Source organism: Cyprinodon tularosa, unplaced genomic scaffold (assembly GCF_016077235.1).
Source record: "Cyprinodon tularosa strain WSP-4 unplaced genomic scaffold, ASM1607723v1 ctg374, whole genome shotgun sequence".
Taxonomy (NCBI): domain Eukaryota; kingdom Metazoa; phylum Chordata; class Actinopteri; order Cyprinodontiformes; family Cyprinodontidae; genus Cyprinodon; species Cyprinodon tularosa.
The window spans coordinates 628,256-700,344 of record NW_024039090.1 but is presented as its reverse complement, the minus strand read 5'-3'; the positions used below and the strand labels follow the sequence as shown (position 1 = coordinate 700,344).

Genomic DNA, 72,089 nt, shown 5'->3' with positions numbered 1-72,089 from the left:
TACAAAAAGAAGAGGTTTTCTTGCCTTGAAATTTGGATCAGGGAAATTAAGGGTTAAATGTTCAAAAGAGTTGTAGGTATTAACTGTTTTGGGAGTAATCAGTAAGTCAGACTGGAAGATTGTTGCTACTCCTCCTCCTCGCCCAGAACTTCTGGGTATGTGAAAATTTAAATAGCTTGAAGGAGTTGCCTCATTTATGCTCACATAATCCTCTTGCTGCAGCCAGGTTTCTGTAAGGCAAAACAAGTCAATGTGATTATCACAAATCAAGTCATTAACTAGTAGACTTTTAGAGGAAAGCGATCTTATGTTAAACAGACCACTTTTAACTTTTTCCCCAATTGGAGTTATTTTGATTTTAATTAGATTATCATGATTTACTCCTTTGGGAATCTTTGCTAATTTATTAGATTTTGGTCGTGGGCAAGACACTGTCTGGATGGAGTAAAGAGTGGGTAACAGTAGAGAAGCTGCAGAGATGTGTGTTAAACTACAACTCTGCTTCCTGGTCTGCACCCTGGGTGGTCAGGGTTTTGGAGGACTAATAAATGTGGCCAGATTCCTAGAAAGAAGGGCTGCACCATCCAAAGTGGGATGGATGCCGTCTCTCCGAATCAGACCAGGCTTTCCCCAAAAGGATTGCCAATTATTAATTATTTAATTATTTACTGTACTTATTGCTGTTTTGGCTGGATGGAGTTACATATAAAAACAGAAGGGTTCCAATTTAAGATATATTTCCATTTTATGTCTTTTTTTGTATTATTTGCTGTTTTACCTTTGAATGTCTTTGACCCATTTCTGCATTAATGCAAGGATTGAAATTCCACAAATGATTGCTTATTGACGTGACAATGTTTCAGTGTGGGTCTAGCATGTGTCATTGTTATTATGTGGCCACATGTTCTCCACGCATCATAAAATCAGCATCCAGCTTTTGGACTTGAGGCAAATAATTTAATTCAATTTATTTTATTTCTATAGCGGCAATTAACAACACATGTCATCTCAAGGCATTTTGGCAAGGCAAATTGATTCAAAGTTTTCTATCTAAGGAAAACCAGTTGATTGCATCGAGTCATTGACTCTTCGGCAATCCCTCACACTAAGCATGCTTGTAGCGACAGTGGAGAGGAAAAACTCCCTTTTCACAGGAAGAAACCTCCAGCAGAACCAGGCTCAGTGTGAGCGGCCATCTGCTGAGGCCGACTGGGGTTCAAGGAGACAGAAGCAGAGATACAAAAAGCAGCTGTAAACAGGAAACACACAGCCAAGCAGATTAGCTTTGAGCCAGCTTCCATGTCAGAGGATGAAGAATCATAGAGATTATCCATTTTTGATCATTGGTCATTTCTAAATCTTTATTTTACTTTGTAATGGAGCATTAAATCACACAGTGATTGCTTTTATGAATGTAAACCTCTAATTCTGGGGCTTCAAAAAGGTTTCACTAAAGTAATCCTTTGGCTGTGGGGTTTTGTCAGCATTTACCCTCTCAGTTAACCAGAAATTACTAGACAGAGGAAACAGCAGACGTTTGATTGGTACAGTTTGGAGTTCAAAGGACTGCTGGTGATTTGTTTTCTCTCTCTCACCTCCAGTGCTGCCTTCCTCTCAGTCTGTCTGTCTAGATGATGATGATGATGTACGACGGGGCGGATGTCTGAGAATCAGCCTTAGCCTGCTCCTCCTCCCTGTCCTGGTCCGTGACATGGGCTGCTCTTTGATGTGAGGACGGCAGAGACAGATGGGAGGACAGGAGACGAGTGGCATTCAAGTAGGGAATCAAGCAGCATTGCAGGATCTTTCTTACAAGTGGTTGCTAAAGTTGAGATATGTTAAAGGATTTTTCAGGTCAATATGCAGCACTTGGAAGGTATTGATTCTCCATACAGGCTGCTCTTCTCAAAAACTTACAGTCGTGCATGAAAGTTTGCATACCCTCACATTAAAGAAATGAGAAATTCACACTAGTAATTCAGAAAGCTAAAAACTGAACATTTAATGATACATTTTCAATTCAGTTCATTTCTATAGTGCCAATTCACAACACATGTCATCTCAAGGAACTTCACAGTTAAACCAGATCATCCAGTCAGATCGATTTAAAGTTTTCTATCAAAGGAAAACCAGTTGATTGCATCGACTCTTTGACTTGAAGGCAATCCCTCACACCAAACATGCACTGAGAAAAATGCTGGATCCGCTTTTGGAATTTACTGAATCATATTCAGTTACTTCAACACAAATATTTTATGTCCTACCCTGCAAACATGAAACAATTGTGTTAAAGTAACTAAATAAAACTAAAGTAATCTAAAGTAAACTAAAGTAATTGCTAAAAACGGTTGCATTATTTTTTTCAGTGTGCATACAGCAACAGTGGAGAGAAAAAACTCCCTTTAAACAGGAAAAAAAACCTCCAGCAGAACCAGGCTCAGTGTGAGCGGCCATCTGCTGAGGCCGACTGGGGTTCAAGGAGACAGAAAGAAGAAGAGATACAAAAAGAAGTAGCGATACAAAAGGCAACTATCAACCAGATTCCATCAGAGAAACGGGACTACACTGAAAAATAAGCCGAGCTCAAACATCTATATTCAAAGTGTTGATGGGAACAGCACAGCTGACATAAATAAAAATGTACTAATTAATAATTCGGTAAAAAATAAAAACAGTGGGTAGCACTGCTGCCTTGCAGCAAGAGGGATCTGGGTTGGATTCCTGGCCCGGGATCTTTTTCAATTCAATTCAATTCAGTTTATTTATATAGCGCCAAATTCACAACACATGTCATCTCAAGGCACTTTACAGTTCAACCAGATCATACAGTCAAATTGATACAAAGATTTCTATCTAAGGAAAACCAGTTAATTGCAGCGACTCATTGACTCAAAGGCAATCCCTCACACTAAGCATGCTTGTAGCGACAGTGGAGAGGAAAAACTCCCTTTTAACAGGAAGAAACCTCTAGCAGAACCAGGCTCAGTGTGAGCGGCCATCTGCCGAGGCCGACTGGGGTTCAAGGAGACAGAAGCAGAGATACAAAAAGCAGCTGTAAAAGGCGGCCCTGCCCAGGAAACACACAGCCAAGCAGACGAGCTCCAAGCCAGCTCCCATGCCAGAGGATGAAGAGAGCACATCCAGCCAGTCACGGTCAGAGAAACAGGACTACACTGGAAAACAGGCCGATCTCCAGCATCTATAAACAAGGGTGTTGATGGAAGCAGCACAGCTGATGTTTCTTTCCAGGATGGCGTCACAGCCAAACAGGAACAGACGAGGCATGGAGTTTGCATGTTCTCCCTGAGCATGCATGGATTCTCTCCGGGTACTCCGGCTTCCTCCCACAGTACAAAAACACGACTGTTAGGTTAATTGGCTTCTGTAAATCCCCCTTATGTGTGAGTGTGTGAGTGAATGGTTGTTTGTCCAGTGTGTCTCTGTGTTGCCCTGCGATGGACTGGCGACCTGTCCAGGGTGGACCCCGCCTCTCGCCCATTGACAGCTGGAGATAGGTACCAGCAACACTCGCGACCCCGCTTGAGATTAAGTGTGTGAGAAAATGGATGGATGGAATTGTTTGTAAATCAAAGGTCATGTGATGTCATGCTTGGTTCCTCAGACAGGCCAACAAGAGCCTCTTTAGGATCTTCATGATGTTGCAGGCCAATGAACTCATACATCTATTTTGAAAAGACAACCTCTGGAAATGAGGTTTAGCACATGTTCCGGACTTCTTTGGTAAACGATCGAGGGGCCTATTCTGAGTTAAACCTGTCCCATTAAAGTGATGTATGGCTTTGGCCACCATGGTGCAAATCTGAGCAGCTGCAGAAGTGCATCAACAGGTTCTTTAAAATTTTCAGAATGACACACTGCTTTGAAAGTTTGATTTGAATGTGACTGAGATATTATAAAATGTAATTTGCAAAAGGTCCTAGGAATGAATGATGGATGTATGCGTGTTATAAAACAGTGTTTAGTACTGTATAGCCTGTGTCATTTTTTACTCATTTAAAGGTCAGTACATCTCTGCAGTACAAGCGCAGTAATCCAAGTCAATTACTGTGTAGTCTTCCATTTGATCTCTACTGTGCAGATTTGTTTTTATTTCTAAGAGAAAGATATTACAGGAAATTACAACTTTTGATTTTATGCTTTTTTGTACTATATTCACTCTGTTTACATTGTCTGTTGTATTTCTATCTTTAAAGGCAGCGTGTTTTCATGAAGGCACAGAAAAGCATGAAGTAAAAAAAACAGGCAAGGCATTCAAATACATTAGTAGAGCTGCATGAAGTTAAATTTTCATTCAGTTATGTCTTCCAACAGAAAATATTTATTTTTTTGCTTGAAAATGTTCATTTGGTTTATCGTTAAAATAAAAATAAAAATCCTAAGCATAGCAAAAAAGCTACTCCAAACATTGTAGCTATATAAATATCTAAAAGATCAAATAAAGCTATTATTTGAAATATTAGGTCAATATATATTCATTATTTAGGAATTTGAAATATTTTTTAACTTAACTTAAGTTAAAATTACAGTTTTCTATATAATCAGAATTAGATCTCAAGAAAAACTGATAAATTCAGCTGTAAAAATTTTAGTATTTTTTTCTATTTGTTTTGAAAAAAACATTTAGCAGATGAAAACTGGGAATCTGTGTGAAAACCACTGAAGCTATCACCTTACTGTTTTAAATAATTAGTCAAACAGAATAAAAATTAAAAAAAAGAAATAGATCCAAAGGACCTATTGGTAACCATGTCTGATCCAGCGTATATCATCATTAGAATTTCTTTTAGTATCATGTCTTTGGTACAGGGGCCATAACAGGGGCCAGGACATGATCTACAGGGGCACTGGCCCCCGTTGGCCCCCTTCTAGAACCGCCAATACAGATTGATGTACATTTAAACATCAGGGTTTTAATGATATGAATCACTGCGTAACCCTGGTGCCTGTGTTCACATGTTGCATTCTAAAGCCATTAAACATTAGGCAATGCCCAATCCAGCAATCAATATCAATGGTCAGACTCAGCTGAAGGCCTTAACAATCACCTGGATCAAAGACTACCTGACCACCAGACCACACTTTGAGAGACTAACGTGTCAACTGTCTAATCAGATAGTCTGCAACACAGGAGCCCCAAATGTGACGGTACTCTAACCATTCATTTTATTTACTCTGTATACCTGCCTTACAGAGTCCTTTCATCTGCAGAAATACTCAGAAGTTGTCGTGGAACGTATCAGAAACAGACAAAGAGCAGAGTACAGTGAGCTGGTGGAACTGCATGTCCTGGTGTTCTATAATCCCTGCTGTGCATTAAAACCGTGTAATGAACAGCTCCTCGTTATTTAATCCTAACATAAACAGTGAAGATAACTTTAGAGCATATTGCAACTGCTGTCAGTGAACTTTTACAACTATTTTAAACCAATTTATATGATTCTAACTCTACAAGACTCTATAAGACAAAAGCAATAGAACATTTCTCCATTAATACTTTTTAATGTTCATTGAGGGAAAAAAAGGAATGCTTTAAGGCCTGGTTATCCTCTTGCAGCAGTGTGTCGCAGTGAGCTTGTCGCAGGTATGATGCACATATTTTTGATTTATGCCCAATATTGAAGCGTAGTCTGCGCGATGTTATTCCACACCACAAAGCAAGAGGGACAATCAGGAACTAGCTGTGGGTCTACATACGGCCGAGGCGGTGAGGAAGTGGGGGCAAGTTTGTGCAAAAACGGAGGGACATGATGGTGAAAAAGAGCGGGGATACTGGTGGAAAAAGGGTCCCAGTGTTCTCGCAGACCTCGCTCTTCTAGCTGGTCCAACTTCACAAGTCGCTTTCCACAATGGCCGACATACAAACAAAACAAGCCGATAAGGTACAAAACAGGAAATTCCGATAGTGTGTCCCAAAAAGAGAAGTTAAAAACAATCCACTGGACTTTGTTTCCAAGTTTGAAGACGTTTTGCTTCCCATCCAGGAAGCTTTTTCAATTTAAACATTTTTGGCATTGTGTGGAGTTCGAGGGTTTCTACAGTAGCCAAGGTTTTGTTGGGCTACTGCATAAAACCTCAAACTCAAAGCTATTTCTGACATTTAGCATTCAAAAAGCTTCATGGATAGAAAGCGCAACGTCTTCAAACTTGGAAACAAAGTCCTGTGGAATGTTTTTAATTCCCTTTTTTTGGAATGACTGTGACCCGGATGACTGAGAATTTCACCAGCATATGCATACTGCAGGGTAGATGTAGATTTGACCAATCAGAGGCCTCCTGTCGGCAGTTGCTTACAAGTTTGCGTTAACTGTGACACACACTCAGACGACCTGGTTTCTCAGCGTAAACCAGCCTTAACACGTACCGTCACATACTGAAATAGAGCATGATCCCTCCCCTTCAGAAACTACATATAGACTTTTATATTAATGTATTTGGTAACATTTATCAAAAGAAAAATGGCAATGGTTACCTAATATTAGTGAGTAATGTAACATAATGAAGCAAAGTAAATGTCAATCAGAGAAAATAATTAATATCCACTTAAATTACTTCATAACAGCAAATTCTACAGGGATATAACATTTACTTAAAATTTTGAGTAAAATGCAAGTTCACTTTACTTAATTTTTTTAATAAATCTAACAACTTGGATGTAATTAAGTAAATGTTACTTAATATCTTCACAACTGTTATGTTTAATGGAAAGTAAAATTCACTTGATACTGGCAAGTGAATGTAACTTGATATTGCAGCATTAAATAATTTGAGTGCAATACTTACAATATATTTATTTAAGTAAATCTTATGAGTTGTTTTTTTCAGTGTAGGCTGCAGGCCAGTATTCCAACATTCACACCTCCAACCACTGCCTCGATAAAGAAACAGAGGATAGAAAGATGCTAGACCGGCAAGCACGTCTCTAGACTCACAATCCTGTTCTTCCAGGCAAAACGGGGATGACCTTTCCTTTCAGCTCATTGTGAGGCATAAAGACCATGTTTAGAATGAAAAGATTATATGAAAGTAGCTTAACTGACCTCATCCTGACTGATTCTACTAAAGGGCGGCTTTTACTCCTGCAGCAGTGTGTCGCAGTGAGTTTGTCGCTGATATTTTTGATTTATGCCTAATTTTGAAGCATCTGCGCTATGTTATTCCACACCACAACGCAAGAGAGACAATCAGGAACTAGCTTGGTCGCCATCTCCAACCCCTCATCCAACGCCGGATGACACACAGTTCACCCGTGAGTGTTTCTGAAAGACTGGCCGTGGTGCAGCGTGTTTGGGCTTTGGGTGCAAACCGACAGACGCTCACACAAAGCTACAAACTAGCATCCTGCATGGTGTCTGGGATAGTGTCCGAGGTGTGTCTGGTGTTGTGGACAGCACTACAGCCAGAGTTTCTTCCATTAGGTACCAAACAGGAAATACGCATAGAGTAGAGCGGATGTTGAACTGACCAATCAGAGGCCTGCATATAAACCAGCCTCAGACTCTCATAACCAATTCAATTCATTCGGTTTATTTCTATAACGCAAATTAACAACACAAGTCATCTGGCACTTGACAGTTCACCAGATCGTCCAGTCAGATTGATTCAAAGTTTTCTATCTAAGGAAAACCAGCATGGACAGTGGAGAGGAAAAACTCCCTTTTAACAGGAAGAAACCTCCAGCAGAACCAGGCTCAGTGTGAGCGGCCATCTGCCGAGGCCCACTGGGATTCAAGGAGACAGAAGCAGAGATACAAAACGCAACTGTAAAAGGCGGCCCCGTCCAGGAAACACACAGCCAGGCAGACAAGCTCTAAGCCAGCTCCCATATCAGAGGATGAAGAGAGCACATCCAGTAAGGCCCCGTCCACACGAAGTCAAAACGAACACGAAACGCTAATATTTTCCAGAACGTTTGTCGTAAAGACGGAGACGTAAAATAAATGTGATCGTCCACACGAATGCATGAAAACGCTGCAAAATGTATGCCAGGCCTGTAAGTGGCGCTGTGGTGCCAAAGCAAAAATAGGCGACGAAATGTTGGGCATGCGCACTAATATTTATACATGGTTGCCCTGCGGGTCCATTTTCGTGGTTCAGTCAAATTCATGTGCTGAACTATGTCATCGATATTGCTCTGTTCTTCCTGGAGATATTCCAGAAGAAGAAGATTCTGTTGTAAGCCCGACAGCAGGGTGAGTAGCATGAGCAGCTACCATTCAACACAGTACGGCGCCATTGTTGTTGTGATACTGTGTCGCGCATGCGTGTTTAGAGGCGACGCTATGACGCATGCATGTAAAAAAAAATATGCGGTTAGAGCTTAAAGATGGAAACGCGAAAACGGCGTTTCAAAATCTTCCCACTCTGAAGGCTGAATAAAAAAAAGATCGTTTACAGACCCCCGAAACGCCGGCTTCGTATGGATGAGAGGCTGGTTTGGTGAAAAATTTGTGCGTTTAGGCCAGGGTTTGGCTTCGTGTGGACGGGGCCTAAGTCACAGTCAGAGAAACAGGACTACACTGGAAAACAGGCCGAGCTCCAACATCTATAAACAAAGGTGTTGATGGCAGCAGCACAGCTGATATTTCTCTCCAGGATGGAGTCACAGCCAAACAGGAACAGACCAGATGAAGCTGTTATGAGAAAAAAGGGGTCCCTATGTCCTCCAGAAGTCTAAGGCTATAGCAGCTTAACTATAAAGATAGCTCAGGACCACAACTATACCTCCTGGGAAAGGATACAAACTTATGTTTGGTAAGTATGGAGCATCTTGCAGAAAATGGCTATTTTTATTCATTACACAAAACTAAAAGAGCAAAAAATTCCAGATGGAGAAAACGGCCCCTGTGGTCACAACTGTCTTTGCTTGTCCTTAAACATAGGACATGGGGTCCGTTTAATGGCCACAGTTCTTCTCTGTATTGAAACAGATAGAGAGACAGATTGGGTGTGACGTGTTTGTGTGTTAACAGTCTTATCCACGCCGTCGGAGGGGACGTTGGTCCCGCTTCGGCCCCAGTCCCAGGCCACCACTGTCTGTGGGGTAATAGACCCCCACCAGGCCCCTCTTTGATTGGCTCCATTCAGACCCTTTCATCTCTAATGGGCCTGTTTGCTGCTCTGTTATGGACACAAACGCACCCTAACCACCTCCCTGCCTTTCCCCAGTCTCAGTCAGTCCTGCACCACCTGGGAGGGAGACGCGTGTCCCAACAGAGTGCAGCCTCTGAGTCCTTCATGTGACTTTGTGTGATACTGAGTCGACCTAATCTCACTTCTGGAAGGATGAAAAGAAGGAGAAGACAGCCGGTTCAGTTTATTCATTTTAACCCCAATGCTTTCCCTTTAGTGTCATAAAAGGAGTTTAACTGTTTTGTAAAACCTAGTAAATCAAACTTCATTTTAAAATAATTTACTATCAAGGCTGAGCGTACCACCTTTAAAAATATACAGCTTTAAAAGAAAAAAGACTAAACATTAGCTGCACATTACTGTGTTTTCATTGGTTAATGCAAACTGGATGTAAAGATATCTGATGGATTTACAATTAACAATTAAAGTCAAAGACGGCAATGTAAGGTTAAAAAAAGGGTTTTAACCTCACAAAATCTTTAAATAATAGAAAATAAACTTTTAAAACTCGTTTTTTTTGTATAGCTGTTGTTTATTATTTTCACACTTTCTGCAAGAAGCGAGTCATTAAAATAAATCTAGGGGTTTTTGTACCATACAGCTGATGCACAGCAGTTTGAAATCAGCTAAAGAAATATTGTTCAACAACTTTTTTACAAATGGAAAACCTGACATGAAAAAAACCCAAAACCTCATAGACAATGTTTTTTTATTGTCATCAACAATGGAATGATTTTTGTTTTATAATTTTTGCAGGTTCTGTAAATGGAAATAAAAAAAAAAAAAAAGCAATCCAGGAATGAAAATATGAAAAACTTTAATTTAAATAAAAGGTTTTGAGAGTAACTTTGTTGCTTTCTAATTTTTTAACATTTCTAGTCATCCCATATTTTATTTTATTTTTTTTAGGATATTTTTTAAGTTTCTGTTTTTCATATTAAGTTTTTACAAATTGCATTCTTTTTCTGGGGGCGGGCTTTCTTCTGAAGTGAGAGGCACTTTCTATTGATTTGCACAGAAGTTTGATACAATATTTTTATTGGTCAACAGCGAGTATTTGTGTTGTACTTAAAGTGAATAGAATGCTGTCTTTGAAATGACATTTAAAAACAATACAATTTATAATACAAAACCTGGAAAATTTGAAAATATAAAATTTGTTAAAAAATGTGAAAAAATTAAATCAAGAAAACAGCTAAGTTTCTTTCAAAACCTTTTTAAATTAAAATCTTTCTAAATATTTTATTTGTGGATTGGATGTTTTCAAATTTCCATTTAGAAAACACTTTTTTGCAAAAATAATGGAGCAAAATTCACTCCGTAATCAACTAGGAAATACAATCGGATCTCATTTCAGAGGCATAAAAAATTTATTTTCTTAAATATCTTCTTTAAACGGGAAGCAATGGTTCTGAGTTCGCTCTGCAGCAAATTACATCCCAGTTGATGTCAGAAGATTTAACTTCTCCTTTCTGTTGGTGGGGAAATGGTAGACGTTGTATTTAATCCAACTAATACATCCATAGTGTTGTGTTCTTTGCATGAACCATTTAGAATATACAACACAAATGGGAAAAGGGCCCAAGATGTGGCCTTTGACACAGATAGTAGGATTCACCAAACACCTCAGAAGATGGCCCTTTGATGCTGAATGGATTCCTCTATGCAGATCAAGGCGTTGATGGCGCCTAATAATCATTGATCTCCAATGCCGGCAGTCTCCAGCAGTTGCCCGCCCCGTCTGTAACACAGTCAGTTAAGGCCTCTTCCCTTGTCCCATTGATCCCTATCAACCTCATCAAAGGCTCCCTGGGCTTTGATGGGGCCAGTGGGACTGGTCCCAGTGGATGAGCAGGCACTGCGACTCCCTTCATCAGATGAGGGACAGCAGCTCCCAGGGATGATTGGGAGATTTAAATATCAGCCGATGATTGCAGGACAGGAGAGCGGCTGTGGAGCACCTGAAAATATTCAAGCAGATAGCAGAGACTGGAGATATAAACCTTCACTTAAATGATCTTTGAATACAGAAGAAATCTGAGTCTGATGTTGTTAGAACAGTCTGCTTATCTATGCTGCTAATCTGATCTTTTTTTTCTTTTTAGAGAACTGTAGTTTTTTGTGATTATTTATAGTGACGGGGTTCCTCAAAAAGACGGCTAGAAAACTCAGTATAACAAAAATTCAAAATTACTTCATATTTATTCCTTTAACTCATCATAATCAGAGCTCATTATGTTAAACTGAGCTAATGAAGTTATTTTCTTTAAAAAAAAAGGGCAGTCTGATTTTTTTTGCCAGTTTTTTAAAGCTCTCAACCTTTTCACCAAATCAAAATTTAAAAGATAATTCACCTGCAGAACATCTAAAATAGTGCTGAATAAAAGTGCAAATAAAAAAAAAGGGCTTTATATATTTTTGACGGGTCCAAAATTGGTTAATATTTACTCCTGGTTAAGTCGGGCATACACAATTTTTTTCAATCGTTGCACGCAGCACAGTGAATTCCACAGTGTTAAATATGCAGAGTCAAATTAGATTAACTCTATTAGAGTTATTACTACAACAACTGCCCTTAGCAAAAAGTAGGATACTTGAAGTAAATTCTATTAAGAATACTTAAGTATAAGTATAAGTTTAGAAAGTATACTGAACAATGTACTTTTAGTGTACTTTTACTAAAGTAAAACTTCATCGAACTAAATTGGGACATTTTTAAGTTTACTAAAGCATACTTAAAGTATACTTTAATAAACAATAAAGTAAACAATAGTAGAGTCATGTACACTTGACTATACTATTGTTAAGTATATGTAATATAGTTTAGAATAAGTGCACTGCCTGATTTTAAGTATGAAATTTGTGCACTTTTAATATACTTGAATAAACTACTTTTTGCTAAGGGTGGAGTAAAATATACTCTATGTAGAGTTCTAATTTAACACAAATTCAGAGTAACCAAATGCACTCTTAAAGTGTTACTTTAACACTGCAAAATCTACTGTATACAGCTCATGCTGTATGACGAAGCAGCAGGGTTTAAAAGTTCACAGCTCACGATGTTTGTTCTCTCACTGTGCGACCCGACGCTCTGATGCGATCTACCTGCTCACACTGTACGACTAAAAACCACGTGGGACTCAGCTCCGCAGTGAGATGGCGCTACTCGGACACGTCTATCCAGAAGCCAAACGATTAGAAGAGGAATATGAAGCTTCACTAGAGTGAAACGTGCTGCCTTGGCAATTTGTGCTGAAAGCCCTAAAAAGAAAAGGCGACGACGTATTTGGACAAAGACAAGGAAGAAGAAGAATCCTTCTTTGCCCACTGAGCGATTTTCTCACGATAGTTGACTAAAAAACAAACATGTTTGAAAATCAAACGCTGGAAAGTCGGCCCGAAAAGGCCAAAAAAATCGTACAGCCCAGCTTTAGGATGCCAGCGTCAACAGGATTCGGCACCAATAGGAATATTAGGTCCTTCCCAGTAGCTTTGTGACAGAGCTTATGCTGCGTTCACACAGAAAGCGATTTGAGCAGCAAAGAAGCCTCTGCTGTTCCATTTTTGAAGATTTTCCACTTAAATATCAGATATGTAAAGTGTGAACAGATGCATGTGATGCTTGTGTTGCTCCTGTGTTCAATCGAAGCTGCTATATTTGCTGTGATACGTTGGTAAAAATAGGTTTTAATATGTTTTTAAGTAAGAAAGTCCACCTCAAAACATTGTATGTGTTCCCAGTTTATCAAGGGCGCTGTCACTGTGAATCCCTGGCAGTAGTTCCATCAGGTCACTCAGCCTCTTAGGGGATTTCAGGGTACTTTTGGTGGCGAACGGAAATAGATGTTAGCAGTTTCCAGGTGTCTCGTACAAACTGCACCAGAATAATAAAATCAAACATATTTTGCTGACATGTTTGAACATTTTGAGTTAATTAAAGCATTAACTGCTTCAGTGGAGTGATCATAGAAAAAAAAATTTCTATGTACATGAAAAAAATCTCTGCCTTTTTATATCAGCTATGCTGCTGCCATCAACACATTTGTTTATAGTTGTTCGAGATAGGCCTGTTTTTCAGTGTAGTCCTGTTTCTCTGACTGTGACTAACTGGATGTGCTCTCTTCGTCCTCTGGCATGGGAGCTGGCTCGGAGTTCGTCTGCCTGGCTGTGTGTTTCCTGGACGGCTCCGCCTTTTATAGCTGCTTTTTGTATCTCTGCTTCTGTCTCCTTGAATCCCAGTCGGCCTCAGCAGATGGCCGCTCACACTGAGCCTGGTTCTGCTGGAGGTTTCTTCCTGTTAAAAGGGAGTTTTTCCTCTGCACTGTCGCTACAAGCATGCTTAGTGGGAGGGATTGTATTTGAGTCAATGAGTCGATTCAATCAACTGGTTTTTCTTAGATAGAAAACTTTGAATCAATTTGATGGTTGAACTGTAAAGTGCCTTGAGATGACTTGTGTTGTTAATTGGTGCTATAGAAATAAACTGAATTGAATTTATTAAACTCTCCCCTCTCTTTGGTCGTCCTCATCTTAATCATCTGCTGTGATTTCCACATTCTCATCAGTTTCAATGCGCTCTGGGTCAAGCTGAAAAAAGTTTAACGTAACTCATTGCTGTTATGGGTTTGACAGAGCTAGCCCTAAAGGACCTAGCATACGTCATACGCCCAGGAGGCATTGCTGTGTTACCACTGCCAGAGTATTTTTTATTTTTATTTTAAATATCAAAGAGTAAATTTCAGCACTAGGCTATTTTTCGTATGACGAGTTGACTTGTTTGGGCAAAAAAAGTATCTAAACTAAGCTGTACTGTAAGTGTCCTGCAACATTACTTAGATTTTGTAGTTTCAGTGAGTTTTACTCACAATATAATGTAAAACTAAAAAGACAGGGTATGTCGCTAAGATATACTGTCAGACTCTTTGTTACTTTGTTTTAATTAATTTCATGGAAACTTTGATACTGCTTTCTGTTTTTAATGTAATCAAATACAATAAAAGGCTCTGCTTAAGAATGAACAGTGGTGCCCTCTAGAGCCCATCAGTAACATTACAACCACAGGAAGGAATTCCTTTAAAACCAACATTATCAACTTATTAAATCAAACAAACTAAGTAAGTTAATTATTTGTTTTCATCCCTAGAGCGCCGCTGTAAGGCAGTCTGAGCTCCCCTTAACCACAACAGCTTACTAAGCTATAAGTTCTTATGAGGCAAGAAAACATATTTGACCTTTACCTTTTTAGACATATTTTTTGTTCTGTAATCTAGAGAGGAAAATGTGGACTTTTCTTTGCGATAAACTCCATGATTTCTTCATCAGCTGGTCCAGCGTGGTCCGATTGCAGAGTAAAAAACATAGAAGGAGACTATTTCACTTGGAAGTTGTAGGTCTAGCGACCATAGTGGCTAAAAAATACATAGTACTGCAGCTACTGATGGTTTAAAAAAAGAGACAAAGGACTGTTTTGTCTGAATTTCTTCTCTGATAAACAAAACATCAAACAGACAAACAAAATCTTTTTTATTAAAAAAAAATTTATTTCAAGGTCTAATTAAATATTTTCGAGACAAAACAAAGAAATCCGTAAAGCTGCAAGCAGTTTTTCATAGGTTAGGTGCAGAAAAATAGTCACAAAGTGATAAACTATTGAAAGATTTTCTGTTGTTGTAAAAAGAAAAATGGAACTTAAAAATAAAAACAAAGGAAAAAAGTTTTTCAGTAAAAATATGTCTAGTGAAATAAGTTAAAAATTTTTCACATCTTCAATTTGACTTTAAAACAAATATAACAAACAAAAATATTTGCTGTTAACAAATGCAGAATGTATAAAATGTTCTTTGCTATTATAGATAAAAAAGTTATAGATGACAGGATAAAACAAAGTTATCCAGTTTTTCACTGCATGACTTCTTGTGTTTTCCATTTACATGCTTGATGACTTATTTTTCCGGTGCTAACAAAGTTTTAAATAGGTAAATATATTTATTCTGAATCCCTGCTCTCATTATATAACCAAAATATAAATTAATTTAAGTTATGATCCTTATTATCTTCATGCACTAATATGAACTTAACTTAACTTACTACCTCTGCTTTGCAGCACAGAGAGGCAGACTTTCCTTAGGGGATAATAAAGTCCCCGTTTGCTTCACACATTCAGTGTCAAAAAACAGTCACATGTTAATGCTGATCCAGGAACATCAAATGAAACCTTTCTTTCAACACACCGGTTCCTTCCCTGCTCCTTCTGATCCACGCTGCTGAAACCAAGGTCGCCTTCCTTCCAGCTAGAGAGAGAAGCACAGCCTGCTTTTGCACATTATTGCAGAAGAGTCGATACATAAAGAAGTGTGTGGACCAAGAGGAGATGGAGGTGTGAGTAGTGGCGCTGCCTTTGATGTCAAACCCGTATTTAGAGGATAATGAGGCTGTTAGGAAGAGCAGAAGGAAACGCCTGCTAGTTCACACTTACACCCTAAAAAAAACACACTCTCAGGAACTGACAGAGGTCTGCTGCATTAAACCTGCTGAAATATGCAGGATATGGAAATATAAAGATCCTTACTCAGGAACTAATAATTGGGAGTTATTATATATTAGTGACAATTGGTTCTGAAGGTGACATTTTTTAGCATTGGTCAAAACCGACACTAACATTCAGGTCCTGGTTAAATGAAAATGATTCAAAAATTATTCATGCAAAATCCTTTTTTTAAGCTTCTAATTGTGTTGCATTGCTTTTCCTTTATCCAAATTGTGCACAAAGTGGTATTTTTCGATTCAGTTTTATTTCCATAGCGCTAATTCCCAACACATGTCATCACAAGGCACTTTACAGAGACAATTCAGTCAGGTTAGGTTGTTTTCCATCTAAAAGAAAAACAGCTGATTGCATTAAGTTCTTGGGATTTGCTTTTTCTTGGTGAGCACGTAGAGACAGTAGATATTTGCTTGAATCGTGTCTTTGACTCTTCAGCAATCCGTCACACTGAGCATGGATGCACAGTGGGGAGGAAAAACTCCCTTTAAACAGGAAGAAACCTCCAGCAGAACCAGGCTCAGTGTGAGCGGCCATCTGCTGAGGCCGACTGGGGTTCAAGGAGACAGAAGCAGAGATACAAAAGGAACATAGAAGAGCTGATCTATAAATACTTTCTATGTTAGAAAAGGTAGCGGTAAGCTACCTCTGCAGGTGAATCTGTCTAGGGAAGAAACAGATAAGCTGAAGAGATCTGAGCCAGTTTGCACGAGCACATACAGTTATTCATTGAGGCCATAAAGATGTCTAGGAGAGAAACAGGACTAAACACTGAATAACAGGCCCAACTCTATCATCTATAATCGAAGGTGTTGCTGTCAGCAGCCCAGCTGATATTTCTCTCCAGAATGATGTCACAGCTAAACAGAACCAGATGAAGCTACTGTAGCCCCATATAACTACTTTGCGACCATGCAGAGAATGATCTGAGCATAGTAACTGAAATAACGCAACTCAACTGGATCGTGCCAGACACCACCGAACCAGTAGGGCTCGGCACGGTTCAGCTGTGGCTCGGTTCTCTGATAACAAAGAGCCCATAAGCAAAGCGCATCATCTCCTATTTATAGTCAATTGTCTCATTTTGCAGGTTTTCTGGCGTGTCGGGCTTTGCAGTTCACAGATCTCTTCAAATGTTCACAACAAACTTCTTCTCAGATTGTTAACAATAAATGGCATCAAAGGAGCGTGGTGCTACTGGGGTGATGCCGAGACTGAGGCTGTCATTGAAAGTGGGGCGGAGGACGCTACCAGGCACATAGGTTCCTGAATGTTATGGGCGCCGCCATTTTATTTGGGAAATCACCGCATTGAGAGCTGTAGTATCATGGACCGCCGATAGGAGGGGAGGAACCGTGTTAGTGTGATGTGTGAATGGTCATAAGAACTAAGCTCGGCACGGTTAACTGATCCAAAGTGGGTCCGAACTCGGCTCGAGTCGGTTTCAGAGGGGTAGTGTAAATGAGGCATAGGATGCAAAAAAGTTGAGAGAACAAAACTTAATTGGTAGAACTAAATACTGTAGAATAAGATAATAGAGATAGAATGAAGCGGAATGATGAAAAGTGGTCCCTATGTCCTCCAGTAACCTTAGCCTATAGCAGCATTGCTATAGAGATAGCTCAGGATAGCCTAAGCTACGCTAACCTCCACAAATAAATGTTAGCTTGATTTTATTCTACATTCACTGTAAACCGAAAGTAATTATTTAGACTGAGGACTAAGGCCCCGTCCACACGAAGACGAACCCTGGCCTAAACGCACAAATTTTTCACCAAACCAGCCTCTCATCCACACGAAGCCGGCGTTTCGGGGGTCTGTAAACGATCTTTTTTTTATTCAGCCTTCAGAGTGGGAAGATTTCGAAACGCTGTTTTCGCGTTTCCATCTTTACGCTCTTACCGCATTTTTTTTTTTTACACGCATGCGTCATAGCGTCGCCTCTAAACACGCATGCGCGACCAGTATCACAATAACAATGGCGCCGTTGCTAATGCTACTCACCCTGCTGTCGGGCTTACAACAGAATCTTCTTCTTCTGGAATATCTCCAGGAAGAACAGAGCAATATCGACGACATAGTTCAGCACCTGAATTTGACTGAACCACGAAAATGGACCCGCAGGGCAACCATGTATAAATATTAGTGCGCATGCCCAACATTTCGTCCCCTATTTTTGCTTTGGCACCACAGCGCCACTTACAGGCCTGGCATACATTTTGCAGCGTTTTCATGCATTCGTGTGGACGCTCACATTTATTTTACTTCTCCGTATTTATGGCAAACGTTTTGGAAAATATCAGCGTTTCGTGTTCGTTTGGACTTCGTGTGGACGGGGCCTTAAAGCTCATTGTTTTCTAACATTTCTGCTAATTGAAAAACGTTGAGTTAGTGTAGCATACACTTAACTCAACTAAAGCAAAACTATTTTTGTATTAATTAAGCATAACATTAATAACTAATGAAAAAACAAGTTAACTCTAGTAAGGAAGTAGTTCCTCAGATTGTGGCAATTGGACCCTGTTGGCTGACTAGTTGCTAGCACTGCAACAACATGACTGATTGAACACACTATTCATTGTGTTTAATCAATGGAAAACATACTGTTATTTAATGAGCATTATCTCTACCAAATAAACAAATCCCACAATTTAAAAGGACTATGAGGTTTACCTAATATTTGTACTGTTTTATTTATTATCTGTGGCTTTTCAAAGTTATTAATTCCAAATTACTGTTACTTAAATAGAGGAAGAAACGTCACACAGGTAATTTATTCTGAAATAATTTTACATCGTTTGTAAATAAATACTTAATGTCAATTACTTATGTGTAGTTATTTGTTATAGCAGAAGTATTGTTTTCCAGATACATATTAAATATGCATAGTTTGCACAGAGACAATTCAGATTTACTCAAAATGTATACCATTATTGATCAATCTAAACTGTTTTAATCAATGATTTCATTATCTTGTATTTAATGGTTATTATCTGTTTTGTTAAATGAATCAAGTTTTTACTAAAAGCCCTTAAACGAAACTTGATTGTATTAAGTGTTATTAAGTGATAATTACTTTAAATTATAGACATGGATCAAACTTTTTTTGCAACTGTCTGTCAGATGAATCGGCTTCCAGTGGGACAAGGATCCCCTGTTACAGAACTACAGAGAAATGTTTTATATCCACGGATATTCATCCATTTACTGTCAGGTTGAGCTATTTTCAATAGATTTTATGTTCTAGATTTGTAAAGCTGATAAAGACATTTCAGCCTGGGGAGATTCACACAGGAAAATGCAGTAATTTGAAAGTTTCATTGACATAAAGAATAAATAAGTCTTTATCACTCAGACCCAGCCAGAGGACACCGATGCTGAAAGCAGATCTGTGTAACCAGTAATGTGATTGGCTGAAATGAAGGCAAGGAGCTGTGCTGATAGGCTGAAGCAGAGGCTCATGGAGAGATTTATAGATTCATTTTATGTTTTTTTTTTTAAATCATTTAATGGGAGATTTAATGTTTCTATGTAATTTTGATAATTTGTTGGTATATTTATTATTTAAAATCATGTATGCTATATCTACTTATTTCATTCTATACTTATTTCATGGTATATTCGCATCTGTTTGGCTGTGAATCCATCCTGGAGAGAAACATCAGCTGTGCTGCTGCCATCAACACCTTTGTTTATAGATGTTGGAGATCGGCCTGTTTTCCAGTGTAGTCCTGTTTCTCTGACTGTGACTGGCTGGATGTGCTCTCTTCATCCTCTGACATGGTGTTTCCTTCAGTTGCCTTTTTTATCTCTGCTTCTGTCTCCTTGAACCCCAGTCGGCCTCGGCAGATGGCCGCTCACATCGAGCCTGGTTCTGCTGGAGGTTTCTTCCTGTTTAAAGGGAGTTTTTCCTCTCCACTGTCGCTACAAGCATGCTTAGTGTGAGGGATTGCATTCGAGTCAATGAGTCGATGCAATCAACTGGTTTTCCTTAGATAGAAAACTTTAAATCAATCTGACTGTATGATCTGGTAAACTGTAAAGTGCCTTGAGATGACATGTTGTTAATTGGCGCTATAGAAATAAACTGAATTGAAACTGAATGAAATATATTTTGGCCTTCGTATACCATATGGATCTTTGGGCCCCACACTTGGTGTCCCATGATCTACGAGGGGTTCCTGGCCCCCATTTTGGAAACCATTGGTCTAGCTCATAAAATAAAATAAAAACATTATGATTATCTTGAAATTTAGACATCATATGAGTAAGGAAATGGTTGGAATTTTATCTAAAACAGCTAAATCTGCATCCCTTCTTTGGGTTTTCTTATTTCCTCATAACATTTTTATTTCTTTACAGGAATGTCTGATCAACTATATAAGCAATAAATGCTGCTTTTACGTTTTATTCATTTTTTATGGGTTATATTGAAGCCAGGCATAATGTAACCAAATACGCCACCTACTGGTTGCATTACACCAATTTAAAAACTTTTTTTCACTCTGAAACAGGTATTGGTTTAGAACAAGCAGAGGTGTTCAAATCAGAGGCTGGGAACAATTTAGGGCCAAATAAATAAAAAAAGATTTCTTTAAGTTCAATTTAAAAAAGGAAAAGTTCTTTCATTTCTTTGGTTTATTTCATAATGATCTGTAAATATTTGTCGATCCTAAATATAAAAAGGTAATATCTACATTTTATTAATAAAAAATGTTTTAATAAGACAGACACAGATTACTTAAAAGCAGTGAAAAAAAATAATTACAACAAAGTTTTTGAACATTTAAGTAAATTTAAGATGTATACTGAAACCATTAGAACATTTTTCCAAGATTTTATTTTTATAAAAATAAAAGTCCCTGCTTGAACTTGCAGGTCAGATTTTACCCTGTTTCAGGATTTTTAGGAGCTGCACAAAATCAGTAGGAGAGCCACAAACGGCCCCTGGGCCTAGATCACTTTAAACTCCCTTTATATTTTGAGGGCAGTTGAAGTGCAGCTAAAACTTCTGCTAGTTCTTAAAGAAATAAATAAAAATGGTGTTTTAGTCTCCAAGGTAAATTAATCTAAGACAGTTTTCTATTAAAGCTTCTCCTTTTTCTACTTCTGTAGGTAGCTGTTAAAGCTCTGTGTTTGCACCTTGAATCTTTCTTTCTCTGGTTCTTTTCCCTGAAAAGAGATCAATCAGGACAAACTCTTTAAGTAACACTTAATAACTTATATATGTATTAAATAACCAGGAGACATGACAACAGATTCTGATAGAAAATGCAATCTTTCTCAGATCAGAGAAGTTGCTTAGAGTTACAGAAGGCAGCTGCTCACCTCTCAGGAAGTGATTAACAGTTAAAAAGGCATTTTATACATCTCCAGTCTGCCACTTTATGACATCATACACATTAGCAGATGATTAGACATCCATGGCTCCAGCATTATCAAAATATTACACTTTGTTCTCAGCTGAAGGACGCCGCTCTCATTCCATTCCCAAATATTTGCCAAGTGCAGAATGAAGATTATAACTTTATATAACCACACTGAGGAACCGTCTAAACCCTTTATAGGGCAAGTTGGTGTTTTTGATCCCTTGCATACGTCCTACAAATAGAGTCCAGCTCATCCCTCAGTGAGGTCTAGAAGCACAAGATCTATATCCAGCCATTCAGCAAAGATGCTGCTACATGGCTGTACATCTTATTTTGGCATTTGACCAATTACATGAGCCTTTGAATGATGTATTAACTACTAAAAAAAGTTAACAAGTCAAGAAAAAAAAGGTATAAAGCTAATTGAAAAGTTAAAAAGTTAATAAGCCTAGTTAACAATTATATTTAGGTTTATAAACTAAAAAATCTAAGTGCCAGTATCAGCATTAATGCCTCTAAGGTTGTGTTGGACCAAAAATGTGTTTCTTTCACTCTCAGAGTGTTTTTCATGAATTTCTTACAGAAGCATTTTAGTTATTTTTCTTAAAATATTCGGGCAAGTTGACGTTTCTTGTTATTACAGTGACTTTTTTTGCTTTTTCACCATCAAAATATCCATATTTTTATAATAAGGTAATAAGGTCTTGTCCTGGATTCCAATAACACTATTGGCTTGAAATTTGGATTTTAAAAGTATTTCGCTGTGGGTCCTATAAAGGGTTAATTAGATAAACTGTTGTGGAAAACATCAGTTCTGACACGCAACAGGCAGGCATAATAAACTCACACATCATTAATGATAATGATGAAACCCTTAAACGTCGATTGTCTTCATTCTCATCAGGGGATTTTTTTAAATAATAAAACCATTATGATTTAAAGTTCCTCTAAACTAAATTCCTGAACATTATAGAGATTCCTACTTATTGCAATGCCTCTACTGCAATTAGGACGCCACTTAGTTTCCTCCTTTTCATGACATTGAAACATGAAAAGAAATAGATATGAAAAAATCTTTAAGTTAATCTTTAAATGAATCTCTAATCAAGTTTATCTCAAAACCTTTTTTTGATTAACTCATTTATGCCTGAATTTATATATCAAGTGCCAGATTGATGTTATATTTTGAGTTTTATATGAAATTATTACATTTTATTGTGTTAAATAACTGTCAATGGCACTCATACCAGAAAAAAGTGCTCGCTAAAGCGTCCTAGGTGTGCACTGGATGTGTAATAACTGGCTTTGGGGGGAATGCACACAAAAGAATAACACAAAGTGTAAAAAAAGAAGAAAAAAATTAGAGTAAAGGCAATTTTGTTTAATATATTAAAAGTGAGCCACAAAGCTGAGGTTGCAGACCCCTGATCTAATGGATGGAAACTGTGATTCAGCTGGAGCCCAGAGCTCACTGTCATTTCTAAATAAATGTTAAAGGTGAAATATTAAATTGGTCCAAGGGATGAATCAGTTATGACTCCTTCTGTCAGCGCATATCATCATAAAAAGCTGATTTAGTATTACACTGTAAAAACTGATCTAGAAATATGTTAAAATTAAATTTGAGCAGACATTTTGTCAAAAGAATGTTAATTTTGACCATTAAAACTAGATAATTACATACTTTGACCTTTTTTTCTTCTTATTTCAAGCATAAATCATTTTATTCCGTCTGCAAATTCTTTTACCTACCTGCTCAAATCAAGGTAATATACACATATAAATAAATAAAAATTATTATTTTTAAAATATTGCATTGTTTTCAGTACAGGGCCCATCATGGCAGGGGTCGGGACCAGTTCTAAAGGAGCACTGGCCCCTGTTGGCCCCCATCTAGAACTGCCTATGCTTTTTTTCACGCACTATTGATATTATATTCTGATCCGTAACTAACATCTTTAATTTTACTTAGAAATTTTTGCTTGAAAAAAGTTTTTTTTTCTTTTTCTTTAGTCAACGAAGTCAGAGGTGCTTTCAAGAAACAAAATATATTTTCCTGTTGCCACCAACAGGAAAATATATATTTTTTTAAACTAAGAGAAGCATGAAAGACGCACTATAGTAGTTGATTTGCATGATTTAATAATTGTTTTCATATTTGGCACAACAGGCATCAAGCAGTAAAAACAATTTTTTAAGATTCATTCTGGGAAACTTTGTTTTTCAAATTTCCACAACTTGTTCTTTGTTTGCAAAGATAAAGGAAGTAAATTTACATCACAACAGTATATAAAAGCTTGAACTACACCCATATTATAAAGCTCACGTGTCAAATACAGTTTGGTAAAAAGCTGGAAGACTCTAATCTAATCTCTAATCTGGTGCATGATCGCTATGATCAGCTGCAGAATCAGAAGCTGCCCATAGGGCTCCTTTATTCTATAGGTGGTTACAGAACTAGAAAGAGGGAAATGTTGAGTTTGTTCGTTGAAGACGATCCTGAAAAGATGCAACTTTGACACAGGTGTGTTTGTGGGCAGATTCACTTAACGACAGTTTTAACACATAAAAACCTCCCACTGTCAACATGTGCAGCGGTGAAGTGAGCTGTAGGAAACTCACACACTGAAACCACAGAAACCTTCATTTTCCTGAATCATACCTGCTTCTTATTCTGCACTATTTCAGCGTCACTGGGTTCCTGCAGAAGATAACTGTCAAAAATGTTCATGTCTTTTAGCAATTTACCCCTCAGACACGTTTATCTGCTCTTTATTGATCAGAAGGTTTTTAGTTTTTAATTGAACTGTCTTCAATAAGCCTGGTATGGAAACACGGGCTCACTTTAGCCCACTATAGAAAAAGGACTACATGGGTTTAAACATATATAATAACAATTCATGATTAAATGTTTATCCTGGAGCATCAGAGCGCTACCTGTTTGATCTGTGAACGCTTTTCTATGCTTGAAACCAAACTAGCAGCAGTAGTGGAGTTTGGAGATTAAATCCACTTCATTAATCTATCTTTGCTCTCCTCTAATTTATCCAGAAGTTCTGCAATCGCACTTTTCTCTCCCTCCCAACTGTATATTTAGCAGCCTTCCCTGGAAATGCTTTTCCAAATTACTCTTTTTATTATTTGACAACCTCTCATTGCAAAGCAAACATGCAGGCAATCGTTCCGCATTGATAATGAAAGCAAAGGATTCGCTCCATTCTTCTTTGAATCCTCTGTTCTCATCAGCTATATTCATTTTTTCCCTTTGGGATCCATGTCTGAGACACATGCTGCTGCTTTGTTTACAACAACCACCTGCCTGGCACCGTAATGTGAGCTGCAGGGTATGAGGAAAATCTTCAAATACAGAAATTTTTAAATTTAATTGTATAAATTTATTCAATGTACATTTTTTTACAGCTTTGAAAAGCAGAATGAATGTTTGATCTCCTGCACAGCATGTTAAAACAAACGCTGGTGAAGATTCTCAATCATGCAGGTCATAATCATTCCCAAAAAAAAAAAGCTAATTAAAAACAATCCACCGGACTTTGTTACCAAGATTTAGATGAATTGCAAAAGCTTCCTGGATGGGAAGCGAAACATCTTGAAAACTTGGAAACAAAGTCCAGGGGATGGTTTTTAATTTTCTTTTTTTTTTTTTTGGAATAAAACAAACAAAATAAAAAAAAATTCAATTTTTTTTAAAAGCTCCAGGGAGCACTAAATATTGCAAACCTGTACCACTAATGATGCAAACTCTCAAAGCCTGGAACCTGTACCTCTCATACTCTTGAAATCACTCTGTTGTTTGGGTTTTGTATTTTATGTTTTAAAGTGTAAAAATACACATGTACATTCGTACCACACTGTATTATTTGGAAAAATTATTAAAAAAAAATTTCAAAAACAAAAAACAAAAAAACAAAAAAGCTCCAGGGAGCCGCAAGGGGGGCATTAAAAAGCCGCAGGTTATCGACCCTGACCTAAACGGAGTAATTTGCTACCTAGACAAAAAAAAAATAAAACAGAGAAAAGGAGTCAGAACCCTGAAAACAGAACCGCTCCACATTTAGCCTCCAGCTCGGCCGTCTGCATCGATGCTTCAGGCATTTCTCTCTGATGGAGGAACGTACTCCAGACCGAGATGAGCAAATATCTCCTCTTCTGATGAAGCTCTCAGATACTTTCCCTGCAAACAGAGATGCGTTAAAACATCATCACTGTATGTTCTTTATTTCATTTAACAAAGAGGAAAACTTCAGGTGTTAAAAGTGGACTATGTGGTCTATTGTGCTTTTGGAAACTAGAGCAGAAGGTTTGTATTTTATTGCTCCTCCCACCTGTTTGTTGTCGTACAGGGCGTGGCTGCTCAGAGACATGCCCCTCTCATGCCCCGCCCACCGCCGCAGCTCCCTCTCAAACAGCTGTAGATGAAGCGACATTTGTCGAATCGGTTAGAAGATACGATCAAGAAAAGAATCCATCTAAAAATTCCTACGTTTGATTTGCAAATTGAAACAAAAACAAGAAAAAAAAATTCCTACATTTTGGTTGATAAAATATTATAGCAACAAGCAGTTCATATTGTATTTCTCAGAGCCATACTAAATCAAATATATTAAGATAACATGTAGAGGGTAAGCATTAATTTGTTACATTTCATTTTTTGGCTCTCATCTTTAGACTGAAAAAAATCTAAATCCTTTTTCTTAAAATAACTAAATTTGTTCTTAAAAGAGACATTTTGCCAATAGAACAAGACAATTTGTATTTAAAATAAGAAAACACAATTGCTTTATTTAATTCTAAGTGCATATTATCTACAGGGATTAAAAAATTCTGACCCTGAACTTTTTATATATATATTAGGGATGGAACGGTTTTTGAAAACCGTCCGAATCGTTCGGTTCGACTGTCTCAGTTCGGTTCGCGTGTGTTTCGTTCGGTTCATCAGATGGCAAAGGTGCATCTATATCTAGTGTGAATGAGAGGTCGTGTTCGGCAAGGAAAGCACAAACCCTTATTTTTAACTTGCATGCACGATCAGTTATTGACGCTGGTACATCAGCTGTTGCCATAGCTCCCTGCAAATGTGTAGTGTGCGCGGCTGCACCAACAGCAGCATGAAGACCAGGGTCTAACTCATGTTTGCGTAGCAGCTTTTTGCAGCTGGATGCGTAAATAAGCTTCCTGGAAGCACAGCGTGCCAGAGTTCATGACCTGCATTGTTCCCACTCCATGCAATTCCATTCTTTCTATCGTCCTTCTCTCCAAACACAGTTTCAGTTATTTATTTTTTGACTTTTCACACGTCTGTCCGTTGAATGGAGCCGTAAACGGTGCAAGTTGGCTTTCCATGTAGAACTTCAGCTCTGTACCACAATCTATCTGGTGACTTGAGCAAGAAACAAGCGGAGGAGGAACACGCTTTCCTAAGACCCGCCCCCTTCTTCATCTGACTGGCTACCAGTAGTACTGTTAGTTTCAGAGCGCTCCTTTGCTACCATTGGCTGACAAATGCAAGAGGGATTTTGAATGTGTTTTTAAATTTTATTACCTGTCAATTTATTTTCGAGTGATATTTTTTACTCATGGGCAATCACTACGAGCCGGAATACTTTATTCTCTGTATCTGATTATATTTTTTTAAGAGTAAAGATACTCACTCCATTGGCAAACTATCTCATTAATCACTCAAATTAAGGATAAATACACTTAATGTAAGAAATATTTACTTATTTCTAGATCGTTTTTTCCAGTGTACGAATGCTATTTAATGGACTGAGATGAATGAAGGAATGATTGGCGGATTGGACGGACCTCAGCAGTCGACGATGATGCTAACCTTGGATCCGGTCCAGCCCAGGAGAGCGAAGGCGAACTGACTGATGGGGGAGACCACCAGGTCGACTCTCACAGCCCTCCACCGTCTCCCTGGGGCTCCATCCTTCTCCGACGGACCGCTGTCCTCGCCTGCTTCCTGCAGGTCGGCGTTTCCTCCGGTGGGCAGCTTGAAGATGGACAGACATCTCTCAAAGCGGTCGATGTTCGAGGCGGGGCGACCCGGACCATCCTCAGACTCCAGATAGGAATTTCTGGTAGTTTTCTGGTACAAAAGCAAACCCTGTTTATGAAAAAAAAGAGAAGATTAGGACGAAGTTTGGAAATCTGCAAAGATTCAGGAGAAATATGTTTTTTTATTCAATCAGGAAGCAGAGAAGCTTCTATCTGTGTGAGATAAACATTTTATTCTGGAGGAAACATTTAGAAGGCGATTTATTATAATGGACTTTTTATAAACTTTACTCAAAAGACAATATAAAGGGAATTCTGCTATTTCTTTCTAAACACATTATGAATCCCATAAATATATCGCTCTCTTCATGTAAAACGTCTCCCAAACATTTAGAACTGAATAGCGGCGATAAAATTATTTTTTGGTCGTAAAGTTTCTGTTCCAGTGTTTTGTAGTTATGTGTGAAAATGCTGCCAGATGTCGTCATGGCTTCGACATAAAGCCGCCCCGCTGCTCCAGCACTGAAAGGCAAGAATGTTTTTTATTTTATTATAAATTTTTCACTAAAAAAGCGAAAGTTAAGCTGGACTGAAAACTCTAACAATGATTAGAGACATTATATACCTTTTAACAGAAAAACATTTTCAAAATGGCCTTTTTATTTGACTCTTTATGTCTAAGATATGGTTTGATGAGCAGATGGACACCTCAGTAGCTCAGACTGGTGCTGAAACTATTAATCAGATTAATCGATTTTTGAAATAATCATCAACTCATTTAGTAATCCATAAATCCTTAACTGGAGTATAGTCCAGTCTTTAACTGACAGAGCATCCAACTTAGAGCAGTCATTTTGCATTTAAGTTAAAAAAACAAAAATGTTTTTGTCTCTCAATATGTTTATCCTACGGAAGCATATTGCCTTCACCAAAAAAAAAAAAAAATCTGAGAGCTTAACTCGTAATTATGAGATTTTATCTCGTAATTAGGAGATCTTATTTCCTAATTACAAGATCTTAATTTGGGTTTAGAGTGATTTTAGAAAAAAAATGCAAATAAAAAGTTAGCTATCTCTATAGTTGTGCTGCTATAGCCTTAGACTGCTGGAGGACATAGGGACTTCTATTTCATCATTCTATCTCTATTATCCCATTCTGCAGTATTTGTTAGTTAAATCTCTAACGTTCTGCTCTCTCTGCTTTTTCTCATAGTAGCTTCATCTTGTCTGTTCCTGTTTGGCTGTGACTCCATCCTGGAGGGAAATGTCTTTGTTTATAGATCATAGAGTTGGGCCTGTTTTTCAGTGTTTAGTCCTGTTTCTCTCCTAGACCTAGCTATCGGCTCAGCTTTTACTGTGACTGCGCACTTGGTCTTCACTTTGACATGAAAACATGCTCATAGTTCATCCGGCTAGCTGATTCTTTCCCAAACAGAGCCACCAAGGGAACTAGTGTACCGTTACCTTTTTAAAATAGAAAGTATTAATAGATCAGTGCTTCTATGTTTCTTTTTCTATGTCTGCTTCTGTCTCTTTGAACCCCAGTCGGCCTCAGCAGATGGCCGCTCACACTGAGCCTGGTTCTGCTGGAGGTTTCTTCCTGTTAAAAGGGAGTTTTTCCTCTCCACTGTTGCTACAAGCATGCTTAGTGTGAGGGATTGAATTTGAGTCAATGAGTCGATGCAATCAACTGGTTTTCCTTAGATAAATATAATTTGAACTGATCTGACTCTATGATCGGATTGAATTGTTTTTAGAAAGTCTGTTGACATGACATTTGTAAAGTGGTGCTATGGGAGTAAATTGGATTAAATTGAAGTGGATGACGAATACGTTCAATCAAAATGATCCAACATTTTAATGGAAACTGTTACTATGAAAAGCATACCCGTGACTCCAACCAGCAGACCAGTTTGGGCATCAGTCCCACCACACAGCCCTCCTCAGGGTGAGTAATCAGGAAGTCAACATCATGACCCGTTAGCTTCCCTCTGGACAATAAGAACCACGGTCAGCAGCTACCACTGATTTACCACTGCATGGTTCTGTCTCATGAAAGAACTGAATGATCTCCAACCTTCTGAATCCTCCAGTGAGAACAGTCTGAGCTCCCGGTAACACAGACGCCACGGCTCTTTCCACGATCTCCCTGATGGCATCAGCCTCTGCCTTGCTCACTGGCTGGTTGATGTCGTCGTAGTGCTGCAAACCTGCAACGCCACAAAATACAACGCTGGGAAAAAGTATGCGCCCCGTCCAGTGATGGGACTAACGGCGTTGAAAGTAACGGCGTTACTAACGCCGCGCAGGCGCGCAGGCGACCGGAAACGCGCAGGCTCGCTAAAGGCGCGCAACAGTCGCCCTGTGCTCGCGCCACAGGAGAACTATGGAGAGCGTGAACGATCAAATGAACCTGACAACAGCCAGAAATGATAGCCTATATGGAGAAAGGGAGAAATCTGGATGGATGGATGGATGGATGGATGGATGGATGGATGGATGGATGGATGGATGGATGGATGGATGGATGGATGGATGGATACTCTGCCTTCTCAACCTACTGTTTTTTATTTTAAACATTATTTGATGGCCTTTGTGGCAGGGATGGAGATCCATATTTTATGTCACACACAGAGTATACATCTAGATAGATGGATAGATAGATAGATAGATAGATAGATAGATAGATAGATAGATAGATAGATAGATAGATAGATAGATAGATAGATAGATAGATAGATAGATAGATAGATAGATAGATAGATAGATAGATAGATAGATAGATAGATAGATAGATAGATAGATAGATAGATAGATAGATAGATAGATAGATAGATAGATAGATGTTGCAGTATCTATAACAACCCAAACACACAGGATTTCAGAATTAGACATCCCCAATTATTAATTTCATATACTCACCGGATCTGAATGTCCTGTTATAAAACTTCACATGGCGTTCCCCCCTGATGTCATTTACGTTGAGTTGCAATAAATGCTAAACTCTCTGCAGGTACTTTGTCGTCCGCTCTATTCAGCTGGCTTTGGAAACACACGGCGAGAAGGTGGGGGCTGGGTGGTGAGGTTTACGGGGGCGAGAAACTCAAAAGTAACGCAATAGTTACTTTTACTAGTAACTAGTTACTTTTATTGTGGAGTAACTCAGTTAGTAACTCAGTTACATTTTGGGAGAAGTAACTAGTAACTATAACTAATTACTTTTTCAAAGTAACGTGCCCAACACTGGCCCCGTCACAAACTAGGCTTCCATGTCACATTTCAATGTTTTAGCATCCAACGCGGATAACCCGAGTAAACCAGCATGATTTAGTAGAAACAACACCTGCTTGCTGCGAGCGGTTGAGCGTTTGCCCAGAGTCTCGTAGCTGCTGAAGGTTGGTTATCCCCTCTCGTATCCATCGGTCAGCTGTTTTTGTCCCAACTCCAAAGATACCCGTCAACACCTGAAACACGATAAACACTTTACTTCAACACTATAAAGCTGCAGCTTGACTGAGATCTAGTTTGATCGAATGATTTTATCATTTGAGGTCATGGTTTTAAGGTTTATTAAATCCTTTAATTTCAAGACATTCTACTGAACTTATACACACATGGACATAATTGTTGGTTCCCTTCGTTTGATAAAAACAAAACAAAACTCAATGGTCACGGAAATATGACATAAGTATTTTTTTTAAATTAAAATGAACAAATGAAAGTCAGACATTTCTTTTTTAAACAGGATTTAAAAGAATGATTTAAAAATATAGACTCATGAAAAAGGCCTGGACTTAATGATGGTACCTAATTTTTTGCAGGCGAAATTTTTGCAGATGAATTTTTTGCAGGCAAATTTTTGCAGATGAATTTTTTGCAGGCGAAATTTTTGCAGATGAATTTTTTGCATGCAAATTTTTGCAGATGAATTTTTTGCATGCAAATTTTTGCAGCTGAATTTTTTGCAGGCGAAATTTTTGCATATACATTTTTTGCAGGCAGTTTTTTTGCAGCTGAATTTTTTGCAGATGAAGTTTTTGCAGGCCAAACTTTTTGCAGTGGAAATTTTTTGCAGGCGATATTTGCATCTGAATTTTATGCAGGCGAAATTTTTGCATATTAATTTTTTGCAGGCAAATTTATTGCAGATGAATTTTATGCATATTAATTTTTTGCAGGCCACATTTTTGCGTATTAATTTTTTGCAGGCGAAATTTTTGCAGCTGATTTTTTTGCAATACAATTTTTACCAGATATAAATTCAGTGTAAGGAATGCAATATATAAAAAAATTTATTTTTTAAAATTCGGTGTCCAAAAAAAGGCGGATTGCAATGGGACTGTTCTTCTTGCATACAATCACTGCAGTCAATCGATTCCTTTAACTGTCACCTAGACTTCTGCCCCTCTCAGCAGGTGTTTTGTTTCCGCTCCTCATCAGCGAACTGCTCCAGTTGTCTCAGGTTTGAAGGCTGCCTTTTCAGACGGCCTTTTTCAGCTCCTTCCAAAGATGCTCAGTAGGATTTAGATCAGGGCACCTAGAGGCCACCTAAGAATAGTGCAGTATTTTCCTCTTGTTCTACGTTCAGTCTGCAAGCAGCAGAAGCAGCAAAAACATGCGTGCTGCTTCATTTTTGATGCTTGTACAAGTTTATTTCTGATGCACGGCTGAAGCTACAAGCATGCTTAGTGTGAGGGATTGTATTAGAGTCAATGAGTCGATGCAATCAGCTGCTCTTCCTTAGATTGACAACTTTGAATCAATCTGACTGGATGATCTGGTGCACTGTAAAGTGCCTTAAGATGACTTGTGTTGTGAATTGGCGCTATAGAAATAAACTGATATGAATTGCTTGTTTCTGTGTGTTTCAGGTCATTATCCTGATGAAGACCCTTTAGCTGGACCGAGGCCACGCTTTTTTTCCTGCTTTATTTGGTTTTATAATTTCCTCTGCATTTTAGCTTGATGTGTGTGATTGGCTACTCTTTAAAATCTCCATTCGAAAAGGATTAGATGGGATTTTGACGTCAGTTTTCATCAAATCAATACAACTTTGATCGGTTATCCGTTAGCAAAACAGACCAACTTTAAGCCTCATTAAAAGGTTCATAGGAACCCTCTGCATGTATGGGCACTGCAAACTATTTAAATCTCAATAAGTCATTTTTTTCCTTAAAATAAGCGAAATTGTTCTTGAAATAAGACGGTAATTGAGACAGTTTGCCAGTGGAAAAGGACAATTTAGATTTAAAATAAGAAAAAACAATTATATTGTCTTATTTTAAGTGTATATTATCTAATTATCTTATTTTAAGAGTAAAAATCCTGATTGCATTGGCCAGTCATCTCATTTACCTGCTCAAATCAGCGTAAATACACTTAATTTGAGACATTTTAACTTATTTTTAGATCGTTTTTGCAGGGGGGGGGGGGGGGGGGGGGGGGGGGGTTACAGGATTATCGATTTCAGAGACTTTTTTTTACAGAAAGATTTAATTATTTTTCCGCTGCATTGGTTCTGAAATAAAATCTAAAATGCTGACCTTTAATTCTTTAAACCGCTCTGACGCCTTAGTGGATTCGACTTCACTTGATGCTCCAGTCTTCAAAATGTCCTGAAAAACCAGGAAAAAAATGGGCGGTGCTTTTATAGGGGGAGTCTGACCAGAGTTAGAAGTAAAGAAAAAAAAAACAGAAATAGTTCCACTGACTTTAATGACTTTGAGCGAGTGGTCCCCCAGGCAGGGCAGGCCTGTGAGCTGCGACATGTTGCTAACTGCAGAGGGAAGCGCCTTCAGCACAGCGGCGGCCCTGCGGAACGCCACGCCTCGGCCGTCCTCGCCGCTCAGCTCTGCCTTCTCAGCCAGGAGGGACAGAGCGTCCTGAGACAGAGAGCGCTCCGATGTGACATGGAGGTTAAACATCACACCGCTGCTGTGAACTGGAAGGAGACGCTTACTGTCAGAACAGGGTTATGGTTTCCCAGGGTGGTCCTCCTCTGACAGGCGTAGCTGGGGACGGAGAAGGGAGCGACATCCGCAGCGTTCACCGCTACGTCCTGAAAGACACACAGCCAACAGTCTTTATGAATGTCTAGAATGGAACAATTAGGTGACAGTTTAAAAAAATATAAACTATTTTGTTTAATTGGCTTTAAACCTGGTTTGAATGGAGACTAAGCCCATTTTGATCCATATTTATTTCTGATTCTGTTCATGGTGGAGAATCCTGCTTCACAGCAGCAGGTTGAGCCAAACATCCTCTAAATGTGCAGGGTCATCTTTGAGCACCATTTCACTTTTCTTTCACCAATTCACCACAGTTCTTCCAGCAGTCCGCACTTTCTCTGCTCTCTTTTTCTCATCATCTTCTCCTTCTTTCCCATCGCCCGGCTTGCCACAGGTTTGCCTGCTGTGTCTAAAAGTAGCAGCAGCAGCAACCCAGACTGACAGCAGCTCATTGGATCATTTAGATCACATGTAGCCTGGTGCCGGATGCTACGGAGGGCTTTACCGTATTAACAGGAGAAGCAGCGCAAGTGAAATTAGAAATTGTCGTCTGACAACATGCGGTAATTTATAAATGTTTTAAGAGAAAATTATTTGAGAAAATAAAAATTATATATATATATATAAATTCCATAAAATATATGAAAAATACATTTAAAGTACCTTGTTTGAATTAGAGAAATTGAAATGGGACAAATACAATTGAAATAAATAGCATTTTTTGAAATGCATTTTTTTATTCCAGTTTAAGAAACATTTTAGTCTTCTTTGCTCGCCACAAAAATGGGACAAACTTCACTCCTTAAAAAAAAAAAATCTAAAAATTTAAAATAGAGATTTGTTCTTAAAAATAAAATTTAAACTGTTTTTTGTTTTTTTTTTCTTACAAAACATGTTCTTTTTATTTGCAACAATGAAGGAACAAAATGTACTCCATATTAGCCCACCTGTATTTTATGTCTGTGGTGAATCTCCACTGGGAAGCCATGGCGCATGCTCTCTGTATACCAGCTGACGTCCAGCAGGTGGAGCTCTCCCTGCCTGCGCTGCTGGGCCTCCAGCCACATCCTGACTTCCTCTCCGGAATTGTTCTCACAGATAACATGTGTCACATTTTCACTGAGGAGACAGACAGTTTGTTTTTAGGATTCCTTTTCTTTTTTTATGCTGAAACCACATTATTTAAATTCTATGTAAAAAAACAAACTGAAACCTGCTTTTTGTTTGGAATTCAAGTTTTTATTGAACCTTTGAAAGTCGCTGGACACTGAAAACTATGTGGAGGCACTAGTGATGCAGAGATGAAGCCTCATGAGGCATTGAACCCTTTGGCCACCTACTGGTGGAGTGCAAAACTACAGTTAGTAACTGAATCTGTGATTTTTTGCAATTGTTTTTCCCCCATTTAAGGTCCTTTAAAATTATTAGTCAGTTAATTAGTGTGTGTAATAAAATATTTTGTGTAAAATGTCTTAGAAGAGAATAATCATTTTAGGTACACGTTTTTTTCTGCCATTTTGGTGAAATAAGCTCAAGCAGACAGTGAAAGTGTTTGTGCAAACTGTGCAACGATGAGCAAAATGAAACAACGATGTTATTTTAAGGTTTAATTTTTATTTAAACATTATAGTTTTTCCACCGTTCTGGTTATAATTGGGTTGGAAGTTATGCATTGAAACAACCTTTCGCCTAAACCAGCCAATCTAATCTGGCAGTGTTTTTACACAAGCTCTATTTTTACTAGGGCAAATCAATACAAATTAGTCACATTAGCCAAAATACTATAAGTATAATCGCAACTTTCAAAAGTAATCAGGGTCTTAAACCATCAACCTCAGGAGTGAGAGTCAATGTCTAACAGCTGACGCCACAAACATAGTTAATGCACTAGTGACAGCAAAAGTACTTTGAAAAGTACTAAAGCTACATCTGTGTCCAGCGTCTGTCTCAGATTTTGATCATTACATTGTTTAATTTAACTAAAATAGTTTTAACCAACTAGATTGGTTGGAAAAACAACCAAATCTGTTCTTAGAATCTATCCAAACTCCATCCATCTGACAGCAGCTCTCCTCCAAACTCCAACATCTTGACTGAATCCTGAGGCTGTTTAAATGTCTGTTGAAGTTCTTTCTCTTTCTGATCCGCTACCCGAAGCGGTCACCAGGTATCACAGTAGCGAGGCTTCGAACGTCATCAATTTTGGCCCCGCCCCTCGATAAATCATGCCTCGACATGCGCTTCGGGGAAACACCCCCTCCACTACTCGACACACGCCTCGAAGCCTCGGCTCATCTCATAACATCACCACCTGCACATTTTGCCTTAAAGGAATAGTACACCCAAAACATGATTAGCCTTCATTTTCTACTCACCCCCATGCTGAACAACACTCTGGAGTACTTTTTTGATATCTCAAATGCATCTGGAGATCTGGGAGGCTTCTTGCTGTCTGCTGACATTCAAATAATGGAGGTCTATGGTGCCCGAGACAGAAAGTTCCATAAAAGTCCACAAAAAACGTGTCAATATTCCTCCATACTGCTCGTCCAATGTATTCCAAGTGTCCTGAGTGGGTAGCATCCAGTATTTACTCGAAACGAAGTCATTTAGAATGTTTTTAGAGCATAAACAGTAGTGTATAGGATTTCCTAAAAGCGTGTTCACGAGTCTACGGAAACCGCGGCAGACCAAACCAGATGAAAATGCGCATTCAGCGTCTGCTCTGCCAATAATGCAAGCGTAGAAGAAGAAATGTGCCGTTTACCTGCGCAAAGAAAGAAACAACGAAAGAAAAATGTCTGAGGACTTCGGTGTTGAGGAAGAGCATGAGTTCTTTGCCGAGCTGAATGCGCACTTTCGTCTGGTTTGGTCTGCCGCGGTTTCCGTAGACTCGTGAGTAGTGCATAGGATTTCCTAAAAGTGCGTGCTTTTAGGAAATCCTATGCACTACTGTTTATGCTCTAAAAACATTCTAAATGACTTCGTTTCGAGTAAATTCTGGATGCTACCCACTCAGGACACTAGGAATACATTGGACGAGCAGTATGGAGGAATATTGACACGTTTTTTGTGGACTTGTTGTCTATAATTCTCTTCTTGAAGACTTAAAATTGAAGCTAAGTTTTATAAAAATTAAAAGTTCTTAAAAAGCAGAAAAAGACTCAAACAATTTAAAATTTTTTTTTTTTTTTTGTTTCCCCAACTCAAAACCACAAAAAAGGCTTGGGTTTTTTTGGGGCCCCTTGATAAATATCCCCGACAGGGGTTTTTTTTCGGGGAAAATTTTTTTATTTTTTAAGTAAAAATTTTTTTTTTGTTTTGTTTTAAAATTTTTTTCCCCCAAAAATTTGTTTTTTTTTTTCTTTTTTTAAATAAAACAACAAACCCTAAATTTTTGTTCCCAATTTGGGGGGTCGGGGGGTTTTTTTTTGGTGTTTTAAGGGGGTCTATTTTTTTTTTTAAAAAGTTTTTTTAAAATTCAAAAAAATTTTTTTTTTTTTTTTGTTTTTTTGGGTTTTTGGGGTTTGGGTTTTTATTTTTTTTGGTTTTTTTTCCAAAACAAGTTTTTTTTTTTTTTTTTTTTTTTTTTTTTGGTTTTTTTGGTTTGTTTTGGGGTTTTTTGGGGCCCCCTTTTTTTTTTTTTTTTTTTTTTTTTTTTTTGAATTTTTTAAAAAAAAATTTTTTTTTTTTTAAAAAAAAACAAAAAAAGAAAAATTTTTTTTTTTCTTTTCTGAGTTTTTTTTTTAATCCCACTTTTTTTTTTTGGGTTTTCCCTTTCCCGTGCCTCTTTTTTTTTTTAGGGGGCTTTTTTTTTTTTTTTTAAATTTAAATTTTTTTTTTAAAATTTTTTTTGTTTTTTTTTTTCTTTAAAAACATTTAAAATTTTTCTTTTTTTTTAAAAATTTAAATTTTCCCCCATGGGTTGGGAAAAAAATTCCCAAAATTTTTGGGTTTTTTGCATTTTTTTTTTTATTGTTTTTTTTTTTTTTTTTTTTTTTAAATTTTTTTTTTTTTTTTACTTTTTTTTTTTTTAAAAAGAAAAAGTTTTTTTTTTAAAACTTTTTCTTTTTTTTTTTAAACCTTTTTTTTTTTATTTCCTTTTTTTTTTTTTCCGGGGTTTTTTTGAAACCAAACCACTTTTACGGGGAGGGTGATTTTTTACAATTTTTTAAAAGGGTAAAAAGTTTTTTTTTTTTTTTTTTTAAAAAATTTTTTTTTTTTTTTTTTTTAAAATTTTTTTTTTTTTTTTTTAAAAGGGGGGTTTTTTTTTGAAATTTTTTTTTTTTTAAACCCTTTACCAAAAACCCCTTCCCCCCCAAATCAAAAAACTTTCTTTTTTTCCAAAAAAAGGGTCAGCCCTTGTTTTAAAGCCATGTCAGTTTTCCTTACTGCTCCCCCCCGTCTAATCCCCCTTTTCTGGGCCATTACTGCCCCGGGTGTGCTTTAAAAATTAAAAAATCCTTTTTTATGGCCAGATTTTGCTGAGCTGGGCTCCCTTGAGAGGGTTCAATATTTAAATTTTTTATTGCGGGTGCTTTTTATCACAAAGGGGGCCCTTTAACCCGGGTTTGTCCTGTAGATTTTCACCCCCATTGGCGTGATACACACACCCCACCCTGCTTCTTCCTCCCCGGCTCAAAGGGCCCTCTTTAACAGTTTTTTGTAAAAACAATTTAAAACTTAAAAAAATTAATTTTTATTTTATCTTATGATTAGGGGCGGGATTAATACACAACATTCCCCCCTTTGATCCAAAAAGGATAAATTTTACGTGATTATGCAGGTGTAAACAAATCTAAAACACCTTAAATTGAAACTCACCCAGGGGAAAAAAAATTTATTTTATATATTGTGCACATTTAAAAAAAAACGTGAGATTATACACACACCATATAGTAGAAGTGAGTAATATAAGATGTGGTGGTGTCTGAGTAAATATTAAACTAATAAAATGCAGAAAACAGATTATATAAAAACAAAAAGAAAAAGCTTCATCTTCTAATGGTAAAAAGGCCCGCCCTTTAACAACCAAACTTTTAGGAGTACACCATTTTGGGACTCCCCTGCCGAAATTTGTATGTCAATAAAAGTAACAATATGTTTAACAAAGGTATGCATAATAAATCAAAAATTCGCTTTGGGCCCTTATATCCAGTTTTTGGGTTGAAGTTGATAAATTAATAAAAATTTAATACCCTCCAAAATTTGGGTCCTTTAAATTTTCTCCCCTCCTTTCCCGGGCCCCCCATGGGTAAGGGAGCCTTACGCTGCGGGATCACCCGGTCGCTGCATCCCCCCTGCCTTTGGGGTGATAATGGTCTGATGGGGCTTTCCGAAGTTGCCCCTGCTCTTGTAATTGAAAAAGGTCGGGTTTGGAACCCCGAAGTTGTGCCTCATTTCGGGATTGTCCGGGTCAGCTCCCGTTTCCCCCGGGCCTTTACTTTGCGTTTGTACATGGTGCGGCGTCCGTTAAAAAGGACCGCGTGGCTCGGGGTGCGCCAGCCCCTTCATGAATTGGGCATAAATGATGGGGTTTCATAGGGGTGATTTGGGCTTAAGGTCAGGGGTTGGTATCATAGGACTCCAGCGGAGGAGCCAAAAAACTTTTGAAACCCTTTAATGAGCTTGGGCCCAAGATCAAGTTTTAGGGTCATTGCTATAAACACGAACTTTCCGTACGCGGAAAGGGTGGTGGCGGATAATTATTGGTGGGGTGATGGTGGTCGTCGATCTGGAATTCTAAGGATGGCAGGGGTGCGGGTTTTGGGCCCAAAAAAATCGATACTGAGGTTCCCGGGTGGGATGAGAGATGGACAGTGGTTCCTAGTAGGTAATGGGGGTTTGGGTCATCAGGCTCCCTGCTGGGTGTCATCATCGGTTGATCCTCAGGCTCCCTTTGCGGGGTCCCAAATCAAGGTTTGTTTCCCAAACCCCGAAGGTGCACGGGCCTTGGGCCCCTCTGCAGGATCAAAGTAGGTCCCTGGGAGGAAGATAGGGGCACCCCTACCCTAGGAGGGGCCCTTTAACGACGCCAGTGAAAGCTCGAAAATTTTATTTGGGTTTTTTTTTAATATTCACCCTTTTAACTACCCCTCTGCCTGTTAAATTTAATCTATGTGGGGACTTGTATGGCAAATTTAGGCATCATTAAAGGGATATTTTTCTCTTATATCTTGGATTTTTCCAGATGCAAGTTGTATATTTTGGGTGAGTAAGTATATAAGTCATTGTTATGAAAAATATTTTTATATATACACGGGTTATTATTAAAGAAAGCAGTACCTGGTGAGGGTGGAAGGTGATCATGGTTATGTTTTAAAACTCTTGGCCCAATTGTATCTCTACAACGGGGAATGCCCCAGTTACATTTACAAACAAGTTTTGGGGGACCAGTCCCGGGAAACAAGGGGTATGAGGGAAAACACCAAAAATTCAATATAATCAGTTTTTAATTTCCCCCTGGGGAATCTTCCCTGCTGCCTAAAGATTTTTTCCCCTTCCAAGCTTGTGAAACCAACCCCCAGAATCCCTTCAGTGAGTGTTCCAAAATTTAATCTGAAGGGTGGTAATTTTTTTGCATTATAGAAAGGCTATACAATCATCTTTAGGGCGTTTTTTTGGTTTAAAACTTTTCCCGGGACGGAGTCTGAATCCATTGTTGGAACATTTGGGGTTTCCCAGTGTGCAGTCTTTATTTGTTTTGGATCTTTTTTTCTGCCTTTTTTTTTCCCAATTTTACCATTCTTCCCGCTTTCCCTACCGCCCTTACCTGCTTGTTAATGTTTTTTTGGCAAAATTTTTAATTTTGCATCTTACCTCAATGACCCCTTTCCCATCCTCACGGCAGCCCAATTGCTTTGGGGAAACTCCAAGCCAAGGGTTTCCCCCATTGAGTTCCCTAAAATTTCTTCAGGACATTACAAAATTCATACCCCTTTGTTTTGGCACATGATTAGTGTTTAAATTTTCTCCTTTCATTATTTTTGATTCCCTTTGGTTAGTGCTAGTGTTACCTTTGCTAGGGGACATGTTTGGGGTTTGGAGCATTAAATGTGTGTGTGCACTGTAGTATTTTTTTTTTCATAAGACCCCCCCTTGTTCCCCAAAAAGGGGTTTAAAACACAACAAGAAATTTAAAACCCAAATTCTGAAGAAGGGGGCTTACGGGAGACGCCCAAACGGGATGGGGGGGGGCCCGGGGACCAAAGTGGTTCGGCGGCCCCCCTTGCGTCGGAGGGGAAGGGAAAGGGGAAAGGGAGGGGTTGAGAGGGAAAGGTGCGGGAAAGGGGATTTTAAAGGGGACAGGACTCCACCAGCATCTGAGGGGCCAGAAAAAAAGAAGTTCGCCCAGTCCCTGAACGACGGATGGATGGGGTTGGGGGCCCCAAAAGAAGTTCGGTGGCGAAGGATCATCTCTTTGCCCCCAAAATCAAAAGGGGGAGGGGAAAAATTTAAAAAATGAACACTGTCTTCCTCAAAAGCCCCCTGACCTGGCGTTTTGGGGGGCTGCCAAGGGGCCGAATTTCTTTGGCGCCTGAAATTGAGGGGGGGGGGGAGGCATCAGGGAAATGACACCGGTGCAAAATTAAAGTTTGTGAGTAGTGGAGGGGTGCTGCGGAGGGAGATTGTTGTTTCCCCCGTAGCAGGGCCCCGGACCCCCGTCGACCCCGGAAATCAAGTGGTGGGTCGGGGGGGGCCCCGTTGCCTGGTGCGTGGTTTTTTTTAAACCCAAAAGGGGGTTACCTTCAACTTTCAGGGCAGGGGGATTTGGAAAGCACAATTTAAAAGGGGCCCTTTCCCCTTACGAGGCTCTTTCCCCCTGAGGGAAAAAAAGATTTTAAAAATAAAACACACTGTCACCCACTTGAAGCCCCTGAGCCCAAATGGAATGTGTGTCTCGTCTCGGCTGTGAGCTGCTTTCACCTGTTGAAAAAAATAACCCTGTGAATGGGTTTTAAAGGGGGCCCTGAGGTAGTCCCCCTTTTTCACGCTAAGCTGTGCTGGGAAATCTTGCCGGGCTGGGGTCCTAAACCCTGGGGGGAAGGGGGCATTGGGGGTCGACCTGTAAGAATTTCATGGGAGAAAGATGGGTCATGGGGTTTAGTTTGAGAACGCATTGCCATTAATGCAACGGGGCAAAGGGTCCCCCCAAGTCAAAAGGTTGTTGCTGTCAGCTATTATTTTACCCCAATTTCTTTTTTGGGTTTCCCTTTTTCCGTTCCAGGATCCCTGTGCCCTGGGGATGTACACAAAAACCAAATTTTTGGTTTTATCCCACAACATTTTAAAAACATTTGGGGATAAACCTGTAAAAACAAAATGGGGGTCCTTATAAGATGATATTTTTGTCAGGCATGCCAAACCCTGGGAAAAACTTCTTTACACAAAAACCGTGCTCCCTGTTTGTGGGTCATTATGAGCAGGGGGGACATGCTTTCTACCCATTTGGCAAAACCCCTACAAAAACCCCCAAAACATGTCCCTCTTTCCTGAACCGGTTATCATGTTTTTCGTAATCCTTCCCCGATGGCGGAAGGAAACCGTCTGGAAATGGGGTATGGCAAAGGGGTTGGGGTAAAAATTTTACGCACATTGTACTTAGGGAAATTTTGGGAAATTTAAGGCCAGTTCTCTGTCTACCCATAGGTGTCATATAGGTGACCCCCAAAAATGCCTGAAAACTTTTGAAAAATTGGGGCTCGTGAAAAATGATAGGGTCCATGCATTATTTTAATGGTGTCGGTAAAAAAGGGGGAACAAAGGTTTGTCCCAAAATGTCCTCGAAAAAACTACCCCACAACCCCATCGTGGGGGTGTTTTTCCCCGAGCCCCCCCCTTTTGTTCACTTAGGGTTTTTTGCTTCAGTTACGTTTTTTCGTATTTGAAGCCCCCTTAATAAAACCCCCAAAATTAGTAATGGGTTCCACTCACCCATAAAACCTTTTGGTCCCTGTATGTAAACCTGTGGCTTCTTTAGCTGCCTCATCTGCTAAGTTTTTTCCAATGGCAATAGGTTTTTTTTGCTTTTTGATGGGGCAGCAAATTTTACAATAGCTAACCCCGAGGAAGTTGCTTTGGTTTTTAAATTAACTCCACTACAGCTTGCCCATGTGTTACGGGGGTTGCTATCGGGTTCTAAAAAAACCCTGTTGTTTCCAGATGCTAGCGTTTATTTGGAAATACCCCATATCCATATGCTGTCAGTATAGATTGTCACTTTTTTACCAGTAGCCAATTTACAGCAGTTTGTTAATGCTTTTATCTCTGCCAATTGGGCAGAGCAAGGGTTGATCTAAAAATCTTTGGGATTGTCCCCCTGGGAAAAAAGGCCCCATGGGGGTTTGGGTTGGATATTCCATTTTCCGCTCTATTCCCTGTGTCCCCCTCTGACGATAAAACCCTTTCTATGAACGCGTAAAGATAGAGGGGGATTGGATGTTTTGTATAAGCCCTCCCTTACCTTCATAAGGTGTCCGTCTCCGGAGAAATCATGGGCTCCCCTTCTGTGGGAAATCCCTTTTTTTTTGGCTGGGTTAAGGGTTTAAAACGTTGAAATTTTTAAAATTTCGGGTTTCCTGAAACCCAAAATTTCATAACCGTTCAAAAGAGCTTGGGTTTTCCCAAAGGGGGGGTGGTGAGCATTTGCTTTCCCAATTGGGATGTGATGTGTACAGAAAAAACGGGTGGCCCTTTTAGGATAAAAAATGAGGCCTTTTTGTAGGCAAAAGGCCCTGCTACTCCCCAAAACCCCTGGTAGGGGGGAGGCAGCCTTCTTGGGAAAACCTTTCTAATTTTTTTCCTGTAATAAGAAATCGGCTTTTTAACCTTTTGGGGGTGTCTTGCAAAAATACTGAACATGCATCCCTTGTCGCTCACCCCACTTTAAAGATTGGAAATTTGGTTTAAATCTGGGATTGGCAAGAAAAAAGGAGCGGGGTTTGGGTTTTTGGGGGTTTCAGAAAAAGCTGGGGAAACCGCCCCCCCCCCTGCCTAAATTTTTGGTCCATTGTAATTGAGCCGTTGGTTTTCCTTGCCCTGGGCTTTAATAAATTGCTCTCAGGGGACCCTTTTTTGGGATGCTTTAATAAAAACCCCCACGGTCTGCTGAAACCCTCCATGCCGGGAAAAAGACAAAATTGGGGACCAACAGTCTGGGGTTTGGGGAAATTTTGGGTTATGGTTTCCCAGTTGGGGGGTGCAATACACCTCTTTTTCCCCACTAAGTTGCCTCCCGGATATCCCTGTTTGCTGGCAGAATTGCAATTTTTGTTTATTACTTTGTGTCCCCCTTTCTCCCCAAAGCAGTAAAACACTGAAAATGGGGGTCCCCTCTCACACTGTTTTTTTAAAAACAGAACAAATCAGAATATCATCAACATACATAAACATTTTTAGATGGTATGCCAAGGTGTTTTGGGTCATTTCCGGTAAAAGTTTTTAAAAAAATTGATGGGGGGGTGTACAAAACCACTGGGGTTTAAATCGCGAATATGTATATTTTTGGTTTTGGGTACGTAAAGGCAAATAAATACGGGGGGAATCTGGTTCCCCCGGGTTTTACACTAAAGAATGCTAAAAACACAGATCAATCCCCAGAAAAAACCATTTTTCCTTTGGAGGTAATTACTCAGTAGGTGGGGTTTGGGTGGGGGCCCTTTAATGGTTTTTCTTCTGTTTACAATGCTTTTAAACCCAAATCTTTGATCATGGGACTAATCTATAGTCTTTAAATGGGGGGGCTTTTTGAGGGGAAAAAAAATTGGGGGTTTGGGGTTTAAAAGGGGTTTAAACTTTTGGTTTTAAAGGAACTCCTGTGTTTCTAATCCTGTAATAAATTGGCTGTATTCCTTCTACTGCCCCTTTGTTTAAGTGGGTACTGTCTTTTGGGAAAGGGGAATTTAAACATTTGGTTTAATGGTGAATTTGATGGGGGCTGCCCCGATTTTACTAAAACCTACATTTTTGTCTTACTTTTAGACCTACCCGTTTGGGGGCTTGTTTTTTAAAAGGGATTCATGTTCTGCCCCCCCATGCCCTTTTTCTTTTTCCCCGGAACTTTTAAAGTGTTCTTTCAATTACTTCATCAGCTTGTGAATCGGGATTTTTGAAAAAAAAGTCCCAAAATTTTTTTCATGCTAAGGGAAATCCCAAAGCTGTTGCAATCCATTCGGTGACTTGCTTGGTTCTTGAAACCCTGGGTCCTAGAAATGTGGGTTTATATTTTGTTGCCCTTTAGTAATGTGAATGTGGTGGGTGAATTGGTAACCCGGAAACCTTCTGCTACATCTTTATCAGGAAATGGACAAAGCTGCAGTCCTTGTGGTTTAACCACTATGTCAGATAATGGATGGAGTTGTTTTGTTTTTAGTTTCATCCCCGCTTTTCTTTGTAGTTTTCAAGGGTTTTGCCCCTTTTCCCTAAACAAAGGTTTCAATGGAGTGGAAAAAAAAGGTTCTTTTTGATTTCTCGTTAAAATGAAACCCTTATCAAAGGGGTTTTCCATTTTTCCCCCCTCTAGTTGGAGGAAGGAGGTTTTGGGGATGTGAGTTTCAAACCAAAATTTTTGGTCTTCGGCTCATGGCTTGTTATTGGGGGGGCATTTGCAGGCCCAAATTTGGGCCCCTGTAGGCTTATTCTTGTCTGTTGCTTCAAAAATAAAATTCCCTTAGGGGTACATTTAATTTTTTATTTAGTGGCACCCGCACAAACTTACCCAGCAGATTTATGGGCGTATCTTCTGAGGGAAAGTTTTGGTGCATAAAACGTCTTTTTCACCCATGATCATGGGGAAATGGGTTTGTTTAGGGTATTATTTGGGTTTCCCAGAGAAACCCACTGTTTCAAATCTTTGAAGCTGGAGAGGCAGGCCCCAATTCCAAAAATTTTTTTATTACCCCGGGGTAGGGCCCCTTTCCCGTTTCAATCATAAAACGATGATTTGGGTGTTTATTTTATGAATCAATGGGGGGGTTTGTTTTGGGGGTTTTGGGGTTTAAAAAGGTAGGGAAGGCCCTTCCCTCGGTTTTTTCTGGGCAACCCCCTTTTGCCCATTTCGTGTTTTTTGTCCCGTTCCAAAAGGTGGCTGGTTTCCCAAAAAAAAGGGGGGGTTGGGGGCCCCTCCCGGGGGTTTGTGGGGCAGTCTCTTTGCTTTTGTAAACTTGTCCACATCCCCCGAAAAGCATTCTCACTCGCTGTTGTCCCCTGTTCCCGGCCCGGGTTGTGGCATCTGCTTTGGTTTTTTGGGCCCTTTAGGGGGCCCTTTTTTGGGGCCTTGTGGGCCCCCCCATCTTCCCCGCCAAAAGGGGGCCCCCTCGTCCCCTTCCGACAACGTTGCTTTTGGGGACCCCATCCTTGGTTTAGAAAGCCCCATGAATAGGAGGGATGGTTTTGGGGGGGGGTTTTTGCTGTGGAGGGGGCCCTCCAAAGGTGGCGCTGTGGATTTCTGCATCTGCTGTGTGGGTGGAGGAAAAAAAGGAGACACTTTTGGTTGTTGTAACCCCCTGCCTTTCCCTGTTGGTGCTCCCTCGGTTGGGGGTTGTGGCCACCACAGTCAGGGGCAGCTTTTTGCTTGGGTTTTTCTTTTTTCTTTCTTTGTTTGGACAATTCCCCCCAAACTGGGGCGGGTTAAACTTGGTGGCCGCTTTGCTTTGGTTCCCTCAAAGGGGCCCGTTTCCGGGCCCGATGCTTTTTTACATAGTGAATAACTTTCTCAGAGAAAAAGAGGCCAGTCCATCTTCATGAGCCCCACAATCCCTCCAGTTTGGTTTTTACTTCTTTGGGGGATGGCCTTTGAAGTAGGTTCTTTAAAAAGAGGGCCAGATGGTTTTCAGTTCCCTTCCCCCAATTTACTTCCAGTCTTGTTTTCCCTTTCTGTTGGAAACCCGTGCGAAACTGGGGGGGGCTTTCATCATCCTTTTGGCATTTTGTCTAGTTAGTTGGATTTTTCCAAGGGGGGGGTATTTGTTACTTTTAAGGTGCCCACCCCTTGGGTTTTTTTGGTTTAATGGTACTTGGGCTTTCTGGTTGGGGAGGTCATGAAACCCCGGGGAAACTGGGCTTGTCAAACACCTCTCTGGCTGCTGAAATGTCCTGCTGTTTTAATTTTGCAGCGCCTTGATGTCTCCCGCGGCCCGTTTTATGCCCCAGTGATTTTCTTCCAGCTTTTCTTTCCCTCTGTCAGCACCATTGCCAATGGGGGTCAGGGCCCTTTTTGCCAGGGTTATTTGTCCATAAATTTACCATGGCTTGTATTGTTTATGAGGTCCTTTAAAGGGCAGCAAGGGGGCCTTTTAGGGCCCCCCTTAAAAACTTGGGTTTCCCTCTTTTGCTGTGGGATTTTGGACCCGGTACCATTTGGCTGGGCCCCCTTTTTTAAAATTTTGTAGCCCCCCCCTCCCTCCCCTGTGAGGGGCCTTTTCCTTTTTTTTGTGCCTGGCTGCTTTTTCCTTGAACCCCTAAAGGAATGGGTTTGTAGTTGGCAGTTGTTTGGAAACCTCACGGGCTCCCATTTGGGCCATCCCCCCCCTCTTCCTCATTTCCCTGTTTTTCCCCCTCTTCCCCTTCCCGCCTCTTCGATCAGAGACAAAGTCCGTGGGCCCTTTGGGAGGGTTGGGGGAATCAGTTTTTTGCCTCTTTTTAAGTGCTCCCCTTCCATTTTTTTCAATTTTTCAAATTCTTCTTTCGTTTTTTTTCTTTTTTTTGTTTTTCTCTTTTTCTTTTTAAATTTTTTTTTTCGCTATTTTTTGCTTTCTCTTCCAAAATTTGCTCCCTTTAGTGTACAAATGTTTGTTAGTTTTCCAAACCCGGGGTTTGGGTTTTTATCTTTTGCCAAATGATTCGTTTTTCCAAAATATCTAAACTTCGGGTCTGTGTGGCCTTTGTTTTGTTGACTTGGTCCTAGGCTTGGGGCGGCAGGTGGGGGTCTTGGGGGTTTTGGGAAATGTCTGCGGGCTTTTCTGGGGGTAGGGAAAAGGCTTAAAAGGGAGATTTTCTCCCTTTTCTTTGGGGGGGTTTAAACCCCTCCGTCATTTAAACACCGCCTGTAATCATACTCCCCCCTGCTGTGTGCTTCTAAATTTTTTTCGGTTTTTTCTTCCCCTTTTTTTCTAAAACTAATTTAAATTGGGCCTGTAATCTTTCCTTCCTGCCTGACCCCTTTTCACAACCCGGGTAAATGACCTGCTGCGCAATTTTAAGGGGGTGGGGTTTAAGGGGGGTGGCTTATGAAACAAAGTAAACAGGGGGTGTTGGGGTTTCCTTTTGGTGTTCTATTTTTAAATATTTTCAGGATGTTCTCTGTTCGGGATGCCTCTGTTTTTTAGGGATAAAAGGAAACTTTTTTCCCAATTTTTTTTCTTTATTTTTCATTTTTTCTTCAAATTCAAACACAAGCTTGGGAAAGGGTTAAAGCTTTCCTTTTTTTTAGGCCCAAAAGATTTTTTTTTTTTTTGGTGTCCCTCCCTTTTGCCCATTTGGTCAGGGATTTTTTAATTTTTGCGGGTTTTTTGGGAAAGGGTTTTTGTCTTTTTACCAAAATTTGGCTGGCGGGCACCCCTCCCGACTGTTGTTTGCTCATATTTATTTCCCCTGGCTACTAAACCCGTCACTCAAACCCTCAGGTCCGTGTTATTTTTACCCGTCTTTGGAATCCTTTAGTTTAAATTTTTTATCTTAATGGGTTTTGCTTTTTCAATACAGATTGTGTTTATTTTTCTTTTTGTTTCTTTTTAGTTAAAATTTTCTTCCTTTAAATTTTTGTTTTTTTCAATTTTGAGATAAAATCTTTTAAAAAAAAAATTTGTAAAGTTATTTTGCACTTTCACTAATTTTTTATTTCTTTATATATTTTACTTTTTTAGACTATAGTTTGGGAATAATATTTTACCCTTTTTTTAAAACTTTATCTTATTAAAAAACCCTTACAATTTCTTTTCCCAAAACTTATTTAGGGTTTTTTTTAATTTAAATTTCCCTTTCATAAAATTTGTGTTTCTTTCAGGTTTTTCAATTTTGTTTTTTTTAAACCTTATTAATTTTTTAGGTTATTTCCTTTTAAATATATTCTGTACTTTTACTTCCTTTTTAATTTATTATTATATCTTTAAGCCTTTTTTCTATATTATAATCTTTATTTATTAATATCACCCACCCCCTTTTTCCCCTCGGTTACTCAACTTTTCCTCTACACACTAACCGAACACCAAAAACAAAAATGGGTTATTTTTTTATAAATTTTCAGTGCCTTTTTTTTTTCTACGTTTTTTCCCCGCTGCCCGGGGCCGCAACCCCGATAAATGGAAAAGCATAGACCGGGCCTCCGGATGTTTTGAGGGGAAATTTTCTTTCCCATTATGCTTAAAAAGGTTTAAAATTTTGGCCCATCCTTAGGGCCCGGGTATCGCTTAGGGCCCCTCAAAACCTTTTCTTTAAATGTTTCCCTACAGTGGCACAATACCTTTTCCTCACTATTCCCTACAGTGGCACAATACCTTTTCCTCACTGTTCCCTACAGTGGCACAATATTCTTTTCCTCACTGTTCCCTACAGTGGCACAATATTCTTTTCCTCACTGTTCCCTACAGTGGCACAATACCTTTTCCTCACTGTTCCCTACAGTGGCACATATTCCAATACCTTAAGACTACTTAAGCCTTCTCGTGGAGCACCCTGACTACCTTAGTCACTGATACCCTCACGTAACACGCGTACACTATTGGTTCCGGATTTATGGCTTCCACAGACTATGTATCAATCTGTCCCCTTACCAATCATCCGCTCAGAACAACCCGTGTTAAGCTTAACTTATTTACAAAATAATTCAAACACAGAACAGTTTAACACAAACATTAATAACACTTAAAACATGCATTCATATATACATATATACATACCTGGACCCTTCCTCAGCTTAATCTGCCTTTATATACTCTTATATAAATTCTTATCAAATTTGGAAATTACTTTATTAAATTTGGAAAACTAGGTTCTTTTAGGAGAGCTTTGTGACGTCTGACCCCCACAAGCAGTAGTCGGAGGCTGGTTCCCCACTAATTTAGAAAATTATAACGAATTGACTCGCCTTTAAATGGTGAATTATGGGCCCTTGGGGTTCTACGCTCTCCAGCTGGTGCCTGCAGATCGTCCGACGTCCCCTTTTTGCTTTCCTCCTGGCTGGCTCGCCAATTATGTCGTCTATAATTCTCTTCTTGACGACTTAAAAATGAAGCTAAGTTTTATAAAAATTCAAAGTTCTTAAAAAGCAGAAAAAGACTCAAACAAGGATCAAAAAATTTAGACAGAGGCCGCTGAGTCCAGGTCCAGTGAGTTTATTGCTGAACACAACACATTTACAATGAGCTGGTCAGCAGTGAGCCGAAGCTGACAAATGGTGAAACCAGCTCCCTTTTATACATTTCTTATCGGTGGAAAAACCCCCTTTAGAACATATTTCAGTCATTGGTAAAGGTCACATTGATATTTATCTGCAAAACACGGTGACATTCATAGACACATCTCATACTTGTGAGAGCACTCTCTCAGGCCATGAAAACATCTGGTGCATTCAAATCAGAAACTTATGACGGTTTAGTCAAAAACATGTCAGCCCTTGCTTCAAGCCATGTCAGTCTTCCATACTGCTCCCCCCTCGTCTAATCACCCTTTCTGAGACCATTACTGCGCCGTGTGCTTTGAAAATAACAACTCCTTTGTATGGCCAGATTTTTGCTGAGCTGGGCTACCTTGAGATGTCAAATATTTCATTTTTATTGCGGGTGCTTTCTTATCACTAAGGGGCCTTAACCCTGCGTTGTCCTGTAGATCTCACTCCCATTGGCGCCAGCTGCAGCAGATACACACACTCACTCTGCTTCTCTCCTCTCTGGCCTCGAATGGCTCTTATAACAGTATTTTGTGAAAACAACTTTAAACTTATAAAACATTAACTTTATTTTATCTTATGATTAGTGCAGATTAATACACAACAGACTTTTATGGACCTTTCTGCCTCAGGTACAATAGACCTCCATTATTTGAATGTCAGCAGACAGCAAGAAGCCTCCCAGATCTCCAGATGCATTTGAGATATCAAAAAAGTACTCCAGAGTGTTGTTCAGCATGGGGGTGAGTAGAAAATGAAGGCTAATCATGTTTTGGGTGTACTATTCCTTTAAACTTAGTCTGTAGTCTAGTGGGAAAAGGAATCATTATTTACCTTTATGTAATCTTTAAACCTGTCGCACATCTGCCTCATTGTTAATTAACCATCATGGCACTAACCCAAGCTTTCACGTATTGGCTCCATTTATTTTGGATATATTGGGTAGCTGAGGTTTATCCCTCAGTAAACAGAAAAATGGTGGAAAACTGCCAAATTCTTTTCTGCACAAATCATCATCCAGGACCTTCATCCTACAATGTAGCTTCTGAGTACTACCATCTATGTAATGTTATATAGCTTCAGTTTAACCCTCGCCTCTCTCACTTTTACCACAATCAGCCACAAAGTTTTTCCATCCGTCACTTTCCATCTCTCTCCTGAGGTCCTTCTGCCAGATATTCTATAGAAATGTAAAGCTTTTCATTTTCCAGTTGGACGTCTCATAGAGTCGATCACCATGTTTTCGGTCACATTGAGATAATAATCACTTTTCAAATTTTACAAAAATGATACAGTCCCACCAAATTAAATTCAGCAACAACCTGCTTCATTTTGGTCTGAAAGTAAAGCGATGTTTGGTTTTTAAGTTGTTGGTTTTTTTTGCAAGAAAAAAAAAAAAAAAAGAGTGCTGCATGATATTTTTACAATTTGGTAAAGGGCAATTTAAAAAAGAATGATATTTGTTAAGCAATCTGAAATAAAGGCTATAAAAAAATTGATAAATAAAAATATGTAGAAATAATATTTTATAAATAAAATAGGGGAAAAATTATGACGGAGTATTAGGGCTAGGCTAGAGATTTTTTTTTTCTTCTATTTCGAGAATAAATTTGTACCTTTACGAGAATAAAGTCCTAAAATTCTGAGAATAAAGTTTTAACATTGCGAAAATAAAGTCGTAAGATTACGTAAATGAAGTCGTAATATTACAAGAATAAAGTCTCAACGAGAATAGCCATAAAATTGCCAGAATAAAGTCACAACATTACAACAATAAAGTCGTAAAATTCAGAGAATAAAGTGTTAACATTCGAGAATAAAGTTGTAAAATTACAAGAATAAAGGCGCAACGAGAATAGTCATAAAATTGTGAGAATAAAGTCTTACTATTAAGAGAATAACGTCCTAAAAGTTCGACAAGAGCTACTTTCTTCCTCGTAATTCTCAAAATATTACAACTTTATTCTTGTAATTTCACGAATTTATTCTCATAATATTACAACTTTATTCTCGAAACAAAATATAAATAAATAAATCTTGTAAAAAAGGAGCTAAAATATAAGAAAAGATAAAACTTAGTTTTTTTATTCAGACTATTACCAAAGTTTCATTCTGGATTGCATCTTTTTTCAAATGTGAATTTATGTTTTTTTTCTTTTTCTTGCAACAATAATGGAACACAATTCACTCCACAGACAATGCAAAACATGCTGACAGGGTCTTCTAGCTGAGAACCAGATATATTCCAGTTAACATTGAAATTAATCAAACATAAGATGTGTGAGCAGTAGAGATATTTGTCTTTTACCTGAACAGGTCGTCCACCTGAAATCCTTTCCTCCGTCCGAGCTGAGAGAGAAAAGCTCTCCGACTGGCTCCCATTTTCCTCTCCAACAAGAATAAAACCAGCTGAGGGAACTTGGTTGGCTCTGTTCCTCCACAGACATTTGTCTCAGTGTTCAAAGAACCCGCGTGAACCATTTTCCTCCGCTTCAAAGGCACCATTTCCCTTTGGCAGACCTAAACCTCGCGCTTACTAAAGTTAAACTTCATACATAACAATCGTGTAAAAAATCTAAATCAAGTGTGTGTTTGTCTTTAAATAATTGTTTGTAACATATATTTTCTTAATATGTTTTTTATATGTATAAAAAGACATTTGAATCGTTGGATGTTAAAAGGCAACTGTTTCATCAGCGCATCTCTCCTGTAAGTGAAAAACTAACCGCAGAACTTCCGTATACACCGCGGCAGGCGGAAACAGCTGTGCTGCACCACTGGTGGGTTATCAAAATAGTTCCGACTGGAAACAGCAGTGTCATGGTCATTTTTTATTTTATTTTTTTTATTAGAAAGAAATAAGTACAATTTCTAATGAAGAATCGGCAGGGGTTTAAACAAAAATAGTAATACTAAATAAAAATAACTGAATAAACGTAAAAATAGTAAAAGTGATTAAGTAAAGCTACACATAGAAGCATATAAAGGGATTACATAAATATTATGAAAAGGACAATGTAGAAAAATAAATTTTTGCTCCCTTTAAAAAAGAGATATATGAGGGTTTATTCATAATAATTTTACATTTGTAGGACTAAAACATGGCCAAAAGAAGCAAAATAAAAATAAAAAAAATAAAATAAATGGTCACAAAGTTATTTTCTATATTCTGAAATAAATTCCAATAAATTCGAAATAAATAAGTTATTCCAAGTAACCATCCTAGAAAAATAAGATTCAAATCTGTCATAAATATTGTCCAGAATGAAGCGGCAAATACCTTGCCATAGACGCCTGGTGTACTCACAGGACCAAACAAGGTGTGAGACAGAAAGGTTTTTTATCGTTATCTCCTTTTTCCCCTGTTTTTTCTTTCCTGTCCTGCTTACATTGCAGTGTTCATATAATCTGTAATACTCCCTGCATAATCATGGTAAAGTTATTTATATGCATATAGCAAGCGGAACACTATGGCGATAGCCGTACTGCTCCACTTGTGAAAGTAAAATCTGTTGGGCTCTTTTTGGCATCAAGACAATTATTCTTATTGCCACATCGCCAGACAGGACACTGTTAAAAAAATAAAAATAAAATAAAATAAAAAATAGAGACAGATTCAGAGTAAATGTTACAGAAAGTGAAAGTGGTATCAATGTACTTTTTATATTTAATCAAAAATGACTTTACTGGGTAACAGCGGTGAGTAATCTTAAAAGAAACTACTTAAACCTTGTTTACTAGAAAATATTTATTAGGTAGAGACAACACTTTGTTCCAACATACTTCTGAGACCAGACTTACATGAGGAACCGAGATGCAGTTATCTATGTTTTTTTTTTGTTTTTTTGGAGATTTGTGTTGAAAAAATGGTCTACCTACATAAGTATCAGTTGGATCAGGTAGAGGTCTCGGGCCTTCAGAGAACAGAGATGTCTGACCTTTAAATAACATTATAACACCTGGTGGAATAGCATGAAAAACAGCAAACTGTTTTGGGCTTATAGGAATCTTAAAATGGCACAAAAACTCTTGATAATTAAAGAGGTTTCCTTTTTCATTGTACAGTTGACTTACCAGTGTGATATCATTCCTAAACCAGTTTTCAAAAAACAGAGATTTTTTCTTGTAGCATATATCTTTGCTATTGCAAAGAAAGTAACTATTAGGAGAAAAAATATGTTTGAAAATCAGTGACCAGGCCAAAAGGGCTTATTTATGAAAATTAAAGAGATCGACAGGAATATGATCAATGTTCAATTCAGTTCAGTTTATTTATACAGCGCCAATTCACAACATGTCATCTCAAGGCACTTTACAGTTCAACCAGATCATACAGTCAAATTGATTCAAAGTTTTCTATCTAAGGAAAACCAGTTGATTGCATCGACTCATTGACTTAAATGCAATCCCTCACACTAAGCATGCTTGTAGCGACAGTGGAGAGGGAAAAAACCCTTTTAACAGGTACAAACCTCCAGCAGAACCAGGCTCAGTGTGAGCGGCCATCTGCTGAGGCCGACTGGGGTTCAAGGAGACAGAAGCAGAGATACAAAAAGCAGCTGTAAAAGGCGGCCCCTTCCAGGAAACACACAGCCTTACAGACGAGCTCCGAATGTTATAATCACACAGCAAAACAAAATTAAGACCACGTATCTTAGAGAACATGTGGTGAGGAATAACATTCCACATTAAGGTAGGAGCATGGCAAACATTTTTATACCCTTTAAATTTGCTCACATTTTGTCACATGATGTAAAACATGTAAAATTCTACATATTATGTTGTTCTTGGATGATAGAGCCATAGAACCGCGTTAAACGTGATTACATTACTCCTTCCACAGCTGCTGGTCGGTAGGTTTTATGTCAACCAGCTTTTCACATCTAAAGCCTGTTTTTTATCTCTATGTTTCCAATAAAACAAATTAGTCAGAGTTGATGCGTACAAGCTGTGAACACCAATTTAAAAATCTTGTTTACTGGATTTAGTTCAAGACTTCAGGTCATTTGATCATATTTAGGAACAAAAAAAAGAATGTCAGCAAAAATAATACAGTATATATTGTGACTTATTTCAGAAAGTTAAATCTGTGTTATATAGACTCAATAAACATAACATGGAGCGCTTCAGGCCTTCATTTTTATTTTTATTATTGCTCTCCAATGATAAAACAAATAAACATGTTCTATCTAAAAGAATCAGAATATTGTGGACAAAATTAAAAATAATGAAATAATGAAAACTGCAAAGGCCTAATAGGTTTTACAGTAAAGCACTGAGAAATTCCTTCTGCTGACAGGCTTTTTTTGGAGATGCTGACTTCATTTCCCAGCAGGACATGCCACCTGCACACAACTCCAACCGACAAAACGGTGGTTCAGAGGCCTGGATGTCGCTGTGACCTCTGACCCGATTATCGTGGCTCCTGTTTCACCTCAGCAGAGCCAAGGCTGATCACCTCCATGCGATGCTGCGTTGATGCATTCATCAGATTAGTACACAGTTATGGCACAACAAAGGCGACCCGTTCTCTTCCTTTTAGTCCCTGAAGTTGTTAGTTTCAGTTTTTCTGTCTTCTTTAGAACTGACCACAGCTTCCTGATAGATTTAGAATCAGAGAAGTTTCCTGACCACAAGACCAACTTAACCACAAGACTGAACTTTAGGTCCTGTTGTTCTCACTTTTGCCTTGTGACGGTACATCATCTTCCTAAAAGTAACTGCAGAGCAACAGCAAACTGTTCCTGGATTACTGGGAGTGGTTGTTTTTTCAGGAGCATTTGGATCCCGCTCATTGTTCTTCGACAGAATTCAGAGGAAGTACATTTTATTGGATTAGAACATTTAAACCTTCATCAAGAAGACTTTTCCTGCATTCCTAATGCTTTCCAAGCTCTTCTTCACTTAAACTGGATGGAAACATGACAACCAATAAATTTGAATTTTCTGAAACGACATTAACTGTCCCAACCGATACGAAACACAGCATCCCTATGGGGAAACATGGAGGTGGCAGCATAATGATGTGGGGAGTTTTTTACTTGAGCAGGGACAGGGAAAACAGATGGAGATTAATCTCAGTTAAAAACTTATGTTTGTGGCTGTATTTTAGTTATTCTGACTAAACATTTTAGAAACCGTTCTCATTGTTATAAATGTGTGACTCTAAGACTGAGAGCCTCTCCTCTTTATTTCTTCTTCTGTGGTATTGTTTTGTTTAATTATTACTTTCCTCTCTTTTGTATTTGTGTCCTGAGGGTGTTTGTTATCAAATATAGTGCAACAAGTTTGGGTTGGGATCTGGAGGTTTGTCCACTTTCTCCACCAGAGGGCGCACGAGATCTCCTGGGGCATGAGCTGACTGCTACACCTGTCTTCAATCTGCTCATCAGGAGACTCCTACTTAAGGAGGCGGACACTCCAGTGCTAGAGTGTTAGCCAGTAATGGTACAGCTAGACCTGAGCTAACCTGCCTGATCTTTTCTCTGTGTTTTTGCGTGAACCTGCCTGATCCAGTTCTTTCTCTCTGCCTACAGAACCTGACCTGTCTGAAAACCTGAAACCTGGAAGTAACTCAGTTCTGGAATCTGCCTGCCTGCATTCGGTCAGTCTCTGCCTTAGCCCTCAGCCCTCTGCCTGCCGACAAAGCTCTGGACCCTCAGGGTACCCCCCTCCTGCTGATCTGTTCCCCCCTGAGCAGGTATTACCTCAATCACCTGACAAACTACTGGATCCCTGGAAATCCTCTAACCTCTCTGTTCTCCTTAGTGGTGATCCTCCCGAGACCAGTCGGACCAACCCAGTTCCAGTGCACATTTGAAAACTCTGTTAATAAACCTTTGAACTTTTTCTCTGTCTCCTGGGTGTTCTCTGCATGTGGGTTAGAAATCTCAAACCCATCATGAGAGTTTGTTTATAGATTCATTAGGCAAATTTTTATCATCACCATCCTAATTCCTAAATCCAGCCCATAATACGAATATTAAGGTCCATTTAGGATAGAAAAGCATCAGGGGATATACTTAGGTTTTGCTATATGCTGGTGTTTTGTATAGGATCTGGAACAGGAATTCCATAAGGTGGATGTTTTCTGTTTGTGATTCTCATCAGAATAAATTAAGGAACGGTCTGAAAAACTAACAAGATAACTTTCTTAAAAAATGTTAGTATATCAACCATAAAATACTGCAATTAATTACTCCTATCAATTGTTATAATACATTCTGATGATTAACTCTTTTAAGAAGTTGTTTTGTATATTTAAAAAAGCTAAAGTTACCTCTGAAATTTATTTAGGAGCCTTTTAGGTAAAGCAAGGTAAGTTTACTTGTATAGCACAATTCGGTACAGGGACAATTCAAGGTGCTTTACATGAATTAAATAGAAGACAAATAAAAGCAGAATAAAAGCAAATAAAGACAAAATATGATAAAAGCACATAGTAAAACAAATAAAGCAGTTGGATCACAACCTTAAACAAATAATATCTTCAGGCAACTTGGTTTTTAACTTTGAATTCAAAGAACTCAGACTTTCAGCTCTTTTCCATGTTTTCTGAGAGTTTGTTCCAGATCAGTGGAGCATAGGAACTAAATGCTGCTTCTCCATGTTTGGTTCTAGTTCTGGGTGAACAGAGTAAACTGGAACTAGAAGACCTGAGTGATCTGAGAGGTTGATCCATAAACAACACATGTGTTATGTATTGAGTTGTGATCCGTTCAGTGATTTATAGAAAACAGAAGGATTTTAAAGTCTGTTCTCTGAGCTACAGGGAGACTGATGTGCTCTAATTTCTTAGCTCTAGTGAGAACACAGGCAGCGGAGTTGTGGATCAGCTGCAGCCGTCCGACAGATGCTTTTGGACAAAATACTGTTGCAATAATCAAATCTACTAAAGATAAATGCATGAGTTTTTCTAGATCCTGCTTGAACATTAGTCCTTTAATCCTGGAAATGTTCTTCATGTGACAAAAGGATGACTTACTAACTGCCTTTATGTGCCTCTGAAGGCTCAGAGTCCATCATGAAACCAAGATTTAGGCCATAATCGTCGGTTTCTAGCTGTAGTAGCTGTAGCTGTGAGCTAACTCTGGGTCTCTCCTCCTTTGGTCCGAAGATTATTACATCAGTTAAGCATTTATTCAGTTGTAGAAAATGATGGTGAATCCACATATTGATCTGTTCTTAGCATCTAGCCAAGGCTCTGATGGGTTCATAGTCACCTGGTGACATTGTGATGTAAAGCTGTGTGTCGTCTGCATAGCCACTGATGCTTTTGTTCGCTATAATCTGAGCTAAAGGGAGCATGTAGATATTGAATAGGAGGGGCCTGAGAATGGAGCCTTGAGGAACCCTTCAAGGGATTTTTCTGGGGTCTGATATAAAGTTCCCTACTGACACATAGAAGTCCCTGTCCTTCAGGTAGAAACCAGTCCAGTGATGTACCAGAAAGGACGACCCAGTTTCCCAGATGCTCTAATAAAATAAGGGTATCAAAAATTTCAAATGCTGCACTGAGGTCCAATAGTGAATTTATACAGATGCCATTGAACACCTTAATCAGGGCCGTCTCTGTACTGTGGTTGACATGGAAACCTAACTGGAAGACATTAAAGCAGCTGGTCATTGTTTAAAAGGCATTTAATTGTTGAAGTTTTTCCATAATCTTAGTGAGGAAGTGGAGGTTTGAGATGGGCCTGTAGTTCTGCAGGACCAATTTGTCCAGGCTTCTCTTTTTGAACAATGGTTTGATAGTTGCTGTTTTTAAGGCCTGGGGGAGCCAACATAAGGGATGTGTTTATGATTAAAATCAAATCAGACTCTAAAACTGCTTTCCCACTGAAAACCCAGATTTTTTGAAAACCGGGTTGACCTGCTAACAATCGGCTTTTTGCTCTTTTCCTGTTTGACCGAAAAGCCGAGTCTGACTGCTGGAAAGCTGCATGGCTACTGTCCCCCACCACTGCGTATCTGATGACGGCATCACACTGGGTCAGCATTGATGATGTTGATAGTGTGACGGAAATCAGGGAAGTAAATAATGGAGAGCAACATGAATGGAGGCCAGAGCGTAGTCAGTATTCTTTATTGTTTCTCTCTATTATCTGTCTTAATCCCTCTCATCATTGCTGTGCCATGTTTATTTTAGACTTACACTCAACTTTATTTATCCCTTTGGATTACTCCTTCAGGGAAATTCTGGTTTTAGTAACTTATATAGAGTAAAAAAAGCAAGATGCCATTAAAGATAAAAACACAACAGACAATACACATAGTTTTTTTTGCTTGCTAGATCAGAGGCGACTGGCGTTGTGTTTTGACATTTGTACGTTGCGTTCAGTGGTGTCACATAATTTAGTGGGTCGACCCGGCTCTGGCGTTCCCACACCATGGCGATCAGAGCTGATTTTAACAAGAGGTCGTCTGCCAAGTCGTTTGACCCCAGCAGACACGTGTCGGTGAGCTGTACCTAGTGCCACTAAGAGCCAAATGTTCCACGTTTTAAATGGTGGCCAGTGAGAAAAGGGTGTAAAACAGGGAAAACCCTCTTAATATAACCTGTGGGTAAAACGTCAAGACAGCTGCAAGAGCTTAGCTACTGAACAACCTCATCTAAACTTCTTACATTTATTTGATAGAATTGGAGCATTTCCAAGGAAGAGTCTGGTCAGCAAGGAATAACCAGTGGGTCATTATTTATACCTGAAACTAATATGTTTGAAGTGATTTAATGAATTTAGCGTTGATCACTATAAAAATAAAAAAAATAATTTTCATCGCGATCACTGGGAGCGGCCATTTTTGCCCAAATATAGTAACACCTCACTCCTGACATCTTCCGGCAGTGACGTCACGGTGCGATAAGCCTAGCGCCATTCTCCCCGCTTTACAAGCAAAATCAATGGGAACTACTAGACACATCTGAAAGGGTATCAAACAATTATTGAAGATTTCCAGAAGACTTCACTATTGAAATTCACCAGAGCTATAGTTAAAAAGGGAGTTATTCCACCTTTCCGATTCCTGATCCTCCACGGACGGGTTCGTCGTTGGATTGCCAACTTAAAAATGGAGGATTTGCCATCAAACTTCTGGCCACAGAAAAAACACGTCATTAATCCGTTACTCTCTGCTTCGCATAGAGCACTGGTCGTCGCCATCATGGATAATAGCGTGTTGTTATAAACACCAGATACAGCACTGGGACTTGCTCAACAGCCGATACCGCACCGTGACGTCACAAACCAGTAGGTGGCAGTAGTGTTCTTTGACAAACAAGATGCCTCCAGTAAAACAAATTCAAATTAGATTAATTTTAATCAAAAACACATATCATTTATTGAACAGTATGTAATAATTTCATACTTTAAGGACATTTAGAAGTTTATATTTCCTTTAACAGAGCTTATTCTAACTGGTGAAGGTATTGGTACTGGAGTTGACATTAATGTACAAACTGCTTTTCTTATACATTGAGTTTTCTCAGTAAAGGAGTTTGCAACGTCATTGCAGGTAATTCAAAATAAAAGCAATAATACTCTATCCATTCAAAAGAACAATAAATGATTAATAGTGACACATAGATGTATACAGATGTGTGAACATTTATTAGCAAGGGCTTAATGCAAATCTGGTCACAGGCAGACGTGGGTAGAAACTAGTTACATTTACTTGAGTTACTTTTGGGGAGAAAAATTAGGATTTTTTGTAGTAGTAGTATTTTACTGTCAATCAGTTGCAGTTCTAGACCAACGTATTTTCATGGGCACACAGAAAAGCATGAAGCAAAAAAAAACAGACAAGGGATTCAAATACTTTAAGAGAGATGCATGAAGTGAAATTTCCATTCAATTAGTTTTAATACAAATTATATGTCTTCCAACTAAAATATTAATTTTTAGCTTGAAAATGTTCATATGGATTATTGTTAAAATCAAAATAAAGGTCCCTTAGCATAGCAAAAATGAAACTGAAAAAATTGTATTTATATAAATATGTAAAAGATCACATAAAGCTATGATTTGGAATGATAGGTCAATATGCAATTCAATTCAGCTCATTTCCATGGTGCCAATTCACAACACACGTCATCGCAAGGCACTTTACAGTTCACCAGATCCTCCAGTCAAATTGATTAACAGTTTGTCTGTGGAAAAACCAGTTGATTGCATCGACTCATTGACTTTAAAGGCACACTATGCAACATTTTTCAGTTAATTAATGTGCTCCATAACGTTTTGGATGATTAAATGAGTCATTTCAGGTTGAACAAAGGTATTCTCGGGCGCCCTGGTGGTCTGTGGGGGAAATACCGCACTTGCAATTGCAGGAGCCCTCGGCCCGCACCCACAGGCTCAGAAGTCTCGCGAGAGTCGGTCTTGCTTTACGGCGAGAACTGCTACACGCCCCCAGTTAAAAGCATGCTCGTTGCCAGCACAGTGGCGATCTTTGTGCAGTTATCATGGCGGAACCAGCGTGAAAACAGTGAAAGCCCATGTCGGAGCAGGCAAGAAAGAGGAAAAGGGCTCCGGACAGAGAGAGGAGTCGTACACGGTTGAACATCGGGCAAGCTTTTTCCGAATGGCGAGAGCTAAAAGAAAAAGAAGGCTGCAAGGCTGACGCGGACCTCGCGTTTCTGCTGATGCGATTGTAACATTGGAATGGTTTCTCTCTCTCTCTGTATGCATGTTCATACTTTCACTGTGTTAGTCATTCGTTGCGTTCGCCTGTCTGCTAAGCTCAAAACAACCGCGCCTGGCTTGACGGAGAAACCAGGAGAACAGCTGTGCATATTTACGACAGTGCACTTTTACTTTCGTCCTCTGGGGGGAGCCTTTCTGGAAAATCAACACCGGTTGCATAGTGTACCTTTAAGGCAATCCCTCACACTAAGCATGCTTGTAGTGACAGTAGAGAGGAAAAGCTCTCAAATGTCTAGAACCGCCCACGCTGTCAATGACTATCTATTACTATCGGTGTAAACACATGCAATCAGATCTTACCAGTAAAACATCGGCGGTTCTAGACGGGAGCCAACTGGGGGCCAGTGCCCCTGTAGATGATGTCCTGGTCCCCTTTATGACCTCTTTACCGAAGACATAATACTAAAAGAAATTCTAATGATGATATTTGCTGGAACCAACATGGTTTCTGATAGGTCCTTTGGATCCATTTAATTTTTTTTCTTTAAAAAAATTCTGTTTTATTAATTATTTAAAGACAATAAGGTGATAACTTCAGTTGTATTGAGATAGGATACCATTTTTTATCTTTAAATGTTTTTTTCTTTTCAAAATAACTAAAAAAAGCAAATTTTTACAGCAGAATTAGTTTTAAGTTTTAATTCTGAATTTATAGAAAAACTGTAATTTTAACTTAAATTAAGTTAAAATTTCCTAAATTATGAATGTATATTGACCTAATATTCCAAATATACCTTTATTTGCTCTTTTAGATATTTATATTTTTTTATTTGCTTTTTTGCTGTGATAAGGGATTTTTATTTTTATTTTAACAATAATCCAAATGAACATTTTCAAGCCAAAAATTAATATTTTCAGTTGGAAGACATATAGTTTTTAATTAAATCTAATTGAATGGAAAATTAACCTCATGCAGCTTTCTTAATGTATTTCGATCCCTTGCCCATTTTTTTCCCATGAAAACACGCTCCGGGGCCCCTGGGAACCTTTGGTCTAGAACCGCCACTGCAGTAAAGCGTCCACCTTTGGTCATGTGACCCACTGCTATGAACGTTTTCTGGCTCTACTGAGTCTAAATGTAGCGGGTTGACTTTAAAAAATCATTTTATTTAATGAACAGACTTTGTATGTGGCGAAACAAAAACTGTGCGTCAGAGTTAAGTTTCTAAAAAGTGACTAAATGAGGGTTGAAGGTGTGAAGGTGGTCAGCAGTTGGTGCTTTCCGCTAGCTTTGCTTTTAGCAGTTCAATGGGTGGAAGAGGTAAGACCATTAAAATCTATAATTTGCTCAGATTCCAGTTCGTCATTAGTCAGTTTGCAAAATAATCAGTCAGTCAGTAGACCAGATATATTACTTGAAATACAACAAACACTTTACAGAATAAATATGATGGGGCTAGTGGTAAATTTTGTTTGGGTTCCGGCACATAACGAGATAAAAGGAAATGAAAGGGCAGACAGGATGGCTAAGGAGAGTACCAATAAGTTAAGGGTAGACATTAATGTTAGTTTTGGTATAACAGAAATAAAGGGTATAATTAAACAAAAAGCAAAAGAGAGGTGGCAAAAGTTATGGAATGAAGAAAAGAAAGGAAGGTGGCTTTATAAAATACAAAAGAGAATTGGACCAATGAGAAGATCAGAAAGGAACAGGAGAGAAGAGATTATTATTTCTCGACTTAGAATAGGACACACTGGATTGAATAGATCGTTATTTTTGATAGGGAAACATCAGACAAGGAAATGTGACTGTGGGGAAGATGAGACTGTGGAACATGTCATTTTAAATTGTAGTAAATATTCGATACAGAGAAACAGGTTAATAAGGAAACTTAGTGACATGAAAATGAAACTTGACATTGTCGATTTATTGCAGAAGGAATCAGGAAGCAGAGGATATCGGGTTATATTTGAATTTTTGAAACAGATTAGGTTGTATAATAGGGTATAGTTTTATTTTAATTTTTAAATTTTTTTTTTCTGCCATGTAGTCCACACTCCATACCAGTTGGTGGCGGTAATGCTCACCTAACGTTTTTTGCCAACCGCCAATAAAAATCAATAAGAAGAAGAAGAAGAAGTTGGTGCTTTCCGTCTCCTCCCACGCAGCGCGGTCATATGACGGCTGCTTTCTGACTCCATTTCCTCAAACTTTAAAGCCTGGCCCCCCGAACAGCAGGCTCCGCATGCAGCTGCTGCTCTCTCCCTCTGACCAGGAGTCCCAGCCGGCCTTTTCCCAGAAAAGCCACCGGGTTATAGCGTGAGTCTAAGCGCCGCAGGACCAGCGGCAGCACCGAGGCTCCCATGGCGGCTCACGCTGCAACAGGCGCGAGCGGCGGCGCAGCGACGGGACGCAGGTGGAGAGGACGCCCCGCAGCGCTCGCGCTGCTGGCGGCGCTGCTCACCTGCTGCGTCAGGTGTGCGGAGGGCGTCAAACCGAGCAACATCCTCCTGGTTCTGGTGGACGACCAGGACGTGGAGCTGGGGGGGATGGTGAGTCCGGAAAACACCCGCTTTAATCGGCTGTATTGATCCTGAAAAGGCTCGTGACTGCAGGGGGGCACAATTATCACTACTTTGCACGAAATCTGTGAGCTTCAGACATAAACCATCTGTAGTTTGGTGTCATTCTATGCAGAGTATGAAGTCCACTACCCTATTATTATCTCCACATCTGCTTTTATGGCTCTATTACCAATAAGAGGAGTTTTAGAAGTGCCACCAGATAAATTACTTTGTTTCTAAGGTTTTTATTTCCTTAACTGAGACTACTGATTCAATTCAATTGCATTTGACTCACTCAAAGTCAGTCAGATTGATTCCAAGTTTTCTATCTAAGGAAAACCAGTTGATTGCATCGACTCATTGACTCGAATGCAATCCCTCACAATAAGCATGCTTGTAGTGACAGTGGAGAGGAAAAAGTCCCTTTTAACAGGAGGAAACCTCCAGCAGAACCAGGCTCAGTGCTGAGGCCGACTGGGGATCAAGGAGACAGAAGCAGATACGACATGGAATAATTTAGCAGATTGAAGATGATTTGGGGAAAAAACGGTAAATATGACAAATTGTAAATATAAAAAAATGCAAGCTTTAGAAAAAATGTATGTATCAAAGAAGTGCTGCCAGATAAATTACTTTGTTTCTAAGGTTTTTATTTCCTTAGTGGGACTACTGATCTTGGAAAAAAAGTATGGAAACAGAACTTAATAAAACCTTTAAAAAGAGCTATTATTCTCAAAACCTTTTTTTGATTAGAAAGTTTTTCAAAGCTTCATGTATGTATTGTATTTTTTTATTTGGTAAAAACAAATTTTTATGTTTATATTTCTTACTTGTAACAAATTAATTCCATTCAGTCTGATATTTTACAGACATGCTGCTTGAAGCTTCGTTCTTAAAGTCGTAGGGGAATCACAATCATATCAGACTATGTTGTCCCAAAAAGTAAAAAAAATAATTTCTGTTAAAAAAATAAAATAAAAAATCCTGTCTTAAAATCTGTGTGGTTTTTTTGTTTGTTTTTTTTTTGTTTTGTTTTTTTTCGTTATCTTCTGCAGGCCAGTTAGTTATATGTCATCCTGAACACCTAAATTCGGCCAATCATACATCAAAGGTCATCTGTCAATCAAATTTTTTCGGTCATAGCATCTTGATTCATATGTCGCAGCTAATATACGCAACGGTTGGAATAAGAAATAAGAATCATTTCCTTTCCCATTGAGTTCCGTCCCAGTGTTCACGAGGATGGATGTCTGTGTCTTCAGCAGGGAAATCGTATTTAAATGTCAAAATCATTCTGGCTTAAACATATAAATGTACTTTTTATCACACTATGTTGTCCCAAATGTTAGAAAATTTCTATTTAAAAAAAAAAAGAAGAAAAAAATCCTTTCTAAAAATCTGTTTTTGTCGTTATCTTCTGCAGGCCAGTCAGTTATACGTCAGCCTGAACACCTAAATTAAGCTAATCATATATAAACGGTCATCTGTCAATCACATTTTTTAGGTTGCAACGGTTGAAATAAGAAATAAGAATAATTTCCTTTCCCATTGAGTTCCGTCCCAGTGTTCAGGGGGATGGACGTCTGTGTCTTCAGCAGGCGTAGAGCTAACAGAACTGGCAGCGTTGCGAGGCAAGGGCTCAAACATGTACGGCTGGAAGCCTTCTACACCAAATCGAGCTTCTGCCGCCCTGGCGTCCTCTTCTACAACATCTTCATCCCCGCTTTCCTCCTCTAAATAAAACAGAGGAGACTCATCCACGACCTCCGACACTAAACTCTCCTCCTCTTGCATGTTTCCTCTGTCCATAGCATTCCTTGACAGTGTCGTTTCTAAGTCACCAATTTAGTGCTACTTGGTCCCAATGGAATTTCCCATTGGGAACCTACTAGCACTAAGTTGCTAACTGGTTAGCAAGATGCTTCCCACAAACCGGCCACAACCAAACTTGCTTGCGAACCTTCCGCCACAACAATTTCCGCCCCCTTTATATTTGACCAATCACATTCACTTTATTCACTCGTGTAAAGTCGGGCACCACTCAGGAGAATTCGGAAATGCAACGAGTTTAAACTACATGAACTCATAAAGTTTATGGGTGTCACTGATTTTGTATTCGTACAAAGTTGTTTCGGATTATAAACTTTTTTTTTTCCATGAAGAAAACTTGTCACTCAGGTTTATTCAGATTTTTGAAAACTTTAGCGGTTTCTAAACTTAAAGGTATAGAGGACAATCTTTTATTTCCAGGTGGATCATGTAAATAAGCGGTCCTCCTAACTGTCAATCATTATGGTGACATGTTTACATAAGGCTGTTCTAGGTGCTCGTCCCATTAGCTATCTTTTTTTACTCGTGCGCACTTTTAGGCGTGAGCTACGGTTTCAGACAATCATTGAAGCTCACCTTTCTCACCGCGGTTCTTTGAAAATGGCCGAGGGTCGGAAGAGAAAAGGTGTCTACGAAGTTTATGAGAAACCCGATCCGTCCTGCATATGCACAAACAAATATACACCCGGGTGTCCATAAATAAGGTAATTATGGTAATAAAATTACTTATTTATACCTTTAACTCGATAAAGTATGCTAATACACATCTTTAAAAAAAAAGTTTTATGACTTTTGTGAGAAAATTTTAATGTTTTCTTCGTTAAACTGTTTCTCTGATGTCATCATTGGACATGTTCAGAGCAGTCCGGCAAAATATGATTAAACCATGTTAATCTGCATTTTAGTTGTTTCTTTCTTTAGATTATGCACTATATACCATAAGGTTAAAACGAAAGAAAACATAAAATGCAAAAAGACTAGATTTATGTTTAAATCCAAAGCCGAAAAAGTTACCAACCAGAAGTAGCGTAGGATTTTAAGGCATTTATTTACTTAGGAAATACATAATTAACCTTTAACACAATATATTTTAGTATGCTTACTGTTTTTGGGGAGGGAAAAATGTCATTTAGGTCTTTTTAACAAAATCAAATCAAGGGCGATCCAGATGTATATCAGGATGCGCAATGAGCTGATGGAGCAGGACGGATCGTGCTTCCAGGACGTAGCGGGTAGCGACAAGAAGAAAAGAAAGGCTTCAGAAGAGGCAGATATACGCCAGAATGCTTTGCACGGAGAGCTCTCCACGCAAAGCATTCTGGGATTTGCTGTCACAGTAGTAACTAACAACAAAAATGGCGCAGGAGTGGAGTAGGAGTTATGTGACGAACAGAGCAAAATGCAGTGATCATCTGTCCAAACGGTCAGTTATCTGTGTTTGCTATAGAGTGTGGACACAGTAAGCTTGTATAAGCTATGAGAACAGCTCATTTTAAACAGGGCATGCATGAGGAGAAATAGTCTCTCACGCTCATTTTTTATTTCTCTAATCCTTTAAAAAATCCTGCACAATACCTTTTAATATTCTGGCTTTTGGTTCAGGCCCTTACTGTATTTCCTTTTAATGTGTTTATTGATCCACGGGCGAACATTTTTAACTAAGTAGAATGTATTTAAACTGCCGATCAGATCAGCATCCGATCCACTGATTTCTGCAAATTCCCGTTTCTTTTTTTTCGCCCTAGTTTGTTCACAAGCTGGGACATGTGAAACATTGATGCAGCTGACTCTTCTTGTTTCTCTTCTGCAGACGCCTATGAAGAAAACGAAAGAGCTGATTGGAGAAGCGGGAGCGACGTTTGTGAACGCTGTAAGTGTTTTTACCCTGCAGCAAAAAGCGAAGGGTATTTTTAGGCCTACATCTGTTTCTCCTGTTCACAGGAAAAGCATTTGTTTTTTAGTCTCACAGATGCCTGTCTTTTCTTTTTCTCTTTCTAAATTGAGAGCTTAGGTAGTTAAACTTGGAAAGTGCTCTTATTTATAAGACAATAGAAGAATTAAAAACAAGGAAAGTCTTTTTCTTTTTATCTACGTCTTGTAAACTCGCATTACACTCTACTCCCCTCTAAGTGTTCACTTAGCAGAAGTGGATATAATGGTTTGACCACGCAGGTTTCCTTTGTGCAGAATCAGTGGATTAGGAAGATACAGTTATTGTGCAGACTTCCTCCTCTGGGTCGTAATTACAGCATCAACAATTTCAACTTAGTTTATTTCTATAGCACCAATTCACAACACATCTCATATCAAGGCACTTTACAGTTCAACCAGATCATACAGTCAAATTGATTCAAAGTTTTCTATCTAAGGAAAACCAGTTGATTGCATCGACTCATTGACTCAAATGCAATCCCTCACACTAAGCATGCTTGTAGTGACAGTAAAGAGGAAAAACTCCCTTTTAACAGGAAGTAACCTTCAGTGACCATCAACCTTTTTTTTTTTTACATCCTTCTCCTGTGTAGTTCACGGTGACGCCGCTGTGCTGCCCGAGCAGGAGCAGCATTTTGACGGGTCGGTACCCCCACAACCACGAGGTGAGGAATAACTCCCTTTCTGGTAACTGCTCCAGCGTTCAGTGGCAGAAAGGACCCGAAGCCGAGGCTTTCCCCATCTACCTCAGCAAACAGAAATACCAGACGTTCTTTGCCGGGAAGTATCTGAACCAGGTAAGGATTCCTGTCTCGTCTTTCCCAATGAAACAAAATGCTAGCATTTATTCCTCGCTCTGCGGTGGATATTCTACATTTGCATTTAATCTGATTGGTTTTCAAACATGGCTGAGTTTTAAGAGTAGTCTAGGCTTAGTGAATGCTACATCAGTACATTTAATCATAGTCGGCATGGATATATTTAATTTTAGGCCTTTATTGGTTAATTAAAAGTAATATACAGGGATTAAAGTATTCCAGCCCAAGGCCGGATTTCCGGCTCGTAGCGATTGCCCATGGGTAAAAAAAAAATCTCTCATATAAATTGACGGTAAATAAATAAATAAAAAAGAAAAATCTAATTCCCTCTTGCATTTGTCAGCCAATGGTAGCAAAGGAGCGCTCTGAAAGTAACAGTATTAGCCAATCAGAAGAAGAAAGGGGCGGGTCTTAGGAAAGCGTCTACCTCCTCCTCTTGTTTCTTGCTCAAGTCTCCAGATAGATTGTGGTTCAGAGCTGAAGTTCTACACAGAAAGTCACTTAGCGCCGTTTACAGCTCCATTCAGCGAGGAGACAGGTACCGTATTTTCACGACTATAAGGCGCATACAAACTATAGTGGCTAAATGTCCGTGCTTAAATGTTTCTTCTCATGAATGCAAATAACCACTCAGTCAGACGGAAAGAACGAGTCTACGCGTGTTGATATTTGAACGACGGTAGAAAACAGTGTGTTCGCCCCGTCTTTATTTCCAGTCAGAACAAACCACACAAGTTTTTTTTTTTTTTTTCAGAGACGCACAGCTCTGCAACGTCATCGCTCAACGTCAATTCCTATCAGCTATTATTCAAGATAATTCTAAGCATTAACAAATGCAAATTGAAACCAAAGGAAATTATGAAAATAGTAAAGCAGTAACGTATTTATAATGCAATCAGAAATATCCTATAATATGCAAATACTGAACATATCCAAAAATAATAACTAAATATGAATGTAAATTACTAAATAGAAAATGGCACCAACACAAACGTCTTTTTTTTCCCCTCAAAATGTGCGGTGCGCCCTATGTGTGTTGTTACTGCGGACGTTTGAGACCGCCATGAGAACGTTAAAGGGGGAAGTGTGGGCGTGGATTGTGTATAAAAGAACAGGTATGTGCTTTATGCAGAACGTGATGAAAGCGTGGCTGAGGGAGGTGTATGTAAGGAGACCAGGTGTTTTTTTTCCACGCATCACCATCGCTGTTAATCTGTGACTCCATGCATGCCCATCTCACAGCTGATGTGAAAAACATGGGGAAACAAATGAACGCTGTGCTTGCTGTTATTCCGGGAGGTCTGACAAAGGAACTTCAACCGCTCAACATCTGTGTGAACCGGCCGTTCAAAGTAACGCTACTTTCACACCGGACGCAGCAATAGCAGCAAAATCGCGTCTGCTGCTTCATTTTTGCTGCTTGTACCAGTTAGTTCTGACGCGCGGCTGAAGCATCTTAGCTGCTATGGCTGCGTGGTGCAAAAGTGGGCCTGACGCGCGTTGGGCGGAGCTACTCTATCCTTTCTTTGCCTTGCAGCTATATTTGCTGTGATCAGTGGGAATAAAGTAGTTTTAATATGTTTTTAAGTGAGAAAGTCCACCTGAAAACTTAATCAGTGCAGTCAGTTCATCCAGATTATCATCCTGCCTTCTGAGCACTGTCAGTAGGAATCCCATTCAACAGCAGCCTCCCGCAGGGCAAACATGTATAAATGTTAGTGCGCATGCCCAACATTTCGTTGCTTATTTTTGCTTTGGCACCACAGCGCCACTTACAGGCCTGGCATACATTTTGCAGCGTTTTCATGCATTCGTGTGGACGCTCACATTTATTTTACGTCTCCGTCTTTACGGCAAACGTTTTGGAAAATATCAGCGTTTCGTGTTCGTTTTGACTTCGTGTGGACGGGGCCTCAAACTCACTGCGGATCCAGACATTTGAATTGAGAAAGCTTCCTGGAGAGGTGGCGAAACGTCTTATAATCTTGAAAACCAAGCCCAGTGGATATTTTTTTTGAATTTTTACGGAATGACTATGACCTGGATGACTGAGAACCTTCATCAGCATACTTCTCATATATATAAAAAAAAAAACTAGCCAATGAGGCGTAATCTCATATTATTTCCATCCCATAACGATTTCCCCATGAAAGAAACCCTAAAATACATTAACCTGCACATTTGTACCTTACTCAACTAAAATCAGAGTAAATTTTGTCCTCTCTCATATAAAACCTTTACTCCAATAAAACCAAAATGACTTGATTGCTTCTGACTGCACAATTTCAGTCAGAAGACTGTAATAAAAACTAAACTAAAACCTGCTCTTAAAATAATTTCTGCTTGCAGAGAGAAACATTAATGACCTACAGTCTGTTGATCCTGAAAGAATTTGCATTAAAACAAACTTGTGCTGTTTGTTTATTTTCTATCAGTACGGCTCCAAAAGTGCAGGAGATGTGGGCCATGTTCCAGTGGGCTGGGACCAGTGGAACGCCTTGGTGAGCGCTGCGTTAAAATGCTTCCTCAGTGCATCGCTCTGTTCCCCTGACCGCTGCTGTGATTCACAGGTGGGAAACTCCCAGTATTACAACTACACTTTGTCAGTGAACGGGAAAACGGAGCAGCATGGAGACAGCTATGAGAAGGACTACCTGACGGACCTCATTGTGAGTCCTGCTTGTGATGGCTGCGTTTCATGAAGGCACACAGTTGAACTGATGCTTATGTAAGGATTTACAGATCAGCTGCTAACACAGGAACCTGGCATTGCGTAAGGTTAATCATCGGCTAGAGAAGCCAGCTGCTGCAGTCATGTGACTGCCAAACTCAACATGATGAACCTCTGCTTCATATAGTGATGACATTTCTTGCTGCCACATGTTTTCCTCATCAGGTGATAGTTTGTGAACCAGCCCAACCAGCTACAGTGGGTGAAAACAGGCCATTTTCTCAGTAAATATATTTCTAGAGGTGCTACTGACATGACATTTTCACCAGATGTCTGTAACAGTCCAAGCAATCTACTCATACAAAGAAATCAAACCATAGATGCCCAAAAATTAAGTGTAATAATGTAGAATGGCACAGGTAGAAAGTATGGAACACGTGAAGAAAGAACACACTTACTGAAATGTATTTAATACTTTGAACTAGGGCTGCATCTAATGATTACTTTGCAATTAATCTGTGGATTGTTTTTTCGATTAATAATCGGAAAGCCAAAGGTTCCTTAAAGACGATTTTTATGAAATTAACCAGGTGAAACTAAAACTTTTCCACTTGAGGAGTTCTGGATAGAGCATATTGACAGACGAAAACATTTTTTTTACTTAAATTCAAAATGTTTAAACATTTTTATTTTTTTCTGTATAATAAGTGCTCTAAGTGGGATAGTCTGTCAACTAAAGGCATATATCAGAGTCCTTATTCTCCAGATAATGATTAATCGATTACTAAATTAGTTGCAGATTATTTAAATAATGGATTAATCACAATTTGAACAAAAGCCTTTGTTGGCAATGACAGCTTCAAGGCGCCTCTTAAATGGAGAAAGGAGTCGCATGTATTACACAGGTGTGATTTTGGCCCATTCCTCCACACAAACAGGCTTCAAATCTTGAAGGTTTGGTGGGCCTCTGCTATGAGTTGCTCAGATCTTTTTCTTCTTTTAATGGAATATCTATTGGATTCAAGTCAACCGATTGGCTAGGCCATTTTCGCAGTTTTGTTTTCTTTCTCTGAACGCAACTGAATGTTTCCTTGGTTGAGTGATTGAATACAGTTTATTTCTATAGCGCCAATTCACAACACATTTTCTCAAGGACCTTTACAGT

The 72,089-nt window shown here is 39.0% G+C and overlaps 2 protein-coding genes across 3 annotated transcripts in view; one reads left to right on the top strand and one right to left on the bottom strand.

Moving 5' to 3' along the window:
• Positions 1–25,045: 25,045 nt before the first annotated feature.
• On the bottom strand, positions 25,046–52,185 carry polm (polymerase (DNA directed), mu). The gene is made up of 11 exons (XM_038296673.1): positions 51,775–52,185; positions 34,033–34,204; positions 33,037–33,135; positions 32,789–32,959; positions 32,621–32,692; positions 30,421–30,541; positions 29,155–29,287; positions 28,966–29,068; positions 26,909–27,187; positions 25,404–25,487; positions 25,046–25,252 (listed from the first exon to the last, which is right to left on the bottom strand). Exons 1-11 carry the CDS (start codon positions 51,969–51,971, stop codon positions 25,166–25,168), a joined length of 1,518 nt encoding a protein of 505 aa, XP_038152601.1. The 5' UTR covers positions 51,972–52,185; the 3' UTR covers positions 25,046–25,165.
• An 11,118-nt stretch (positions 52,186–63,303) lies between these two features.
• gnsb (glucosamine (N-acetyl)-6-sulfatase (Sanfilippo disease IIID), b) overlaps positions 63,304–72,089 on the top strand; it is a 37,432-nt gene continuing 28,646 nt past the window's right edge. The window contains exons 1-5 of one of the 2 annotated variants that reach the window (XM_038296658.1): positions 63,304–63,661; positions 67,314–67,373; positions 68,029–68,232; positions 70,689–70,754; positions 70,824–70,922. In XM_038296658.1, the coding sequence (XP_038152586.1) occupies positions 63,473–63,661; positions 67,314–67,373; positions 68,029–68,232; positions 70,689–70,754; positions 70,824–70,922 (618 nt within the window). In that variant the 5' untranslated portion in view covers positions 63,304–63,472. The remainder of the gene's footprint in view (positions 63,662–67,313; positions 67,374–68,028; positions 68,233–70,688; positions 70,755–70,823; positions 70,923–72,089) is intronic. The other variant, XM_038296657.1, reaches the window with a different exon arrangement.

Coding starts and splice junctions, on each gene's coding strand:
- polm (XM_038296673.1), bottom strand. CDS start 51,971: ATGGTGCCTTTGAAGCGGAGGAAAATGGTTCACGCGGGTTCTTTGAAC. Junction 30,542..32,620: donor AGCGGTTTAAAGAATTAAAG/GTCAGCATTTTA, acceptor ATCGTGTTTCAG/GTGTTGACGGGTATCTTTGG. Junction 27,188..28,965: donor TCTGCTGGTTGGAGTCACGG/GTATGCTTTTCA, acceptor TTTCATAAACAG/GGTTTGCTTTTGTACCAGAA.